This window comes from Arachis stenosperma, chromosome 2 (assembly GCF_014773155.1).
Source record: "Arachis stenosperma cultivar V10309 chromosome 2, arast.V10309.gnm1.PFL2, whole genome shotgun sequence".
Lineage (NCBI taxonomy): Eukaryota > Viridiplantae > Streptophyta > Magnoliopsida > Fabales > Fabaceae > Arachis > Arachis stenosperma.
In genome coordinates, this window is record NC_080378.1 from 97,807,422 (window position 1) to 97,879,510 (window position 72,089).

Genomic DNA, 72,089 nt, shown 5'->3' on the forward strand with positions numbered 1-72,089 from the left:
AAACAGGATCATCAATGGAGAGTTAAGAAGTGTGAACCCCCTATCAAATCCTAAATATTTTGATCTGATTTGCATATCATCACAATTGGGAAAGTCAGCGAAATACAAATTTGCCACCTCACATGTCCTGTCCAAAGCATGCAGTCCATACCTTTATAAAGATAACACAACAACCGAAGGCATTGGTGTTTATCAAGGGGAAAGATTTTGTGAAATCCTTGAAGAAATTACCAGAGAGCAGCCTCTAAATGTCGTGCTGAACTGGAGATGCAATGGCACTGATGATTTCTGCATTAAGTTAGGTCCCTTTTTATCTGATAAGGCAATCAAAACAACAGATGCAGGGTTTCAAGAAGTTAAACTTTATATGCGCTTGTTGAGGGCGTCGCGGAGAGCATGAAAGTTGCTGGCGCTTCCAGCAGCATTGCTGAAAGAGAGAGGTCTGCGTGTGATTGTTGGAGGTGGGTAGGTTAATGTGAGAGAGAAGAAGAAGATTTTTATAGGTTTTAATTAGGTTTACTTAATCACTTTTAAATTTTTTAAATTTTAAATTTAAAAAATTTAAAATTAATAATTAATATAAATTAATGTGGTTTTATTTAGTTTTTAGCTGGTAAGCTTTTGTTTCCGTATACTTTTCCTTTCATAAAATGTGTGTTTTATTAATTCTTTATTTTACTACTTTATCAATTTTTTTACTTTAAAAAATCTTAATCCGAATGGGTTATTGGGTCGTGTGAGGAGGAGATAGCAAGTTTATGTCTTGGAATTAGTGGAGGAAAGGGCAAAGCTTGTTACGGCGGTGGGTGTGGCTTTCATGGTGGTGGCGTTGATAATGGAGACCGGAAAAAAGAAGCAGCAGAAAAGTTAAGAGGTTCTCTTATCTCTTATCATTACTTTTAGTTTTTCACTCTTAGAAGGTAGTGTTGACTTGACTATGATACCATGTCCTTTTTTGTATTTTTCATCAATTAAAATTGTAGGAAGATTGGATGAAGGGAGAGGATGGAGACTACCTTGGGAGGGTGAGCTTTGGGATTAAGGAAGATTGTATTATTTAACGGCGATAAATTATTAAAATATTTTAAAGATTAAAGTGTCTGTATTTAAAATCTTAACTCAATATTATTAGGTGTTGTTTATAGATAAACCTTAAATAATTCCAGCAGCATATTCTTTATCCACACTCTCTGTCTCACATAAAGGTAAACTCCTAAATTCAGCTTGAGTTGAATACCTATTAATCGTGGGCTGATTCTTGTATAACCATGAAACAAGAATAGTTCCCACATAAATACAAAAAGCCAGAAACTGACATGTGATTTCATATTCTGTGGCCCAATCATCCGAACCTAAGAAACCATACAACCTGTAATTTGTGCCAACAATGGTTTCTTATCCTTCACAAATAAGAATCACTTTCTTAATTTATGATATATTGGAATCTTAAATTTTAAAATTAATGATAAACTAGTTTTCTTTACTTAGCTTGTATCTTTGACATAAAACATCATTATTTAAATTACATTAGCTAGACTCTCTAGTAATTTAACTTGAATTGTAGATATAAAGTTTTCTCTTTTTTAGTTAAAAAAAAAGCGTAAAATTAAAAATTACTCTTATGAGTTATGAGATACTTGGAGTAGGAGTGCACATGGGTTGAGTAAAACTAGGTTCGTCTTGATTCGGATCTAATTCTAAGTGATAACCGGATCTATTTTTGAGACATTTATCCGATTCTAGACCCAATGAAATCTACACTAAAATCAGGTTTGGACCGGATAAAGTCCGGATCTTGATAAATTTTAAGTAAAAAAATTATAATATACTCATTTATAAAGAAAAAAAATACTTGTTACAGAGAAGTTGATAACCATATTTAAATTTGAATTTGTCCATAAACTTTAATTTTATGCTTCTTTGATCTATTTCTTAATTTAACAAGTATGATTAAAAATAAAACAATAAGTTTATAATTAATATAACATAATATTGGAATTAATTTAAAACATATATACATTTTTTAGTCTTCTAGAATATACATAGGTCGTGTGAAGCCAAATACGGCCTGTACCTAATCCTAAATAGTAATCGAGTCTATTTTAAGATTTTTATATGGTTTTAAACCCAATAAAATCACACTAAATTAACTCCAAAATATTTGGGTCCAGACCGGATCTTCAAGTTGGATCGGATAATATACACCCCTAATTTAAAAAGGGACAAGAGTCAAATACCTCCTTATACTTGAATAAAACATATAAGAAAATCAAATACTAAATAATAAGTTCGAAAGTAAAGATATATATTTTTTTCCATTATCATTTTTTATTTGTTGAAATATAAATTTGAGTTTCTTTATAAATAATAAGTATTGAATCACTTGAATTAACTAAACACCAATATATAAGATCAAATACTTCTTTGGTTTAGTTGTCAGTCAGTAAATGAGAAATGATTATTCTCCAAACAAAAAGTATATTCCTTCTTGATTATATATATATATATATATATAGACACACACAAAAATATTACTTTTTTAAAAAAAATTCGCTTTTAGTAAATTTTAAGCAAAATGATGAGAAAGCAGTAAAAGCAAAAAGCTCAAACCGAAAAGTTAATAATGGCAGCAAAAGCCCTTTATCCCTTTACAATTTAACCATAAAAAAAAGTTTCCATTTCAAAGAGAAAGGCTAAATAAAAATAAACAAGAATATTATTTTGTTTTTTTTTTATTTTTATTTTATTTTTTACATGTGAATGCTGGGTAGGAAGGAAACTATAAGAAGATCTGAATTGAAGATCTGTCATATGGATGTAATTTGTCTAAGATTCAAGCTATATATTCCTGTTAATAAGACAACTTTTTATTTGCATATGACCATAACGATTAACGATCATTAAATCTTTTTATTGTCTATTATTTCAAAAATAAATTGATATTGGTAACTTGGTGTATATATATTTTGCAATGTATTTGACTATTTGTTAACATCATTTTGTGACTATACAAATTTTTACATTATTCAATTATGTGTAAGTTTTTTATTTTTAATTTTTTAATTTCACACATAACAAAAAATTGACATTAGACTATGAATTTTTAAAAAGAGAAAATTTAGGAGGTCAGCAATTTTATTAAAATTTAACTGGTACTTAACCAATAAAAAAAGTGAATAATCTTATATCTTTAGATATAATCTCACACTATTAAAAATACTAATCATGACTGATTGATGGTTACAAATTACAAAACCTGCTGGTTTCTAACCTTCCTCTTTCCAATAATCATGTTACATTGTTACACATACATTAAAATCAATTTCTAGTATAAATTATATATTGAAATACAAATACATATTAAAAATGAGTTTAAGAATACATAATAACAAATTTTAGTGGTTAAATTTAATATATAAATAATATTTTTGAAATTTGAAATATATGAGTTCTTGAAACAACCTAAAAGTAGATAAGTAGCACTAGGTAGAAACCTTTTTTGAATCGTCACATAAACTATTTCCATTTATTCTCAAACAGAAGAATCATAACACCAAAATGCATGCGTTCTCATCAACAATAATAAGCACTCCATGATCATTTAGCCATATTCATCACCATCACCCTCCTCCTCCTCCTCCTCTTCCTTAGCTTGCTCATATAGATGGGAGCTCGTTGCTCCAAATTCTCTTTTTGCTGGTTCCACTCGAACCTCAAACCATGTGTCCTTGAATCCCCCGACCAAGGTTAGTTTCTTATGATTGAGAAATGTATGGAAATGTTTGTGGGCCTTGAAAGATGTGATTTTGTTGCAGAAAATGGTGGAAAGAGTGAAAAGGAGTTGTGTGAGTTCAAGTTGGAGGAACTGAAGGGTGCAACAAACGGTTTCAGTTCGGAGAACATAGTGTCTGAGCATGGAGAGAAGGCTCCCAATGTGGTCTACAAAGGGAAGCTTCAAAATGGAAATTGGATCGCCATTAAACGCTTCAACAAGTTTGCTTGGCCCGATTCTCGCCAATTCCTTGTTCGTTAGCAACAACAACTACTTCTCTCTTACTCATATCAATTATCTATATATAAAAATGAATAATGTGGTGCAGGAAGAAGCAAGGCAAGTGGGGAGCCTTAGAAGTGAACGTTTGGCGAATTTGATTGGTTATTGCTATGAAGGGGAAGAGAGGCTTCTAGTGGCTGAGTTCATGCCCCATGAAACACTTGCCAAACATCTCTTTCATTGTACCTTATTCTTTTTCTTTAATATTTCTTATTTTTTGTAGGAAAACCATTTTTTATTATTTGGTTGATTATGGATGGGATGCAGGGGAGAGAGAGCCAATGAAATGGGCAATGAGGTTGAGGGTGGCATTCTACTTAGCTCAAGCTCTAGAGTATTGCACAAGTAAAGGAAGGGGTTTGTATCATGATCTGAATGCCTATAGAATCTTGTTTGACCAGGATGGTAATCCTAGGTTGTCTTGCTTTGGCCTCATGAAGAACAGCAGAGATGGCAAGAGTTACAGCACTAATTTGGCTTTCACCCCTCCTGAGTATCTAAGGACCGGTATAATCTATTGATGGAACCACTCTTTATATGCTTGAAATCTTACAATAATTGTAATAACGAACCTTCTTGGTTTATATATATGCAGGGAGAGTGACCCCAGAGAGTGTGGTTTATAGTTTTGGAACATTGTTGCTTGATCTCTTGAGTGGTAAACATATTCCCCCAAGCCATGTAAGTTTGCTTTTAATTTCAAAAGAAAATCATTTGAGTCATTCTTAATTAAGAGAGAAATTGATTTTGTAATCATCAAATTTGCAGGCACTTGACCTTATTCGGGGGAAGAATTTCTTGATGTTAATGGATTCAGCGTTGGAGGGTCATTTCTCAAAAGATGATGGAACAGAGTTGGTTCGTTTGGCTTCTCGTTGTTTGCAGTATGAACCTCGTGAGAGGCCAAATGCTAAGTCTCTTGTTGCTTCTCTCATCTCACTTCACAAACAATCAGAGGTACTACTTACACATTCACCCACTCAAAATGAATTAAATTACATCAATATTTACACACAAATATATAGTAATTAATTTTTGTGTATAAATATTATTTCTGTATATAGTATATTAGTGTTTTTATCCATAATAATATTTATAGAAATATAAATCTTTTAAAATTATGTGAATTTTTGTCTTAACATTATATATTATGTTAGAAAAAATTTATAAAATTAAATTATTTTTACAAAAAGATAGTAAAAGACAAATTTCTGTTGGCTAGAAAAATCAGAATTTTAGTAAAAAAATTTGATTTGAATTACAACAAAAAAAAAAGTGACTCGTGATATATTTTAGTACTAAAATTAGTAATATATAATATATATACCAACAATATTCTTAAATCCTATTTGTTTTTATGGTTGATATATAGATATATTATTTTATAAGATGTTGTCTTCTATTATAATAAGCCTATTTCTCTCGAAATATTTCACTTCTTTCATGGTTTCTGAACAGCATTAATTAATAACTTAGGCATTAAGTTACATTCAGATAAAATGATGTTATATATCACGCATCTTTATTTCATCATCTACTGTATATAACGAGAATGAGAGAAGTTTTAGTGGACAAATTTTTGTTCTTAAATATTCTTGATTATACATATATATATTGATAAAAAAAATTTATAATTTTTAAGATTTAAATTTAAGATTTCTTAGTTAAAGTACAAGATAGTGTTTACATATATTTGCTATTATATATGCAAATGTTCACTTTTTATTTTTTATATGAGAATGACAATAATATTTTTTAAGATTATAAATTATTGGGGTATTATTTTTAAATGTGACATTATTTAATTTGGAATATAAAAATTAGACTCTTCAATTTATAAGAGGTACAAAAATTGAATCTTTTTATTTGTGGGGCATAAAAATTGGACTCTCCAATGTATGAAATTGGACATTCTGATATCTAATTAAAAAAAATTAAAGTATAAAAATCAAGTTCAATAATTTCTATGGTCTAATTTCTGTATTTTTCATAATTTAAAAAAATACTGAAAATTATCATGTTAAATATCACCCATCTCACATTTACCAAAAAAATTAGCTGCAAATGTTTACATGCGCCTAATCTAATCACTAAATTCTTATTAGTATGATGTTAGGGATCGGATAGGTTTAATTTAAGTAAGGTAGTTTTGGATATTTTACACATTTTTTATCGATTTGGTTTAGTGAGAGGTTTTTAATTTTAAAATCGAAAACCAAAACGAATCGGTAAAACAAGGCAAAAATTCAGTATTTCAATTGTTTTAGTTTGTTCAATTTTTGGTTTTTTATTTTATTTTTTATTTTTGGGTTCGATTGATTGATTATAAATTATTCTAGTATGATGATATTAACTTTTATGGTCGATGAATGTGAAAGAAAACAAAACAACTATTGTTAATAAAAATATCAATATACATTAAAAATATATTTTTATATGTATTTAATTTGTGTGTATATATATATATTACAACTAAATAATTAGCAAAAAATAATTAAATCTATCGTAGTAAAATAATTAAACTTGTAATAAATGAATAAATAAATTTGTATACAATAGTATAATAATTTTTTTTATAAAATATTAAATACATATTTTTATACATTGTGATTGATTAATAACTAATTTTTAATGTATATGAGCAGGTTCCCTCATATGTTCTGATGGGTCTGAAGCATGAAACTACATTATCCTCAACAAAGCAATTGGCATTGACACCTTTTGGGGAAGCTTGTTTAAGAGTGGACCTTACTGCCATACATGAAATATTAGAGAAGATTGGTTACAAAGATGATGAAGGAATTTCCAATGAGGTTTGAGTGTTTGATCCTCCATCTTCACTTCAACCCGGGTTTGGCTCAAATTAGGGTTAAACTAAAACTCAAATTTGACTCAAAAATCAAAATTAGTTTTTACTATCGGTTCAAATTAGATTTTTTTTTTTTAGAAGTTATAAACTTTTTATATCAAAAAACAACTCAAGATATAATAATCAATGTTTTGAAAAATCAAACCAACAAAAAATTAAAAAAATTCAAAAATTTAAATATTTAAATGAGATTCAACTAGAGTTGAATTAGATATAATAAAATAATATATTATTATGTACATAATATATATCTTTTTAGAAAAAATAATTTTTTGTTAATTATTTTAAATTAATTAATCATTAAAAAGTTCAGGGTAAGTGGTTTAATTTTTTTTATCAGTTTATTGACAATTGATTTTACCCTAAATTAAACCAGTTTGATGATTGATTTTCAGTTAATTCGGTCAAATCAATTGATTAGGTTCTAATAATAATAATAATAAAAGAATTATTAATTTACTATGTATCCTATAAAATTACAGGATGCTAATATTCTTAACTAAAATTGTCACCTCTCGTTAACTAAAATTAATTTTTAAATTTAAAAAAACTTAAAAATAAATCTTTAATCATTGATTCTAAAATGATAAAGTGATATTAATTATTATCTCTCCCTCTTTGCTAAAGTTTTTCAATTTACTCCTTATTCTCATTATTTTAGTTTTTATGATGATAAAATAATTTTTTTTCTATTGAGAATAATTTGAAAATAATATATAATAAAAGAAGGAAAGTATTAATTAGGTAGTAACAATATCTAATTCCTATAAAATTTTATGGAATCACATGGTTTACAATATTATCATTATTTATTTCTTAAAATGAATTCTTTTAAAGAATTATTTGATTATAGATCAAATTTTAGAATGAAATTTCAGAACCCAAACCCAATCAAGTAGTTTGGGCTAGGCCGAATAATTGGAGTGGGCTGAAACCACTAAATTGTTTATTGTGGAATTGCAGCTTTCATTTCAATTATGGACCAGTCAAATGCAGGAGACCTTGAATTTGAAGAAGCATGGAGATACTGCTTTTCGAGCTAAGGACTTTGCCACTGCCATTAACTGCTATACTCAAGTAAGTTCCCTCTGTGTTCATGCACAATGTTGTTTCTGCATCAATGACTAATAGGAGCTTGAATCCCTTTGAATATTATTATCTAAAAGAAATGAATTTGCTTCTTTAAAATTTTGTACTAATAAAAGGATTGAGACTCATTAATTATGGGTCATGTCATATAAAAGTAGTGATTTTTTTAAACAACCACTTCCAAACTAATTAATGGATGTAATGATAATTGTGATAGGGTATTAAGTAATTCGTTAAATGAGTAATTTAGTAGTTTAAATAATATTTTTACTTATCTGAGAAGTAATTTTTTTAGATCATCCAAACAATTCAATAAGATAATTTATCATCAGGCGATGTAATAGGCCAAATTCCAATAACATGTGTGACAATTTGAATTGCTATTTGGTTTGTTCACACACAAGTCATGTGAAAAGCATGTGATTTTTACCGATGACTTTTCCTTTTTTAAATTAGTTTTGAATAATGCTATACATCTAAGTCTTTTTGTTAACTAAGTTGTTCTAATATAACAAAAATCTGTTAGTCTTATGGTTTAATTTGATTGGACTCGGTTCATAAAAAAAACTTGAATGTATAACATTATTCATTAATTTTTTAGGATGAATTAAGTTCATTCAATTGGCTACCTTGATGCTCCAAATATTCACTCTTATTTAATTTTGGTAACAAACTTACTATGTTTAATTTTGAATGGATCAGTTCATAGATGGAGGCACAATGGTATCACCAACAGTGTATGCAAGGAGGTGCTTATCATATTTGATGAAAGAGAAAGGAGAAGAAGCATTAGAAGATGCAATGCAAGCCCAAACAGTGTCTCCTCAATGGCTCACTGCTTTGTATCTTCAAGCAGCTTGTCTCTTCACCCTTGGCATGGATAATGATGCTCAACAAACTCTCAACCATGCCACTAATATGGAACCCAAATCAAACAAAATTTGATACTTTTCTACACAATTATAATAATTTCTTTTCTTTTTTGTTAGCTTCGCACTCAATAAGTAGTAATGACTGGTTTGGAATTTTATTGGTGCACCCACTTTTTCATCTCCTTCTTCTCAAAAAAAATATTATTTTCATCACTAAAAAAGAATAATATTTGTGTATTTTAAAATTAAAAAATAACACATTGAAAATTCATGATTTTTGAACCAATAATAGCAATCATTACTAAGAGAAAATTAGTAAGAATTATTAATATTGAAACGTGAAGAATTTTATACTGACTTAGTCCTAGTTACACAACTCTGTTCCATATATATACCCGACAGTTATAACAGACTTCACAAGTAACACACTTTAAAAAGTAACTAACCATCACAAAATACTCATCATTTGAAAGTTTCTTGACAGCAAAGACCCACTTACAACCTATGATTTTAGCATCTTTTGGTGGTTGGACCAAACTCCATATTTGATTCCTCATTAAAGCCTTATATTCCTCTTCCAATGAGGTATGGTAAGAGCAATAGATATTGTTTTAGTGTTGTATGCAGAATGTAGAGAGACTTTATCATTTTTAATTATATTATGAGAACTATTAGTACCAGAGTTTCTGTTGACATAAGACATAGACTGTTGAAGAACTTGAGAATTAGTATTAATACATAATCTTGGTATATGTTGATCACAAGTATTAATGGATAAAATCAATATTAAAAGTAGTATCACGTAAAAAAAATAAAATAGTAAATGAAAAAATATGTTCATCAAAAAGTATATTTTTAGATATATAAATTTTGTCAGAGGGAGAGAGACACTTATATCTTTTGTTAGAGAATCATTAGAATCAATTAGATCAATTAGTATCGTATTAGTATCGTTTATATTTATAGCATATCTGTATATTAATTGTACGATTCTATGTATTTATTACGTTGATTCATCTAGCACCTATAAATACTCTTTGTATATTGTACATTTGATCAAGCTGAATAATACACAACACACTTTTCTCAGATATCTCTCTTGTTTCTAACATGGTATCAAGAGTCTAAAATTTTTTTCAATGAATATTTGTTCATAGCCTTCTTCTTTTCCTCTTCCGACAGTGCTACTTTGCTCTCGTTTTCGTTCTGTTTTCGACGCTTTGGTTCGTCACCTTCACCATCATCGTGTTCGTCTCTCTGTCAGGATTCCAACACCGCCGGAATCGTCGCCTGAAGCCACCAGACGCGCCGCCGGAACCTCCCTGACTACCTCCATTGTTCCTCATCCCAGATGGTTTAGTAGCCGTCCGATCTTGGCCTCGATCGCACGTCCCTGGAGCCTCCACGTGTCGCGCAGCCAGCTTCCACCGCGATCCGCGAACCCGCGCCTCAACCCGACCCGGTCTCTGGTTGACCCGCCATCCACCTGGTCACCAGCCTGTCCTCCTCGCCCTCTCACGGACTGCCACGTGTCACTGCTTCGCTGACGTGGCACTGACGTCCCTACTAACGTGTCGCTGACGTGGCAGACATGCGGGACCCTCCCTAGGGTTTTTTGGTGAGCTCTTTCCAATTTTGCACTCCGATTTCTCATTTTCTGCTCCGAAGTTGCCGTTTTCTCTCCTCTCTTTGATCTTTGTGACTGCTATCATGGAAAAGCCAGATATTTTTACTGCCACCGACAGCAAGGGTAAATTCTGTCGAAACTGTAACCGTTTTGGGCACTTCTTCGCCGACTATCCTTTTGTTGAATGTCACACATGCCACTAGAAAGGTCATCTTAGCTACCATTGTTCACAATTGTTCTGCCGTTACTGCAAGCTCTCGGGACATTTAATTACTGCCTGTTCTACTCGCCCACCACGTCCTAGTCCACTTAACTCGTCTCCTGTCTCTCTTTCTGATATTGCATCTCTTCTTCAGCGTCTTCTCTCTGTTTCTGGTAATACCCCTGCTGCTTTTTCCACATCTCCAGGTAATTCTAAATGGTACTTTGACTCGGGTTGCTTTAATCACATGTCTCCGTTGTGTAATATTTTCTCGTCCATGTCTACCACTACAAATGGATCTTCTGTCAATAATGCAAATGGCTCCCTCTTGCATGCAACACACAAGGGTTCTATATCCTAGTCAACTCTTAATCTTCCTGATACTTATTATATTCCCAAATTAAACTTCAATCTTATTTCTGTTGGTCAACTTGTTGATCTGAGTTTTGAAGTCACTTTTTCTGTTTCTGGTTGTCGTGTACAGGATCCTCGGATGGGACAAATCATCGGGACTGGACGTAAGGTCGGAAGGTTGTTTGAACTCGAGAATCTTCATATTCCTCCTGTACCAAATCTCTGTGCTGCTTCTTCTCTCTCTACCCTCCACTTATGGCATCAGCGTCTTGTCCACACCTCCTTAGGAAAACTGCATCCTCTTGTATCTCAGGGTGTTTTAGGTCAGATTCCAAATGAATCTTTTGATTGCATTTCTTGTCAAATTGCCAAACAACCTGCCTTATCTTTTCACAATAATTCATCTCTTACTTGCTCTCCTTTTGATCTCATTTACTCTGATGTTTGGGGCCCCGCTCCCACTGCCTCTATGGGCGGAGCTCGATACTTTGTCGTTTTCGTTGATGATTATTCCCGTTTTACTTGGGTTTATTTGATGACTAATCGCCATGAGTTACCTCAGATCTATATCAACTTTGCTACTATGATTAAAACTTAGTTTTCCAAGGTCATTAAGGTTTTCTGACGTGATAATGCTATGAAATACCGTGATTCCAAACTATTAGCCTTTCTTGCAGAACAGGGTATTTTGTCTGAGTTTTCTTGTCCTGGTACATCTCAACAAAATGGTAGAGTTGAACGCAAACACCGTCACATTCTTGACTCCGTCCGTGCAATGCTCATTTCCTCTTCGTGTCTTGAGCGTACTTGGGGTGAAGTTGTTCTTACTGCTGTTCATGTTATCAATAGACTCCCTTCTTCTGTTCTTGGTAATGTTACTCCCTTTGAGCGTCTTTATCATACTTCCCCAGATTATAGTTCTCTTCGAGTTTTCGGTTGTGTATGTTTTGTTCTTCTTCAGCCACATGAACATAGTAAACTTGAACCTCGGGCTCGTATGTGTTGTTTTCTTGGTTATGGCACTGAACACAAGGGTTATCGTTGTTGGGATCCTCTCTCTAAATGTATTCGTATATCTCGTCATGTTGTCTTTTGGGAGCACCACATGTTTTCTCGATTCTCATCTCTTTGTTGGGTTAACCATGGAGAGAGCTCTCAACAATCAGGGAGACTTCGAGGAGGAATCAAGTGAGAGAACATAAGATGAGAAGACACCACATCCAACTCAAAACCTTAAGGTGTCAAGTAAATGGGTCTCTCATCTTATAAGTGTGAGCCTCCACATCAAGCAGCGTTGATTCATCTAGCACCTATAAATACCCCTTGTATATTGTATATTTGATCAAGCTGAATAATACACAACACACTTTTCTCAGATATCTCTCTTGTTTCTAACATCCTTTATGATTTTGAACATAGTCAATAAAAAATGCATTGTTGTGATCTATACTAAACTTATTTTTGTTGTATGATTTTAAATGTGGATAACATGAACTACCAAAAACCTTTAAGTGATTATAATCTGAAAGTTGGTTAAATAAGATCTCAAAAAGTGACTTGCCATCCAAAATAGTTTTAGGCAACCGATTAATAAGATATTTCTATATATATACCCAAGTCTGCTAAAGCAGTTACAACAGACTTCATAACATATTTTAAAAAGTAACTAACCATAACAAAATACTCAAATAAGGCCAAGTTATTCTCATTTCTGTACTCAATAATTTTATTTTCTCTTTTCTTCTGGCAATACTAACGTAGCATATAAAAAAGTTCCGTTAAGTAAAGTTATAAGTTATTTTAAAAATTAATCCAAATTTGTCAAATACTTTATGATCTTGTTATAAATTTTTTCCTTTTTGTTTTGGAAAAAAAAAACGTGTTAGCATTTTTTCTACTATTAATAGTTAATTTCAAAGTAACATAAACTGAATTTTTATTAAATGAATGAAAAGATCATTCATACTTTCAAAAGGATTATCATTTAAATTTTATCAAAATATTTTGAATTTTAAGTATTATTTATTTCTGTTTTATTAAATGAAAGACCATGTTAAATATAACTGATATTTAAAGCTATGTCTATTAATGAAGTGTTATTTATATTCAAAGGAACCAACTAATTAATATATATAGCCATATGCATCTAGTTTTTTTTTTTATACCAAAGATAAGAGACTGGAACTCGCAACCTCTTAAATAAATATGGAGAGACTATGCCATTTGAGTTATAACTCATTGACCATATACATCTAATTTAGATATTAGTAATCAGAGTGTTTTAATTTGGTGCAAGTAAATATTAATTAAATTAAAAATAAATAATATATGTAGCATAATTAAAAAAAAATTTCGAATTTCTTATTTTATATTTATCTCTATTAATATGAAAGTGTGAAGGATAACAGTAAAAATTTATATACAATTATATTTATGTAAAATTATTAATTAAAAATTATTAAATAATTTAATATATTAAATTAAATTATTATCTAACTATTTTTAACTAATAATTTTATATAAAAATAACTACATGTAAACTTTTATCCATATACACAATAATAAACTTTGTATTTCTTGGTGGAGTAATGCTGGCCGCATATAATTTCTACTCATATCTTTATAATTACTCAAATAATTTGGGATATATCCATCAAAACTTTTGGATACAATTAGATGTTTCCTCACGAAATTGTGAAGACATGCCAAGTGAATTGGGACAAGCAGCATTACTCCTTTTTTTTTTTTCCCTTTTTTGATGGTTGAAAAGCAAATAACGAAAATGAACTATTTGAGAAGAAATAAGATTGTATATTATGGAAAGAAATATAGAGAAAAATAACAGAGCACAACAAATTTTTTTTAGTTTGTCTCCTCCCTTCATTGTTTCTTTTGAAATTTCAATTATTTATGTAACTTATTTTCTCATTGCAAATTTTTTAAAGTAAAGGGAAAAGAAGAAACAAATAGGACATTTTGGACTGGAACTTTTAAAATAAGTGATGTTACTTATAACCTCACACAAATTTAAGCATCATTATTCATTCTCTTTTTTTTTTCCCTAAAATAAAGTTTCTTTCTTTTCTTCCTTATCTGATTTCCTGTATACAATAATTCATAGAAATCTCAGCTGTCATGAATTGTTTATGTCCTTTTCTTTTAGATATGGATATATGATGATATCATAATGGCTATTATTTAAACGTTTCTTATGAATTTAAGAGTATTGTACCGTACTTCTTATTATTATTTTTTTAGTTGACTACATTATTGGTAAATATGGGAAAGTTTTTTATTTGAATTTTTGATAAATAATTCAAGTCAGCAAGGAATAAGACTAAAAAATATAAATATTAATTAATTAAAAAAGTTATTTAAAAATTTAAATAATATAATATTTATAATAAAAATATAAATAATATCATATTAAAACTTAAAAATTTAAATATATAAAAATTTTACCTTAATATACAATAACTTTGAATTCAAATGTTAATTTAAAGTATAATTTGTTAATAATTATAATCTATAATTTATACATAATAAATATTAATATCATAATTATTATCAAATAAATATTAATTATTGAAAGAATTTTAAGTATTTTTAAAATATTAATATTTTTAATAATTTAAATCGTTGATTATATATATATATATATATATATATATTAAAATAAACGATTAGAATTACTAAAAATTCGATATTTCAGGAACACTTGAAAATTTTTTAATATTATTTTCCCATACCTTTTTCAAAGCGAACCAATTCGTTGTATGGGTGTATGTAATTGTAATGGTTGTCTTAACTCTTAACCAAGTTGTTACATACATGTTTGGTAGCACGTCATTTTCTATATTAAATAATTAATGTGAAAGCATCTAATTGAAGGAAATGAAAATGTAAGTTGTGAGAAAAACAAAAGAAATTGAAATTGTAACGTTCCATCAATCCATCATGAGTTCTTCACTTAGAAGACGCAATGTTCACGTGAGAATCTGCATCTTCACCTGAATTCCATGCTAAATACTATATAGTTAGTAGGTACCTCATAAGTTCTAAATTTCTAATTGTAGCAATATAACACTTTCCTTAATGAGATTGATTATTAAGCGTTGTTTACTATTAAATGAAGAACTATAACTATTAATCAAGGTGCAATTACTATTTGGTCATCAAACGTTGTAGTAAAATTTGAACAACTAAATATTTTTCTCGCTGGATTAAAGAAGGGTAATTCACAAAAAAAAAATTAAAGGTGGATCAATATTATATTAATGTCCTAAAATAAAATGACTTACATGCATGCCCTGATTTTACTTTTATGTAAATCGAATAAATGAAATTCGATTTATATTTTTTGTAATGTAAATCGAATCAATTGAATTCAATTTACAGTATGTTATGTTGGAAGCACATGATAAATCGAATTTACTAGAAGAAAAATTCGAAGGACAACATAATGAATCGAATCTACTAGCTAGCTTCGATTTAGTACTGATATATATTATTGACATTTTCTTGCTTTGAAGTTAATTGATTAACTTTAAAAATAAATGTCAATAAAAAAATATTCTCATTTGTATTTAAATAAAATATCAAAAAAATTAAAACAAATAAAAATAAAAATCTAATTTTTATGTTTTAGTTCAAATTCCAAAAAATTTATATTTTTACAAACTTATAAATTTAAAACAGAACAATAAACGATTTCTAAAAATTCATTAAAAATCGTTTTTTGACTCATTAACATCTAAAGAATCTTAGAATCATGATCAGAATTTTTTATGTTAAAAAAATTATATAAAATATAGTCCTTTAAAATGACATAGGAGTATAAAACTTAATTTTTTTTTTCACAAAAAATAACAAAATAGTTATATGTACAATATAAAATGAACAACTATATTTATATAATATGTAATTTGTAAAATTAAATATAGAATTTATAGTTTGATGACGTTATCTTTATTTGAGACAAGGATTTCAAAAAATTTTAAAATTATAATTTGATCCTTAACTTTACAAATATTTTTGGTATTTATTACAAGTAATTTTTATTGCATGACCAATATAATTTCTATTTAATATATATATATATATATATATATATATATATATATATATATATATTACCTAATTAATCTCTACTTACCATACTTAGATGAGATCTTATTAATATGAGATAATTTTTGGATCATAACTAAAAACAAAAGAAATAAATTACAAATACACCACATCACTTTGTCCCTAAATTATATTTACTAGAGAAATGCTATACGTACAAATTTTCTTTAAACTAAATTCGACTCAATTAAACAATACAATTTAGATGAATAAGTGAATGAGAATGGTAAATTTTTTTATATTAGACTAATTTGATTAAACTTAATTCACATAACAAACTTATACCTATAGCATTACTCAATATACTATAGCCCATAGTCTATCAAAGTTTCTTAAATTTTTGTCTCATTGAAAAACTTGCCTTAGCTATTAAGAGAGTTAAAGACCGATGTAACTGTTGTAAGAATGCAAAGACTTTGAAAAATTATATGCTTTTTTAAAAAGTGCAAGGCAAATAAAATAAAATAATATTACTTATTGTAATTGAGGAGTAAAAATGCAAGAGGATAGAGTAGACAAATAATAGTAGGGTTCATTACAGACCTATAAACTATAAAGAACATAGAGTGGAGTCAGCTCAATCCAATAGAGTTCTAGCTCTGTACTATCTATGTCCATGCAAGGAGAGTTCACATGTATCAACTTCATAAAGAACTTCTTTTCTTTGAAAAAAAAATAAATGCTAATAAACCGCCAGTTTAGCACTAGAAAATATTTTAGTTTTGACAATAATTTCTAAAGAGTCTCCTAAATCACAAAATTTGACATATTTCACCTATAAAGCAAAGTTTGTTGAAATTTTGTAATTTTTTAGAGGCTAACTTTGGTAAAAATAAATAAAAAAAAATAAAATAAAAATATTGTACATCCCAATATCCCTTTAATGAACTTTTTGTTTTAGATATTGGAGTGACAATGATAATTTTTGTTGAAATGTAAATTGTTGGGGTGTTATTCTCAAATGTAAAATTATTTAATTGGAAAAGTAGAAATCAAACCGTTCGATTTGTTAGAGGCATAAAAATCAAACCCTTCGATTTATAAAAGTATATAAATTAGACCGTTCAATTTGTGAGAAGTATAAAAATTAGACCGTCTAATTTGTATTAAAAAATTAAAAAAATTTAAAGTACAGAAATCAAACCCTCCAATTTGTGTACCTTTTATAATTTTAAAAAATACTAAAAATTACAATGTTAAGGTATACTTTTACTTCCATACCAAAAAAAAAAAGCTTCCCATTCTTACATGCATTTTTAATATATTTAGCATCTGCTAGACTTAAAAAATAAAAAAAATAACAAAATCATAGTAATAAACTAATAATTGGATGATATGAAAAAGCGAAAGCCATTTAAGCATCTAAAGATTAATCACAATTTGTCACATTGTTTTTTACAACATAATTCTTCTTGTCTTATCACTTCTAAACTTAATCATAAATCTTCCATTTTAGTAATATGAATAAACAACTAACACGAAGGACTAATACAATTCAACACCAACATAGAGCCATTGGAGGAACACTATAATACATGACATATATTCATATAATATACAATTTTTCTAGAACTCACATTGATTTTGAAAAGGGATAAAGAATATGAAGCATTTTATGTCCCCAATATATAATTTAATAAAGACTGCACAATAGAAAATGACATGCTATTTTACTAGCATATTATATTATATAATGCTAACTATAAAAACATTTAATTCTCTAAAGTAACAATAATCTCTATGGATTTCTAGAGATTGCCATTTTGCTTTAATTTCTCTCTCTCTCTTTTCTTTAGTATATATTAAGCATTCACTTTTTCTTTCTTTTTTTTTTTTGTTTAAATTGCAAAAGAAACCGAATTAATGGGACATGAGGGAAATAAATAAATTAAGAAGAGGGAACATTGAAGTGAAAAAGCCATGATATGACAAATGCAAAGACCATACAAGCAAGGAGAAAATTGAGGAAACGATGGCCATGCCAAAATCTTCTAGTTTCTGATGATGATGATGAAGGTGCTGAGATTGTTGTGGATGCTGCTGAACCAACAGTGACACTAATATTATTGTTGTTAGTGTCACTCAATGCCTCTGTTGTGTCCTCACTTGCTGAATACACATTCCGTGCAATTGTATGACAAATTTCACAGGTCCTATCAATGTTTCACTTAATCAACATTAGACATGTACACAGTTATATCATTTGATTTCAAACAAAGTACATATGTTTCTTCATGTTGTACCAAATACTAAATTTCTAACCCATATACAAATACAAATCATGAATCATGCAATTCATCATCAATTGTCAAATAGTTACATTTTTAACCCATACATCTCGCGTTATTGCAGGGACTAGGAAAGGGTTAAAAGCAATCTAACTTATATAAGTGGGTAATTATGCAATATCAATGCAAAATTCTTTTACACTATATTCAATTAAGTGGCTTATTTTAAGATAATTGATGTAAAGGTTAACAATTTTTATGATTTAACAGCAATGTAAAACTGACATTACATTACATATATATAACTCCTTGAACCAACTAATTGTTGGTATAATTTTACATACTATGATCACATTCACACACAAATGGATGATCAAAGTTAATAAACAAACCAGGTAAGGTGACTAAACATACCATTGGAAATGCATTATGCCAAAAACATAATAGGAAGCAAAAGCATATAACAAAACCCTCGGAATTCTCTAATCAAACACTTTCAAATTTGATCATGTGTATCATCATTTAACATAGACATCTAAAAGTTAGTGTATGCGAAACACTCGACATCACTGGGTGTTCAAGGGGGTGTTGATACAGAGTACATTGTTTGGATCTTAAAAAAAGAAATCTACATGTTGTTAACAGAAAGTTCAAATTCAGCAAACAGTTAATTATTTTGAAGATCTACCTTTTTTTTTTCCAGTAATAGTTAGCTCAAACAAACTTAATACCTTCCTTGTAGAAACGTACAAATGTCTTTGGAACATGACATAGGATCACATGATAAACCATGAAGCTTTTTGATAAAACAAACTTATTAACAAAGAAAAAGGACGGTATGTTGATTTATTTTCCACCAATAAAAGCAAAGCACAGAACATGTACTAAAGAAGATTCCCCAAAATGGAACAGGTTCTAATTTGTTCTCATCATAACCTTTATTATTAATGAGATTTTAAAAGTTATGATTCATGAGCCAATGCCTTTTGAATGGCACTGCATCATGATTTAGGAGGAATATTAACAACTGATCCTTCCACTAGCAGATAGCTAATCCACCAAAATAGTTAGGTCCACTATCAAATACTCAAGAAAGAGGGAAAATAATTAGTGTCTATTCTATTTGACTTAAACTTTAGGAATGACTAGTGAAAATTAAAATCAAGATTAGCACATGGTTTAAAAGTTCTATTATGTGCAAGACCCACTTGACAACTATATATTATCCGCTTTGACACTTCCGGCCTCACAGATTTGTTTTTTTGGTGAAAACTCAGATGCAGTCGACTTCACGTGAAGTTGATAGCGGAGAGCCATTAGATGAAAATTTAGTCAAATCAGTCAAATTATCTAATGACTCTTAGCTATCAACTTCACAGAAGTCGACTGCACCTAAGTTTCCACCTATGTTGGTTTTTTCTCTCCAACCGACGCAGGACTTCACAAACTCAAAGACATTTGGAGATATAAACTTGTTTTAGAAAAAGTTATTTAACAGAAACACAATTTGCACTAATATTTCTGTATTTTCTGTCCTAATATAATATCCAAACACAATCAAGGTGACACTGTTGATTGCTGAACCTTAGAAGAAAGAAAAATATTTTAACCCAAAGTACTACACAACCAAGATCTGAGGCATTTGTACTGTCAAATGCAGAATGTTGTGGTACTTAAAACAATTATTGACACTAAAAGTTAAAATGCAACCTTACATCATAAATGTAAGCAAACTTATCAGAATTCCATAATATTCTTTAAAAAATTAAAAATATCCTAGTTGGCAACATCAGCAAAACATAAGCATCAACTAAGAGAGATAAGAATGCATTGATCATAGGAGTGAAGGGGTCAAATCTGAATGAAATCTCCACTTTGATTTGTGATAAAGAGAATAAAAAAGAAGTAGCTTCAGGATTCCTAAAATTCAGAAAAGGGACCAAAGCAAAAACAAGGAATCCCACTGTGCTTAGAGACATGTCAGCAAATCAGTGGGAATGGCTAATGCTTTACGCTTCTTCTCTTTTTCTTTTCTTAATTTTTTATTTTTTATTTCTTTTCAAACCATTTTCTTTTATGTAACATAATCTTCTCATATATAACTTTCCCCTCTCATGAAGAAACAATTGAACATGCTGCTTACACAGTTTTTAACTTTTTTCTTCATTTTTTATTTATTTTTGGTTCCTTTAATGCTCTAAATATGCATTGAATCAGTAATCACTTCATGGATCATCTTTCAAAAATTATATACGTACTAGCTTTTGTCAACTAATAAATATTAGGTTGATAAATTTGGTAGTTGGTACGTTAAAAGATTAATTTTTACAATTAATTATACCTAGATACATTAATTTTTATAATGCCCCAATTTTATCTATCAGATACTTAGGAGGAGTAAGTTGTATATATTAAACATTTAATTAAACCATCCAGAATTAATATTTTTGTTACAGTTCATAATCAGAACCTTCAAGAATCAAGAAGGGTAACATTCATACAAGATAAAAAGAAAAAAGAAAAAAGAAAAAAAATAATTTTAAAGCATTCTAAGTAAAAAAGAGTTTGACACAACAAAATTTGATCGATGGTGTATCATCATTCATCACATCAGAAAAATAACTAATTTTAAACAAATCATATAAAACTCTTTGGTTGTTAGTATATCAAAATTAAATTAAATAAAAAAATTGAGGAAAAAAAGAATTGAATTAGTAATTCTTTAATTTTACTCATGGCTAATCCAAAAAATTTCTCCCCCATTTTTTTTTCTACCATCATACTACCCTCATCTAAATTCTAAAATCTCAAGTAACAAACAAGTTCCCTATTAAAAATTCTATAAAAAATTATTAATAAATATTATATTTCCAATACATTAAATATATTTAAAAACTTCAAAAAAAATCATTATTATCCTTTCTTAAACAAGTGTCCTTAGTCACTCTTTAATTAAATCCTAAATCCCAATTTCTACATGTGATTAGTGTAAAACTCTTTTACATGAAAATTTAATAGGTATGCAATTAGCTACTTGTCTTTGTGACAAAGATGCATGAGAAAATGCAGACAAGTTAAATTTATTTTCTTGCCCAAAACAATGAAAGTTCCCATTATAAAAATAAAAAGTAGCATAATAAAGAAAATTTCAAACAAGATTGAAGGTGTTTGGTTTTGAGAAGACTGACCTATTACCCTTAATCTTGAACCAAGCCTCTGCACAATTCTTGTGAGCAGCAGCAAGATCATCTTTACAAGAACAACCCAATTCAATTGGAACACCAGATTCATTATTCCCATCATCACCTTCCAAACCAAGGTGGCAAATCCTGCAATCCCTACTCTCAACTTTATTGTTGGTGGCCAAATGCACCTTAATCTCAGGTACCCCACTTTCAATTTCAATCTCAACTGAACAATCATCATCATCACCATCTGCAACATTTGAGGCTCCACCATAGGAGCAGCAATCTTCATCGTAGGATCCACCACCATTTGTGGAGTAGAAATGGGAGTAGCATGAGCCTCCATCATCAGCATCAGAGAAGCATAGACTAATGTCACTGCCAGTCACTGAGCTATGGTGGTGGTGGTGGTGGTGGAGGATTCTTCCTTGTTCCAAATCCACATGAGACATTTGAATACTTGACATTGGAAACAGAAACAGAACAGAAGCAAAGGTTGGTTCTTTGTTCTTGAGAAGTTGAAACTGAGAATGGGAAATCCCAAAGTTTGAAGCTTTTGGGGTTTAAGTACCCTCTTGTACTTAAAGACTAAAAGAAGAATAGAAAAGTTGAAAGGGGGAGTATTATTGTTGTTAAAAATATTATTATAAAGAATTGCGGAGAAGAATTGGATTAGATAAGGTTTTTGGTTACAACCCCATTAATGCATGGTTCCAAAAGTTTGAAGTTTTTGGAACAGGTTGAGGAAAGTTCCATCCTTTGATGGGTGCAGCAGAGTGAAGAGAGAAAGAGAGAGAAAACAGAAACACAAAGACACACACAATGGTGTAAGAGAGACACAGAGTCTTTGCTCTTGGCTGAAGACACGGACAGTGACACTGCAAACAAGAACAGAAAACGTGCAGAGAGAGAGAGAGAGATGCATAGATAACGAAGAAGAGGCTTTGTGGGGGAGGAGAGAGAGGGGCCATGGAAAATAAAAAAAATATGAGCAAGATGTCACGGCCTTGGACACACTCCAACGCTACCGTGCCAGCACTTGGACTTACTCAACCTCTTGAGCTAAGACCAAGTCAGCCTAACCCTCAATACTTAGCAAGAAAGCTAAGAACACAGGAGAACACAAGAGAAAGGAAGCTTTGGTGGAAGAACACTTTATTACTCAAGTGTTTGTTACAAATGATTCACACACACTCACACTAACTCTTACCTTCTATTTATAGCCATCCACCTCCTCAATGGATGGTTAGGATTAAATCTAAGCAATGGTCTAGATTAATCATCTAGAACCTTCTTTATAAATATCTATCCTACCACTATTTTCTAAATACTTCTAGATTGTTCCATACAACTCTTCATACTTTTATATCAATCCACACTCTTCTAGAATATTCTATGATTTTCTAAAGTCTTCTAGAACCTTCTAGGGTATTCCGGGACCTTCTAAAACATTCTAGAATGTTCCGGAACCATCTAGAGTATTCTCAAATACTCTAGAAAACTATACAAACACTGTTAAATCTAACCTTCTAAAAATTTACCGTGACATTCTCCCCCACCTAATGCGCAGACGTCCTCGTCGCGTTCTGTTCATGATAGCGCTCTAGGTGTTCTTGGAATTGCCACAGATCTTCACGAGCTTCCCAACTAGCTTCAGTTATCGGGAGCCATTTCCACTTGATCAAATATTGAATACTTGGTGGTACCCCTCTTCGTCTCACAACGCGATTAGCTAAGATCTCTTCGATTTCTTTATCGAAGGATCTAATCACCACAGGCGGAGCACGACTCGAATCACCTCTACTCGGTTCATCTTGATCTTCGTGATATGGTTTAAGCATACTCACATGGAAGACCGGGTGGATCTTCATAGAGGGAGGGAGTTGTACTTTGTAAGCAACCTCCCCAACACGTCCAATGATCTCAAATGGCCCTTCGTATTTGCGAATTAAGCTCTTATGAACCTTGCGAAAGGCTTTGAATTGTTGTGGAAGAAGTTTAATCATTACCTTGTCTCCCACTTGATAGCTTGCATGCCTCCTCTTCTTATCAGCCCATTTCTTCATCCTCTTTGCAGCTTTGTCAAGGTAAGAACGAGTGACATCTGCTTGTTCTTCCCAAGACTTAATCATATGATAAGCTCCAGGGCTCTTCCCTGAGTAGGAAGAAGAAAGAGAGTGAGGTGTAAGCGGCTGTTGTCCAGTCACAATCTCGAACGGGCTCTTCCCTGTGGACTCGCTCCTTTGCAAATTGTATGAGAACTGAGCAATGTCGAGGAGTTTTGTCCAGTCCTTCTGATTAGCGCTTACAAAATGCCTCAAGTAACACTCGAGTAAGGCATTCACTCTCTCAGTCTGCCCATCGGTTTGAGGATGGAAGCTTGTTGAGAAATGAAGCTCCGACCCAAGGAGTTTAAACAGCTCTGTCCATAGTCGTCCTGTGAAGCGTGGATCTCGATCACTAATGATGCTCTTAGGCAATCCCCAATATTTCACCACATTCTTGAAGAATAGTCGTGCTGCCTCCTCTGCAGTGCAGTCAGTAGGGGCGGGTATAAAGGTAGCATACTTCGAAAATCGATCCACTACCACGAGAATAGATCCAAACCCCTCAGACTTCGGTAAGGCAGAGATGAAATCTAGAGAGACACTTTTCCACGGTCGCTCTGATGGAGGCAAAGGTTCCAACAACCCGCTTGGTGTCTTGTTTTCAATCTTATCTTGTTGGCACACTAGACAAGTCTTCACATAGCTCTCTACATCATCTCTCATTTGAGGCCAATAATAAGAAGATTCACTGAGTGCCAAGGTCTTTCGCTGACCTTGGTGACCAGCCCACTTGGTGTCGTGGCATTCTCTCACTAATTTTCTTCTTAGATTTTTCCATTTAGGAACGTATAATCTTCTCCCTTTTGTGTAGAGAAGGTCGTTTTCTAACCAAAATCTTTTGGTCTTACCTTCTCTAGCCAACTCCACCAACTTCTTGGCTAATGGATCGTGATGCAACCCTTCCTTGATGGTATGCACAATATCTCCTTCAGCCATAGAAATGGCCGCCAACTCAGCCTTGCGACTCAGTGCATCAGCTACCACATTAGTCTTGCCTGACTTGTATTCAATCTTGTGGTCCACCTTCCTCCTAGGTGGTAGTTGTTTTGGCAACTCGGAAGGCATCACATCCTTATTTTCTTCAAGGACTTCCTTGATCTTGGGAGGAACGTCTTCTCTTTCGGGTGTTGACTCCTCTTGTAATAGAGCCAAATATGTAATCTCTCCCTTCTTGAACCCTTTCTTGAGTTGCATAGCAGACAGTATCGGTGGTCTGCCAACTTTAGAGACTGTAGGGACCATGCATGGAGACCCTTTCTCCATGATGCATACCACGTCGTAGTATGGCATAGGTATTATATTTGCCTTCCTTTGTAAATCGAGCCCGATGACTATTTTAAAATCATCCATGGGTGCTACTGAGAAATCTACAAGGCCCTTCCAAGAACCAAGAGTCATCTCAACCCCTTTTGCTACTCCCTTAAGGGGTTCACCCTTGGTGTTCACGGGTTTGAACCAGCCATTCTTTTCAGTGATCTTCAACCCAAGTCTCTTTGCTTCATCAGGCGTGATGAAGTTGTGTGTAGCACCAGTGTCGATCATAGCCATAACGGGTTTTTCATTGATAAAGGCTTTGACATATATCAAGCCTTTCTTTTCTGCAGTGCTTGCCTCTTTTCCCTTCACAGCATTTATGTGTTGGATGGATCCAACACACTCAGTTACTTGAGTTTGAGCTTCTCGTTCCTCGGCGATAGATGCCAGAGTCCCTAGCTTGGGACAGTCCTTCATTTGGTGTGGCCCCTTGCACACAAAGCATCCTCCTTTGGGCACGAAAGCCTTCTTCTTTTCCTCATACTCTTTCTTTGAAGAGTATTTTCCTTCCTTCTTGATTGAGAAACTCTTCCCCTTGTCTCCCCCACCTTTAGCAGAACTAGGCTTGGAGGAAGACTTGGGTTTAGGGTCTCCCCTATGATACTCAGTGAGTGATTCGGCCACCACGATGGCCTCATCGACATCCTTAACATTCCTTCTTTGTAGTTCTTGCTTTGCCCAAGGTTGGAGTCCATCAATGAAGAAGAACAATGCATCCTCTGATGCTAAGTTGGGGATTTGAAGTGTGAGAGTAGTGAACTCCTTTACGTAGTCACTAATTGTACTCTTGTGCTTCAACTCCCTCAACTTCTTCCTTGCTTCATAAACCACATTTTCAGGGAAGAATTGTCTTTTCAACTCCCTTTTGAAATCTTCCCATGTGGTTATGTTGCAAGTACCCTTCTCCATATCTACGCACTTTCTCCTCCACCACAAAGTAGCATTATCACAAAGGTAGAGAGCTGCAGTGCGTACCTTTATTGCTTCTTCGACCACCCCTTGGCCTTCGAAGTACCTCTCCATTTGCCATAGGAAGTTCTCCACCTCGCGAGCGTCCCTTACGCCCTTGAACTCCTTTGGCTTGGGGAGATCAATCTTTGTCGTCTCCCTTATAATGGTTGGTCGAGATTTCGCCTCCTCGAACCAAACTCGAACTTCCTCAAATAGCTTTAAGGAATTCTCAAGCTTCTCTTCGATTTGGAGCATGCTTTCTTTGAAAGCATCTAGTTCTCTTAACACGTGAGCCTCGAGGGTCTCCTTGTCATGTTCTATCCTTTGGAACCGCTCATCCATAGAGGATAGAACATTTTCCAACATAGAAACTCTTTCTTCTAAGAAGTTAGAGTCCTTACCTCTAGGCTCACTTGAAGAACGTACCTTCTTGTCTCTCCATTGAGAAGGAATAGTATCCCTTCCCCTTTGTGACTCAACATGCTCCATGGTGATATTTGAAGCCATACCCACAAACCACTTGTGCTCCCTCTCGAACCTTGCTCGGATACCAAATTGTCACGGCCTTGGACACACTCCAACGCTACCGTGCCGGCACTTGGACTTACTCAACCTCTTGAGCTAAGACCAAGTCAGTCTAACCCTCAATACTTAGCAAGAAAGCTAAGAACACAGGAGAACACAAGAGAAAGGAAGCTTTGGTGGAAGAACACTTTATTACTCAAGTGTTTGTTACAAATGATTCACACACACTCACACTAACTCTTACCTTCTATTTATAGCCATCCACCTCCTCAATGGATGGTTAGGATTAAATCTAAGCAATGGTCTAGATTAATCATCTAGAACCTTCTTTATAAATATCTATCCTACCACTACTTTCTAAATACTTCTAGATTGTTCCATACAACTCTTCATACTTTTATATCAATCCACACTCTTCTAGAATATTCTATGATTTTCTAAAGTCTTCTAGAACCTTCTAGGGTATTCCAGGACCTTCTAAAACATTCTAGAATGTTCCGGAACCATCTAGAGTATTCTCAAATACTCCAGAAAACTATACAAACACTGTTAAATCTAACCTTCTAAAAATTTACCGTGACAAAGAGAAGAACAAAAAACGGATTTCTTTTTAATAAAAAATAATAACTTAAAATAGTTAATTTTAAGGATAAAATACTTAAATAAACTAAATGCAGTTAAATATTATCCGTATTATTCAAATAAAAAAATGATATGTATATCTCTCAAAGAGATTCTTTACGTAAATCAAATCAAAGTAATTTGAACTATAAATTCTAGTAATAATTTGAATTAAAATGTTTAAAGTTATTAAGAGAAGTTTTGATTTGAATTCGAATTACTCTCATTCGATTTATATAAAGAATCTTCGAAAAATATATGTATCATTTTTTAATTTAGGTGATACAATAATATTTGGCTGCATTTGATTTATCTAAGTATTTTATTTTAATTTTAAATTAAAATAAATATATTTATATTATTTTTAAATTAAAATAATATGAATAAGTTTATTGTCTTGTCATAATAGATAAAAATATTATTAGTAAAATTTTAATAAAATTGATGATATAATAATATTGAATCAATTTTAAAATGTTAAGTATACAAATAAAATAATTTCAATATTTTATCTCAAATGTTAAAGTAGAAGCAATACTTTAGTCTAAACTAATTAAAGTGATAACTCTCTTTAATCTTTATTTTGGTATCTTGCACAGTTGTTATATGTTAACACTGGAAAAAAAAAAAGTAAATTAATCATATATTTTATGCAGAATTTTTATTTTAGTTTATGTATAAGAAGAATAACAAAAAGGACACCAATGTCATAATATCATGTGTTGGATTGTTGGAATGCTGTAAAAGAGCTTTATAACACACTAATCATAGTAATGATAAAAAGGTATGTCACTGGAATAATAATGCTACTAAATAAGTAAATATAAGGATAATAATACTTATTTGACAACTACATTTCCATTAACTACTAGTAATTAGAAGTGTTTTTTAGAAGATAGTTCTTGTATTTACAACACTATAATTAAGTGTATTGCATAAGAGTAATTATAAAAAAAATTCTAAAGTTATCTTATTTAATTTAATATTTATAATTTTATATATATAAAACTTATAATTATATGTTTATTTTTTTTAATTATTCATTTATTTCAGTAATAATTAAAAATACAAAATAAAAAAATTTTGAACATTAAAAAAAAGTAAAAAATAAAAGTTATGATTATCTTCTGTCTTCAAATTTTGATCACCAAACATTTTTGTTGCAAAATTATCCTTATAATTAATTGGGACAGCAAAATTTTGCAGTAATTTTTTCTTTGGGCTTCTGTGGGCCATATAGCCCCAAAGCTTGAAGCTCTTTTCATATATTTATTATACTGAATGATTTATTCAATTAAATGTGATTCACGAAAAAGGAAATTAAATGTGATTGAATTCTTAAACAATGGCTCATTTATTTCACCTTACAGATCCTAGTTTGGCATATGGTTCAAGACTTCAAGGAATTGCAATCGGTATTTATTTTTTTTAAAATGAAGTCAAAATTATTAAAGAATACATGAATTTATTTATTTACTATTTAATTCACTGTAATTCATAATATATCAAACTTTTTATCTTGGCACTTAAATCATCAACTTGGTTACAAATTTAATAAATTTTCATATAACAACAATAATAATAGAGGGGAGAAAATTAAAGGAACTTGGGAGTGAACATGTGGCTCATATTAATTTGAATAAGATCTACACGGCTATGAATGCATGCCACAAAAAGTAAGAAGCTGAACCATATGTTGTTTTCATATCATACACACACTATACGAATTATTAAATTTTGCTCCATGTTCATTGAAATTTCATCATCATAATAAGAGAGGAAACCATGTGAAAAGAAACCATTATTTACTTACCATTCACATTAATACGAATTGCTAAGCAATTTCTGAGAAAGAGAGAGAGAGGAAGAGGGGGGTTTCGAAAATCAAGATGCATATGTTCAATGATGCATCGCACACATTTTCACAGGATTTGCAAGATAAAATACATTTATGATATGATTGTTTAACGCGTTTAAGATTTTCAGTAGTTAATATAATTTGACACATCCAAGCTTCATTATTATTGTAAGTTTTGATGCGTCTACCTACTTCTTTTATTTTAGTTGATATTTGTTTTGAATTTTGATCATCAACCATATCTTTTTATTCACCTTGTTGTTATTGCATGTCTTAGTGCTTTACTTATCTAAATAAAGAAAATTTGTCTTAATGTTTTGAACTGACTAGACTCTCCTAATTTGACTGCTTGATATAACACATGTTCAACTTAAAAGAGTAATTAATGGTATTACAATGAATTTAGTACTCCATTATTATGGAGGGTAATTCAATAAAATGGGTTCAGCTTAAAGATTAAAACCAGATATCGCATGTCTCTACCAAATGATTACTTATAACAAATCCTAGTGATAAGAAAATTAGAAGGAAGATTTGATCACTTGCATCACAGATCTAATTCATTGATGGGTATTAGGCTAATTTTTTGTTTGGTGACTTGACCATTAAAGAAAGAAAAATGAAAGACAAAAGGAAAAAGAGAAAGACAATCAACAACAAAGGAGGCTAAGAGCCTAATGCAACAGCATCTTTCTACAACTCTGTCTGAGACTAAGAGGAGTAGTACCGAGGACACTTTTTTGATCTGTCACGGTTTTTGGAGACGACGCTCCTCAATACTCGTTTGACATGTGTGTTTTTTTGTGTCAAATTGTGTTTTAAAAAAAATAAAAAATTCTTCTCCAAACGCGTTTGGACACACCTAAATATCATCACGTGTCAACGTGTGTCCAGTCTTATTCTTAATATATATTATTGAAATGAGTTTAGAAATAATATATATTATTATGTATTAAAATAAAAAAAACTTTAAATACTTTATATCATAAAAAATATTAAAAATAATTAAAAATTAATTTATATTTTAATATTAGTAAAATATCAAAATACTATTACAATTTATCTAAAAAAAATACTTTATATTTTATATATATACTGTGTCCCGGTGTCTTATAAGAATTTTAAGTTTGCGTGTCCCGTATCGTATCATGTCCTGTGTCTGTGTCAGTATTCACGCATCATAGAGTAGCGCACAATATCTCTGTTTTTAGAGATTAGAAGAAGCTATTACTTGAGCTATGAATGAGAAAAATCAGCTTATCAAAAGACCAAAGATAAGAGAGATTGAAAATGGCATTGTTTCTTTGTTTTTATCCACCAAAGAGTTGTTGAGAAAAGTGTCTCAGATATCCTAATGTTGCTAATTATCCAATCTTTTAAGTTAGAAGAAATAGAATTTCTCAAAAAAGAGAGGTCTAATTTATGCTAAATAATATTGACATAATTACAATCTTTTATGCAATGAACTATTGTTTCTGCTTTCTTATTACAGAAAAGACACAAACTTGAAATAGTAAGACTACATTGAGCTCAAAAAGCAGTAATAAACAAAGCATCATGCATACATAAAAAAATCAAAAGCTTGATCTTCTCAGGAATCTTTAGCCGCCATATCCAATTCCAACTGGTATTCTAACCAATCAAACTTCGGCTTAGCTAACCAATCATACCATCTTTTGGAAGAATAAATCCCCATAGAATTCCAAAACCAACTTGGAGTTAAATCGTTTTGCTTATTAGGGTCGAAGCTAGAGATATTCATCTTAAGATTTTCAGTGAGAGAAGTATAACAATCACTCAGATGCCATTGAGAATTTTTTTGAAGGTCAGTAATTGTAAAGCTTGAATCGGTGATGTGCACAAAAAAAATATTCTCAGCAAGACTTTCAGTTAGTCTCTACTTGTCAAACTAAAAGGACTAATCCAAATGGTCAATGCGCCAAGAATATCCATCTTTAAGAATCTCAAAATTTTAAATAATGATACGTCAAAGGTGAGAAGGATTCCTAGTATTAGATGATGACTAAAGAAAGGAAGAGAGAAAATACTTAAAAAGGATTATTTGAACCCAAGTTTTATCTTGGTAGTGGTGCATTTTCCAAATCAACTTTTTAAGCAAAGAAATATTAACACAATGAACATCTATAATCCCTAAGCTCCATACTTTTTAGGAGTCATAACATTCTTTCGGCTAACCAGACTAAGAACATGACCCTTAGAAGAACCCTTTGTTGAGTAAAGAAATTAACTAAATTAATTAGTGATGACAAACATTATTTTTGGCAAAATAAATAATTAGAGTTGTTAAATTAATAAGCACACATTGCTAATTATTTATGTTATGTTGCAGGTCATACTTCATTTTTGGCAGCCCAAGTTGAATGAATAACAAAACAAAGCTAATGGGCTGAATGGAAAGTATGAATAAAGACAAGCCCAAGTCATTCATATCAAACAAAGAAGCATAGCAAGGCACCACGGGCCAAAAAGAGAAGAACCCGATCCAAGCTTGAAATTGTTTTCAATTTCCCACCATTTTGCTCTAACCAAAGCAACGTTTCTCTCCTCTCTTATTAAATCACATCAAGACTTCAGTAAAGTAAGAAAGAGAAAGAGAAGAAAAGCTTCCTCCATAAGTCAGTAACCAAAGAAGCAAGAAAGAGAAAATCTAAAGCTTGAAGCACAGAAGCTAAAGCAGAAAATCTAATACAAATCAAGCTTAAGAAAGGTAATCCATCTCATCTTGCATGCATCAGATCTTCATCCTTTCTTCCCTACTCTCTGTTCTATCCGAAAATGGCATTCAAAGAAAAAGTCGATCTCTGTTCTTCACTGCTACAAATCCACGGTCACAAGAGATTCTTGGGGACCAAGTTGCATCTCTATGGTTCAGATTTGGTTGACCATTGGAAAACAATTTCGGTTACTCCTTTGTGGCTTTCGGTCAAGTTGGAAAAGTCAGAAGGAAAGGTTCTACTTTGATGATTGAGAAGAAAAAGTGAGCTTGTGGGTTGGTGAAGCTCAAGGCTCAAGATGTTGACCTTGGTGGAAGAACCAAGGAACATGCAAGGTGATAAAAAGAAGCTTGTTGTTCATTCTGAAGCAAGGAGAGAAAACCAGAGTTTGAAAGTTTTGTTCTGAAAAGAGCTCTTTGAAGAAGTTCAACAAACTGGACAGTGTAACCTATTCAAAGGTGCATTCCGCCAGTATGAAGAACTAAATCAGAGGCTTGCTAATCAGATTTTTCGCATAGCACAGAGGCTGTTGATGAAGTCAATCTCCTTCATGTTTTTCTGATCGTAATGTACTTTTCTAAGCTTATCTTTCTGTAATTTCTTGAGAGAAAAGGCAAAGTGAGAAAGCTTAAGAAAAAGCCATGAGTTGAAAAAGGCAGAGAAATACACTTGAGAGAAAAGCCTAGAGTTATTTTCAGATTTCTTTAGGTTGGTTAAGTGTCTTGTATCATGTACCTGTTTGGTATCCCTTTCTTAGTTGGGTTAGCACTAAGAGTAAATAGTTAGGTGTTAGCATAGCCAATGTCAAGTTAGGTTAGAACTTGAGTGTGAAATTGGTGTATGTAATACTGTTAACTATAGTGAAATTCTTCCATATTTGTGGAGAAGACTGGATGTAGGTTGCATAGCACAAAGCAACCGAACCAGGATATATGCTGGTGTTAGCTTTTTCTTCTCTGTCATGTTCTGTTTGCTGATATTCATGAGACAAAAATAAATTGTCTCATAAATTTCCGCTGCTGAGTTTAAACAGAATCAGATTTGTAACTTTGCTTAAAAGGGGCCAAAACAGCAACTTAAAAGGAAGGCATAGATTCAACCCCCCCTTCTCTAAGCCTACCACAACCTTCAATTGGTATCAAAGCTAAGGTCTCAAGAATCAAGCTTAACCGCTTGGAGCAAAGATCCAATGGCGAACAACTTGGGCACAACCACAGTTGCCTACACCCTCACTGAAGGTCAGTCAAACAACCGACCACCTTTCTTCAACGGGAAGAACTATTCCTACTGGAAAGAAAGGATAAGGATCTTCATCCAATCCATTGACTACAACCTATGGAAGATCGTTGTGAGCGGCCCAAAGATCCCAACAAAAACAAGTGCTGATGGAGTGGTGACTCCAAAAGAAGAAGCTGAATGGAATGAAGATGATAAGAAGAAGATAGAGCTGAATGCTAAAGCAATCAACCTTCATCACTGTGCTATCAGCTTTGAAGAATACCGGAAGGTGTCCAGATGCAAGACAGCCAAAGAAATCTGGGAAAAACTCCAGGTTACACACGAAGGCACTAAACAAGTAAAAGAAACGAGGATTGATATGCTGCGAAAAGAGTACGAGATGTTTAGCATGAAGGATGGAGAAAGCATTGATGAAGCGTTTGAGAGATTCTCAATCATAATCAACAACCTTGATGCTATGGGTATAAACTATGCAGAACAAACATTGGTGAGAAAACTCCTTAGAAGCCTCACAAAAGAGTGGGAAAACACTGCCACTGTCCTAACCGAGAGTAACAACATAAGTCCCATAACCTATGATGAGCTGAGAGGAAAACTCCTTGCCTATGAAGCCACACACACAAACACAGACTCAAAAAAAAAGGGAATAGCCCTTAAGTCACAAATAGAACCGAAAGAGAGTGAGTCAAGTGATGGTATTTCAGATGACGAGCTTTTGTTTTTTGCTAGGAGATTTAGAAGGATGTTGAAGAGCAAAGGCAAATACAAGGGCTCAAGTTCAAAGGAGCACAAGATAGACTTGAGCAAGGTGACGTGTCATCATTGCAAGGAGGCTGGACACTTCAAGTCAAACTGTCCAAAGCTCAAAAAGGAGGACAAAGGAAAGAAGGAAAGGAAGAGAGTACTCATGGCAGCTTGGGAGGATCTTGAGAATGACTCAAATGAAGAAGAATAATCAGAAGGAGATAACAAAGACTGCTTCATGGCTGGAAACAACAATCTTGATGAGGTAAATTATTATGATTTGACCATTGAGGACTTGCATGCTATTATTGATGATCTTACCTTAAACACCTCAAAACTGCTTGACAAATACAATGAATGCAGATCTGAAAGAGATGTGCTAAGAGTTGAAAATAATTTTTTAAAAGAAAAAGTGAAGGAAACTGAATGTACTTTGGACATCATTGAAGAAAACAGATTTCTAAAATCTGAACTTGAAAAATTAAAAGGAAAGCACATTGTGGATCCTTCTCATGAGTTGATTGTTGAAAATGAAAGATTAAATGATAAAATTAAAAGGTTGAATGGTGACTTAGCAAAATTTGCTCAAGGTTCAAGTAACTTGGACAAATTACTTGCAAATCAAAGACCATTGTTTGAAAAATCTGGTTTAGGCTACATAGCCAAGGAAGATGCAGTTTCCAATATCTCCACTATAAAGTTTGTGGCTTCTTCATCAAATACTAAAACTATACCAAACAAAGTTGGTGTTGAAAATGCTCCAACATTTGAAGAAAAATTTGATGAAGTATACACAAGTGAAACTGAGCATTCACCAAAAACTGAACCAAGTTCAAACCGGCCAGGTTTGGGTTACATTTTGAAAAATGAGGATGTTTTCAAGAAACCACCATTTTACAACAAAACCTCATTTTTGAAAGGTAAAAATATTCAAAAAGATTCTGGTGAAAACATTTTTTCAAAGAAGAATAATTATAACAAAAATCAGTTTGTCAAAAGAAATGCATCTCCTCCAAAAACCAGAAAATTCCAACCTTTTAATCATTTCAAGCAATATAACTCACCTCAATTTCAGCGGCACACATCAGAAAATCATTGTGTTAATTGCAAAAAATTTGGTCACTCATATGCACAATGCTTCATTGAAAAGAGAGTTGTAGGAAACAAAGTTTACAATATTGTTTGTGATTTCAATGCACTTGGGCAACCAAGATGGATTAACTTCAAAGGATCCAAATTAGTTTGGATACCTAAAGCTACTTGAAACTCTTCATGCAGATTTGCCTAGCATCCAAGAACAAACAGGACATGTGGTACATGGATAGTGGATGTTCAAGGCACATGACAGGAAGGTCAACCTACTTCATCAAACTAAATAAGTATGATGGAGGTTTTGTGACCTTTGGAGATGATGGTAAAGGTAAAATCATTGCTATTGGAAAAGTAGGTAATGAGCAATCTACTTTCATTGATGATGTGCTTTTGGTATGTGGTTTAAAGCACAATCTTTTGAGCATAAGTCAGTTGTGTGATTTAGGATATTTAGTTGTTTTCAAAAGGCTTGAATGCTGTGTTGTAAATGAAAAGACAAATGAAGTGATTTTTGTTGCCAAGCGTTTCAATAATATGTATGGACTTACTCTTGATGAACTAAAAGATCAAAATGTAGCGTGTCTCCACTCTAAAGATTCTGAAAAGTGGTTATGGCACAAGAGATTAGGCCATGCAAGTATGTTTCAAATAAACAAACTTGTAAAGAAAGAATTAGTGAGAGGTCTTCCTTTGATAAAATTTGACAAAGACATCACTTGTGATGCTTGCCAAATGGGAAAACAAACAAAAAGTTCTTTTAAACCTAAGGAAGACATCTCTACTAAGAGACCACTTGAGTTGCTACACATTGATTTATTTGGTCCAACAAGAACTCAAAGCCTAGGTGGTAAACATTATGGTTTAGTAATTGTGGATGACTATACTAGGTTTGGTTGGGTTTTATTTCTTGCACACAAAAATGAAGCCTTTTCGGCCTTTGAACCTTTTTGCAAGAAAATTCAAAATGAAAAGGATTTGAAAATCTCTTCTATAAGAAGCGATCATGGAACTGAATTTGAAAATAATTTGTTTGAATCCTTTTGTGAGGAATTTGGAATATCTCACAACTTCTCTTGTCCAAGAACACCACAACAAAATGGTGTTGTGGAAAGAAGAAATAGAAGCATACAAGAGATGACAAGAGCTATGCTTTGTGAGAGTAATGTTCCAAAATTCCTTTGGGCTGAAGCGGTTAACACAGCTTGCCACATTTTGAATAGAACAATCATAAGGAAATTTTTGAAGAAAACCCCTTATGAACTTTGGAAAGGCTACCCACCAAACTTAGATTACTTGCACATCTTTGGATGCAAATGTTTTGTTTTGAATAACAAAGAAAATTTGGGAAAATTTGATCCAAAGGCTTATGAGTGCTTGTTTGTAGGATATTCCACAACTAGTAAAACATATAGAGTTTATCATCAAGATGCTAGAATTATTGAAGAATCCATACATGTTACATTTTGTGATACTAACTTGGTGCAAAGCATTTTGGAAGATGGTGATGCAGGAAATCAAGCTCAAAAGGATGATGAAGCTGCTCAGAATCATGGAAAAGAAAATTCTGGACAAGCTGAACCAGAAACAGCAAATGCTGAAAATTCAAGAGACAATTCCATTTTGTCTCATGAATCTGAAGGAAATTCTGCAGACAGCATCATACAGAATCCATTGGTGACCGAATCTGCCTCCAAGTCCACCAAACCTCGTGAATGGAGATTCTTGAAGAATTATCCTGAAGAATTTGTAATTGGGGATGTCTCTCATGGAGTGCAAACTAGATCTTCCACTAGAAAGGCAAATGAAGGTTCAAACATTGCCCTCCTCTCACAAATAGAGCCTCAAAACGTCAAGGAAGCCCTTAGTGACCCCTCTTGGATCAAGGCTATGGAGGATGAGCTTCTTGAGTTTGAAAAGAACCAAGTGTGGACGTTGGTTCCAAGGCCAAGTGGAAAGAAAGTGACCGGCACCAAGTGGATATTCCGGAACAAGTTGGGAGAAGATGGTAGCATTGCAAGAAACAAGGCAAGGCTAGTGGCACAAGGATATGACCAAGAAGAAGGAATAGACTTTGATGAATCCTTTGCCCCTGTTGCACGAATGGAAGCCATTAGACTTCTCCTAGCCTATGCTGCATTTTGTGGTTTTAAATTATATCAAATGGATGTGAAATGTGCATTTTTAAATGGTGTGATAGATAGAGAAGTATATGTGGAGCAGCCTCCTGGTTTTGAAAATAAAGAGCATTCTAATCATGTTTTTAAATTATCTAAAGCTCTCTATGGTTTAAGACAAGCTCCTAGAGCTTGGTATGAGAGACTTAGCTCTTTTCTTTTGAAAAATGGTTTTCAAAGAGGCACCACTGATACAACCCTATTTATCAAAAATTCTAATGATTCTTTTATTTTAGTCCAAATATATGTTGATGACATTATTTTTGGATCAGCAAACGAATCCCTTTGTACTGAATTTGGAAAGCTCATGACAAGTGAATTTGACATGAGTATGATGGGTGAACTTAATTTTTTTCTTGGGCTACAGATTAAACAAACTGAAAATGGTATTTTCATTCATCAAGAAAAGTATGCCAAGGAATTAGTTAAGAAATTTGGTCTTGAAAATGCCAAAACCATGGAAACTCCCATGCACCCGAATTCTAAATTGGATAAGGGAGAAAATGAGAAAGATGTCGATGAGACTAGGTATAGAGGGATGATTGGTTCTCTTATGTACTTAACCTCCTCTAGACCCGATATTGTGCAAAGTGTTGGATTGTGTTCTAGGTTCCAATCCAAACCTAAGGAGACACATCTTTCTGCGGTTAAAAAGGATCATTAGATATGTTCATGGCACATCCAACTTTGGTCTTTGGTATCCTAAGACTGATGATTTTTCTGCAGTTGGTTATTGTGATGCAGACTTTGCTGGTGACAGAGTGGATAGAAGGAGCACTTCTGGTTTATGTTGCTTCCTTGGAAAGTCCTTAAATGTTTGGTCAAGTAAGAAGCAACCAACAGTGGCCTTATCCACTGCAGAGGCTGAGTATATAGCTGCTTCTTTTTGTTGTTCTCAGCTTTTATGGTTAAAAACACAGCTTGCTGATTACAAATTAAATGCTGAAAATATTCCCTTAATGTGTGATAATATGAGTGCCATCAATATTTCTAAAAATCCAGTTTTGCACTCTAGGACTAAGCATATTGAAGTGAAATTTCACTCAATAAGAGAACATGTCCAAAAGGGGGATATTTGCATTCAATTTGTTAAATCAGAAGAGCAATTAGCAGATATTTTTACTAAACCATTAGCTGAGGATAGATTCTGCATGCTTAGGACGTGTCTAGGAATTTTGAGTTATAATTCTTTATTTAAAAAGTGCTGATGTGTTTGCTGGAAAATTTTGTCTCATAAACAGGTATGAGACAATTCTGGGCAGATGATGAATGTTTCCTTCAAAACAGCGTGTTCTGGGCTTATTGCAAGTGAAAAATCAATCTGGGCCAACATCAATTCTGATCTGGGTAGTCCTATATGTTTCATTAATTCAAACCACATCTGGGCCCAATGTGAATGCTACATTCTTACTTGTGTGTTTAAGTTTTCATTAAAAGTTTTTTTTTGGCCGGAAAGTTTTTTTTGGCAAACTTAATTTTTTGACTTTGGTCCAAAATGAATTTCAATTTAATTCTGATTGCCTTTCAAAATTTAAAATTAATTTCCTGTTTTAATTTAAAAATCAAATAAGATCTTCTCTTTTCAAATCTTTTCAAATGATGATGCAGTTGCATGGTTTCGGAAATTTGCTTTTGGGTACGGTTACCAACACTCCCTCTCTTCCCTCCATAACTTCTCCTCAACCCTTCGGTTTCTTTCCTCTCACACCACTATCTCTCTTTCATCAAAGGCATCATTTTAACCAAAATGAGGAAGAAAGTCATTGCAAAAAGGGCTCCTCGTGAGAAGATTTACAAACCCACACACAAAGCCCTAGGATATGAACGTGCTCAGTTGCACCGAATGGTCAACCACATTATACTTCCTCAAAGTGGTTCATATCAAAGGGTTTCATACACTGACACTCTTGTCTTATATGCCATTCTCACCAAAACATAAATTTCATTTGCATATTTGATGGTTAGATACATGTTTGACTCTGTTAGAAGTGAAAAGGACAAAGCTCTTCCTTATGGCATGTTTCTAACTTGTATTTTTGAGTATTTTGGTGTTGACTTGACCAATGAGAAATATGAAAATAGACATTCATATCTAAAGGGAGGTGGTTCAGTGAAACAGAACAAAGGACCCACTAGATCTGAAAGAGTTGTCCTAGATGATGAAGATGATGATTTTGTCCCTGAGGATTCTCCTGCTCCTTCCACTGAGGGAACATCTATCTCCACTGGAAAGAAATCGACTCTGCTAAATGTGGTTAAGGATGTTGCTCAAGAGTTTGTCTCCCAATCAAATCACTTTATTGCCATGAGCAAGGAGCAAAGGAAACTAGCTAGCAAGCATGAGAACTTTCTGAAGAAATCGAGGGATAGGGTGGCTGTGGTCATGACCTTCATTGATAACCTTCAAAATGATGAAGACATTGCCACTGAGGATGAAGAGGAAACTGGATCAGAAGGGGATGGTTCTGATGCCTAAGATTTGTCTCATGAAGACTGCTGCTGCTGCTCTCTTTTTGTCTCAAATTCTATTTATTCTGCATCTGTTGAACTTTTTAATTTTTTTTGGATGACTGTAATAACTCTAAATACTGCTGCACTTTTGTTGGTTTAGTTAGAACTTTGAACTGTGATCTAACCTTTTCTTGCAGGATTTACATTGATGTTTTTATTGATCTTTTGTATCATCCGCCCTTGATGACAAAAGGGGGAGTAATAGGAGCAATAGCAATAGTTGATATGCCATTCTGCCTAAATTTGCATTTGATTATTTTTTGTGAACTTTGTTTGATATTGTGAACTGTTGTGAATGAAGTTGGAAACTTGCTTTATGATATGTTGATATACTTTTGGTTGGCACATAGCATCTGTTTAGTTCCATAGAAGCATATGTAAACAGGAAAGAAGAGAAGAGCATAAATCCAGGGGGAGCAACATAAAAGCAAATGACAAAAATCAAAGGGAGTTTCTAAACCTTACTCAAACTTATCTCTTTTGCTTATTGCTTAGATCATGTTTGTCATCAAGGGGGAGATTGTTGAGTAAAGAAATTAACTAAATTAATTAGTGATGACAAACATTATTTTTGGCAAAATAAATAATTAGAGTTGTTAAATTAATAAGCACACATTGCTAATTATTTATGTTATGTTGCAGGTCATACTTCATTTTTGGCAGCCCAAGTTGAATGAATAACAAAACAAAGCTAATGGGCTGAATGGAAAGTATGAATAAAGACAAGCCCAAGTCATTCATATCAAACAAAGAAGCATAGCAAGGCACCACGGGCCAAAAAGAGAAGAACCCGATCCAAGCTTGAAATTGTTTTCAATTTCCCACCATTTTGCTCTAACCAAAGCAACGTTCCTCTCCTCTCTTATCAAATCACATCAAGACTTCAGTAAAGTAAGAAAGAGAAAGAGAAGAAAAGCTTCCTCCATAAGTCAGTAACCAAAGAAGCAAGAAAGAGAAAATCTAAAGCTTGAAGCACAGAAGCTAAAGCAGAAAATCTAATACAAATCAAGCTTAAGAAAGGTAATCCATCTCATCTTGCATGCATCAGATCTTCATCCTTTCTTTCCTACTCTCTGTTCTATCCGAAAATGGCATTCAAAGAAAAAGTCGATCTCTATTCTTCACTACTACAAATCCACGGTCACAAGAGATTCTTGGGGACCAAGTTGCATCTCTATGGTTCAGATTTGGTTGACCATTGGAAAACAATTTCGGTTACTCCTTTGTGGCTTTCGGTCAAGTTGAAAAAGTCAGAAGGAAAGGTTCTACTTTGATGATTGAGAAGAAAAAGTGAGCTTGTGGGTTGGTGAAGCTCAAGGCTCAAGATGTTGACCTTGGTGGAAGAACCAAGGAACATGCAAGGAGATAAAAAGAAGCTTGTTGTTCATTCTGAAGCAAGGAGAGAAAACCAGAGTTTGAAAGTTTTGTTCTGAGAAGAGCTCTTTGAAGAAGTTCAACAAACTGGACAGTGTAACCTATTCAAAGGTGCATTCCGCCAGTATGAAGAACTAAATCAGAGGCTTGCTAATCAGGTTTTTCGCATAGCACAGAGGCTGTTGATGAAGTCAATCTCCTTCATGTTTTTCTGATTGTAATGTACTTTTCTAAGCTTATCTTTCTGTAATTTCTTGAGAGAAAAGGCAAAGTGAGAAAGCTTAAGAAAAAGCCATGAGTTGAAAAAGGCAGAGAGATACACTTGAGAGAAAAGCCTAGAGTTATTTTCAGATTTCTTTAGGTTGGTTAAGTGTCTTGTATCATGTACCTGTTTGGTATCCCTTTCTTAGTTGGGTTAGCACTAAGAGTAGTTAGGTGTTAGCATAGCCAATGTCAAGTTAGGTTAGAACTTGAGTGTGAAATTGGTGTATGTAATACTGTTAACTATAGTGAAATTCTTCTATATTTGTGGAGGAGACTGGATGTAGGTTGCATAGCACAAAGCAACCGAACCAGGATATATGCTGGTGTTAGCTTTTTCTTCTCTGTCATGTTCTGTTTGCTGATATTCATGAGACAAAAATAAATTGTCTCATAAATTTCCGCTGCTGAGTTTAAACAGAATCAGATTTGTAACTTTGCTTAAAAGGGGCCAAAACAGCAACTTAAAAGGAAGGCATAGATTCAACCCCCCCTTCTCTAAGCCTACCACAACCTTCACCCTTCCATAAAAATTGCCTCATGATAGAATTAATCTTGTTGCACATATATTTAGGAAAAAGAAAAATTTGCATATGATATATGGGAAGAGACAAAACCACAGACTTAATGAGGTATATCCTGCCAACTCTATTAAGTAATTTGCCTTTTCAACCCGCAAGCTTGGAACTGATTTCGTCAAGGACACTTTGAAACATAGATCGACTCATTCTTTGGTGACTGAGATTCACCCCTAAATAGCGATCGAGATTCTGCGTGAATCTAATAGAAGAAATGCCTGTGAATAACTCCCTTCTTGTATTAGACACACTTTCAGAACAAAGAGCTTTCGACTTCTTGATATTAACCTTCATATCCAAAGTAAAACAAAAGGAATTAATAACATTTATGATTAGATGAACTTGAGTCTTAGATGCTTTACAAAAAGGCAAGACATCATATATAGACATAACACGAGAGATGCATGGGCCCCCTTTAAAAATAGCTGCCGGCTTTCAAAGACCATTTGAAACTTGTTTGCTAATAAAGAAAGAAAGCCACCCCATGCACAAAACAAATAAATAGGGAGACATTGAGTCTTCTTGTCTGAGACCTCTAGAGAAAGAAAAACTAGAGATGTTTACGGGTCAGGTTGGATCGGGTTTGAAGGCAAATTAGAACCAAACTAACTAAATTGTCATCAAATCGGTTTGGATCGGGTAAGACATTTTTTGAGAACTGAACCAAACTAATCCGAACTGATTAATCCCAGATTAGATTGGTTCGGGTGGTCGGGTATCCGTTTAAATCTTAAATTTGAGAAAAAAATTAAAAAGAATTGGGAGAAAAGGGAAAAAAATTTCAGCAGCAAAATTTAAAAATAGATATGATCAATTTTAGCAAAGTTAAAATAAATCATATTCATACTCATATTTTTTTTTTAGATTCATAGAATATCATTCCTAAACCAACAGATTTACATAAATTAATCAACAAATTCACAAACAGACTCACAAAAATTCACTAATAATAGAAGAGAACATTATTAACCCTAAACCAACTGACTGATAAAATTTAATAATCAAATTCACAAAAAATAAAAGAGAACAAATAAACAATGAGTGAGATTGTTGAAGCACTGAAGTAGAAGAAAATTTTTGAAGTATTAAAGCAGAAGAAGAGCCGATGGTGAAAACGACGCTAACGGAGACGATGATGCTGCCAGAGAATACGATGCTGATGGAGACAACGATGCTGCTGACAGAGACGGCGCTGACGAAAACTCTAACAAACATGCTGATGGAGACGTTTATTGAGAGGAAGCTGCCATGAGGAAGTTGTCGCTGATTTGCGAGGGTGAGTAACGATGAGAAAGCTTTGCTAGGATTCTTCTTTTGGGAGAGAAATACGATGGGTATGGGTGGGGACTGGGGAGGCTGCAATGGATTTAGAGTTAGGTTAATAATCAATAAAAGTTATGTATATTTTAAATTTATATCTTTTTTAATTTATTTAATAAAGAGTTTGGATCTATGGATTGGTTTGGGTTTCGCACCCCCAAAACCATTACCTGAGCCAATTAATAGAGAGTATCATTAGTTCGGTTCAGGTTGTATCCGATTACCCATTAGTTTCAGAACCAATTTAATTGGTTTGGTTCGGATTTGGATGGGTGATCGAGTACCCGATACCTGTAAACAACCCTAAGAGAAACCATCCAGCTTGGACCCATTCCACATAATAGATAGAGAAGAAGACCAAACACAAAGCATAATGAGCCGAATAGTAGAAGAAAGAAATCCAAAAATCACTAAGGTGTGCTTCAAAAATATCCAATTAACTCTGTCATATATTTTCTCAAGGTCAATCTTAAATGCTAAAGTTTCCTTCTTGGATTTAGTTTTCTTCATAAAATGAAGAACTTCTTGGGTGATGATAATATCGTTTGTAGTTTCTCTTCTCAAAATAAAGCCACCCTAAGATGATTAATAATTTAGTATTAATCTTATACAAAACATTGCATAATGCACCTAAACTCCTTAAGATGAGTAGGAGAAGAGACTTTGGGGATCAACACAATAAGGTCTCCAAAAGAGAATGGTGAAAAAAGATACCTTAAAATGCATTATTAACTAAAGACCAAATGTCATAATGTACTACACTCCAATTTCTTATAGAGAGCAACTTGAAACCCATCCAGACCAGGAGCCTCTAGAAGGCTCATGCTACAAAGAGTTGCTTTAACCTCTTCCATGATAACTAGTGTAGTAAGATTCGTATAGGCCTCTCTGCTAAAAAAAGGTAAAAGACAGTCTCCTAAGATATCTAAATTAACATCCACCGTCGAGCAAAAAAGGAATTGAAAGAAAGATCTTGCTTCTTGTTGAAGGATGATGGGATCGGTTTCTCAAGTCTCATCGTTAAGAAATAAGCCATGAATTTTATTCCTCTTTCTTTAGACCAAAGTTTTGAGATGAAAAAATTATGTTTCTACCACCAGACTTAACCTATTGTTCTCTAAATTTCTGCACTCAAAAAAGTACTTTCTATAACAACACAGTATTATATTGTTCAAGCATTTCTTTCTCTTTGATTCTCAAAGAAAGAATACCCATAACCTCTAACATTTTTTGAATGAGATCAATATGATTTTTTAACTTTTGCATCTTAGCAAAGATATTGCTGTAAAATTTTGAATTGAACTCTAAAGAGCACTTCTTTACATCTTTCAAACAATTAATAATAGAAGGAGAACTACGCTTCCAAGCTTGCTGCACTATGCCTTGGTAAGAAGGTGAGTGGTTCAAGAAACTTAGAACCTAAAAGGGCTCTCTCTTTTTGGTTGAGGCATAGCTAAGGAGCGCAAAAGAATAGGCAATGATTATAATGCAAATGACAAAGGACTTCAAAAAAATTAAAGCTTCGAAAAAGATACTGTACCAAGAAGAATTAGAAATAATCCGATCTAATCTTTTGGAAATGTTTCTAATCCCTAAATTCTACGATACCAAGTGAAAGATCTTCCAAAACTAGGAATTTCTAAAAGACCACAATAATCCATCGTCTGAACAAACTGATTGGCATGAGAATTATAAAAATTATCTCCTGTTACTTTTATAGATGATATTATTTAATTAAAATCTTCAAGTAAAATCCAAGGGCTATTACGGTTGTCAACTATATATTGAATGTGCTCCGAAAGAAACACATGAGACGCATGTTGCAAGATGTTATAGATAGTGCTCCATAACCACTTTGAGTTACCAACATTAACCTTCATAGTTAAACACTGTTCAAAAACTCCAAAAATTTAACAATTGAAGGAATTATTAGATGAAAGAAATAATATACCACCCTTGTGACTAGGGGTGTTCATAAAAAAGCCAAAATGTGGTTAACCGGTTAAAAAACCATAACACATTTTGGTTAACCAGTTTAATAAAACAATTTTAAAAACCATATCCATATTTTTTAAAATTGGTTAACTAAAACCAAATTTAAAAAAATCGATTTTTAACAGGTTAACCAAAACCAAAATCAAAACCAAATTAAAATCAAAACCTAATTTCAAAACCAAATTACATACTCTTTCTCTCTCTCTCTCTCTCTCTCTCTCCCCTTTCATCTCTTTTTCTCTCTCTCTCTTTCTATCTCTCTCTCTCTCTTTCTCTTACTCTCTCTCTCTTTTCCTCTCCCCTTCTTTTCTCTATCTCTCTTTCTCTCTCTTCTCCTATCTCTCTTTTTCCCTTCTCTCCCTCCTCTCTCTCTCATTTTTCTCTTTCTCCTCTTCCTCTTTGTCTTCTCATTTTCTCTCTCTCCCTCCTCTCTCTATTCTCTCTTCCCTTATCTCTCTTCTTTTCCCTATTTCTCTCCCCTTCCTTCCCCCTCTCTCTCTCTCCCTTCTCTCTCTCTCTCTCTCTCTCTCTCTTCTTTTTCCTTCTTTCTCTCCTCCGCTCTCTCCCTTATCTCTCTCTTTCCCTTTCTTTCTCTCTCTCTCCTCTCTCTCTCCACCTCGTATTTTTTTCTCTCTCCCTTGTCTCCCTATCCATCTCCCCCTCTCTCTTCCCTTTTCTCTTTCTCTCTCTCCCTCTCTCCCCCTCTCATTCTCTCTCTGTCTCTCTCTTCTTCTCACTACCTCTCTCTTTCTCCTTGTCATCTTTCTCCCGCTCCCTTCTCTCTTCCTCTCTCTAATCATCTCTCCCCTTTTTCTATATCTCTCTCTCTCTCCTCTTCTCTCTCTCCCATATCTCTCTCCTTTCTCCTCTCTTTTTTCTTCTCTCTCTCTCTCTCTCTCCCCTCTCCTTTCTCTCTCTCTCTCTCATTTTTCTCCCTTCTCTTTCTCTCTCTCACTCCTCTCTCTTTCTTTTTCTTCTTTCTCTCTCTTCCATTTTTTCTCTCTCCTCCTCTTCCTCTCTTCCTTTTCTCTCCTTCTCCTCTTTCTTTTTATACTCTCTCTTTTCTCTTTCTCTCTCAACCTTCTCTCAATCTATATTCCTCTTCTATCTCTTTTCTCTTCTTCTCTCTAAAGCGAGAGAGAAGAGAGAGATGAGAAGAAGATAAAGGAGGAAAAAGAAAAAAGGAGAGAGATAAAAAGAGAGAAGAAGGATAGGAGAGAGAGAAGAAGAGAGAAAAAGAAAGAGGGGAGAGAGAGAGAGGATAAGGAGAGAGAAGGAAAGAGAGAGAGACAGAAAAAGAGAATGAGAGAAAGAAAAGAGAGGAGGGGAGAGAGAAGAAGAGAGGGAGAGGGGGGAGAGAGAAAGAGGGAAGGGGAGAGAGAGGGAGAGAAGGATAGAGAGAAAGAAAGGGGAGGGGGAGAAAGAGGGGAAAGGGAGAGAGAGATAGATAGAGATGAGGGGGAGAGAGAGAAAAGAAAGAGAGGAGGAGAGAGAAAAATGGAAGAGAGAGAGAGAGAGAAGAGAAGTGGAGAGAGAAAGGAGGGAGAGAGAAATAGAAGAGATGGGAGAGAGAGAGAGGAAGAGAAAAAGAGGGGAGGGGGAGAAAGAGGGGAAGGGAAGAAAGAGAAAGAGAGAAGGAAGAGAGAAGAGGAGGTGGAGAAAAAAGAAGAGAGATGGAAAGAAGGAGATAAGAAAAAGTTACTCATATTGTTTAGAACGAAAATTATTTATATTAGAAAAAATTATTTATAGAAAATGCTGAAAAGAGATAAGAAAGAAAAAGGGACGAAAGCAATGGAAGGGATTTCATTATTTACAAATGTTACTCGTATCATTTAGAAAGGAAAATTTTTTTAAAAAAATTCAATTAAAAAAAGTTTAAAAAATTGGGTTTTTGTATGTAAAAATATTAATTTTTGTGTAAAAATCTATTTTTACATGTAAAAACCAATTTTATAGTATAAAAACCGGTTTTTTGGTATAAAAACTGGTTTTTTAGTGTAAAAACCAATTTTTTGTGTAAAAACCGATTTTTAATATAAAAACCGATTTTTTATATAAAAACCGGTTATTTTTTAAAAATCGATTTTTGTTTTAATAACCGGTTAAAAACCGATTTTAAATTTTACTAACCGGTTAATAACTGGTTTCATCATGTAAAACCAATTTGGTTAATTAACCAATACTATATTTTTGGTTAACCAAAACACTGGTTTGATTTTTGGATTAACCAAACCATGAACACCTCTACTTGTGACCACTAGCCTCCACAATACCCACAACAAAATAACCAAGATTATTCCAAAAACGTTGCATATTAGCAAAAGAAATACGAGTTTCAACTAAAATCAGGAAAAAAGGGTGAACATTTTTTATTAACTGCTTGTAATAAACTCCAGTTATTTTATTAGAAGCTCCTCTAATATTCCGAACAAAAATATTAAAGACATTATCCATAGAAAAAATAACAAAAAAGGAGGAAACTTCATAGTTAACCTGGGACCAAGTTTTGATGCTTCCTTTACGCCATTTGAACAGTCACCCTCACACCCCACATTGATTACTTAAATGCCCTTTTTAGGAGCTGGACAAACTAGCAGCGACGGTGAATTCTTTAAGGAAGAAGGTTTTCAACGTTTGTACTTGTTATTAGAAATGGGTGTTGCCTAATTAGCTTGGGTAGCATCTCCAGCCCTATCTCTTCCAGAAGCTGGCATAGAGAAATTATCATGTGAGAGAGAGGTGTTATTCTTCGAGAAAGAACTTGGTCCCTCGAAGTGGCTTTGTTTATAAGTTTAAAACCAAACTTAGAGCCCTGATTTGTTAAAGCAACACCAACATGAAAAAAGATCTTAGGCCCATTCCTTGAAGAAGAGGAAGTTGGGTCTTGTTGCATGTGGTCTCCCTTACTTTGGCCCACCTTAGTTTTTTCCTTATGCTTTACTTCAACCTAACCCTCGTTACTTGCAAGCAATCACTCACGTTAAATACATCCAGATTCTCCACTACAATCTTCTCCAAAATCATTTTGTCTATGATCTTCTCAAAATTCAAATAAACATTATTAGCATCTTGATTCTTTCCAAATTCAAAGACAGGTATCAGATTTGGCTACCACCACCGTCACATGTCCTTCACGCATCTTGAAATTTTCACAATTATTAATATTAGTACCTTGATTGCTAACAAGAACTTTCTTCTTGCAATCACTTATGATATGTCTATAGCAATTGCATGCTTCACACATCAATTGAAGACTTTCATACTCAATCGAATAGTCAACACCATCAACAATATTATTCACAACTCGGAGTCTAAGATTAACTTCAATAGATGCTCGTGCGAACTTTCCTCTCTTCGTTGAGCTGGTGGCAAGATTGACCATAAGGTTGCGTTTGGTATAGGATATTAGGGCTGAGACTTGGAGACTAGGACTTAGTATTATATTTGGTAGTTAAAGATTAGAACTAAAATTTCAGTCCTGAGGTACAAAATTCCAATCCCTTCAATATTTCCAAAAAGTAAAGATACAGGGGACTGAAAATTTTGGAGACGGAGACTAAAACTTTAATATTTTTTTCTTAAATACTCTTATTATTTTTTTAATCTTCCAAGTTTACCCCAAGTTCATATTAGAACTTCTTTCTCCTTTGAACAATGTTCTACCTATCACTGCAGAAGCCGGGCGATAATGTGGCGCCAACAACGACATCCCTTTCTAGCTTAACCAGCTTGCTAGAATCGGTTCGAATCTGAAGCTCCTTTATGCAACAATGTTTTATTTTATTTGACCCTGGCTAACCCCATTCCATATCCCCCATCGCTAAGCTCTTCAATGACGAGCTCTCTTGTAGCAGCAGCAGCTGCTACTAGTGATTTATCGAAGGCTGAAAACAAAGCACGATCATCTTATGCGGTCATCTTACCCTCCGACTCAACATATTCTGATCCGCAGCATCACTCTCCTGAATTCTTATTACATCAAACTTCGTCATTACCCACCACATAATCTCAAACATGTCTAAGGTATTTAACTTAAATTTTTCTTGAAGTTTTTGACCATGCTCAATTTTCCATCACCCATTAACCCCCTAACATTTCAAGAACAAATTATTTTAATAAATTATTACACACCTTTTTTATTTTTGGGCCTACAGCGTCTTTCTTTCTCTTTCTGTTTTGCCAATCTTCTTTTCTGAGTAATTTTTTCATTCTGTGCTTGGAGAATAGCCATAATATCATCTTTTTCATTATATAAAATTGCACTGATTCCAATGCGAGCTCCCAAGTTTTTCAATTTTCAAGCATCTGCTCTTCGAAAATATTATTTCTATTTTCCTTACTTTCTTCATTCTTGTCCGAACCACCATCATCAACCACCCTCTTCCCAACTACATCTTCATCGTGTTCTAATAGCTCCCCCTGTCTCTTTGTCAAAGTTGTTCCCGTTGTGCTGGAACCCATGCCATTATTATTCACAATGTCATCCCTATCACGCGTTTCTTCATCAACATCTTCTGCACCATCATCATCAACATACACATGCAACCCACCAGTCCCTCCATTCAATGTCACCGCCAGGAGAGTAGCAGTTTGGTTCTCCGCCACCAACTCTTCCTCAATCTCACGACCCAACATAGGTGGCGTCAGGGTTGTGCATTTTCCTTGCCACGTTGAACCTCTTTTTCCATGGTCAGTCTTTAGCTTTCCTCTTTCAACACCGATTCGGTCTTCCTCGATCTTCTCTATGCCAGTTTCCAGAACAAGTTTTGCAAATGCAGCTTCCTGCACACTTGTCGTAGACCCTTCTCTAGCTTGTCCATCCCTATCGTGAAAACCGTGCTCTATTTCCATCAAACCTGACTCAGATTCTAGACCCAATCCAACATCATCGAAGCGGTTGATTGAGGAAGTCGGGTCCAAAGATCCTTCTCTATCTTTTTTGGACATCTTTAGATTGTTGGGCCTAGCACCAAGCCTACAAATAACCTTCTTTTTCTTATTCCTTTTGCCCCTCCTTTCTAATCCATTAAAGTTACCTTCATAAATCCATGTTACTGTATCTTCAGAATTAGCTTCATAATTAATATGATCACATCCCACACAATTCGCTCTCCCTTCAATTTCTTCATAAATTGGTTGATATATTACCGTTTTTACCTGATTTTATTTTGAATGATCATTAATCCACTCATTCAAAATAATTTCAAGAATTACCAATCGGCTTTTATCTTCTTCGTCTTCCCTCAGCTCCCCCATCACCACATCGGCTGCCTAGTCGTTGAAAACTGCCGATTTTGTAGCCTGTGCACTCCTTAAGCTCGTACCTACGCACTCCCTTTACGCAATTGTTCTTCGTTGTTCACAACTATAGTCACTGTTTTCATTAGCTTCTTCATAACAATTCAATCCAAAAGCCTCCCGTCCCACTTCTTTCACTAGCACATCGAATTCACTGATACCTATTGTGATATGGACCCATTCATTAATCGTATCCATGATACAAGTATCAATTTGCACTCGTCCAATACTAAAAGACATGCACGATTCTGTCACTTTGTCACAACCGACTACTTTTCCTCATTGGCCTCCTAACATACTAAAGGTATCTACTGACCATGCATGTAACGGAATCTCGTAACATTCTAACCACACTCTTCGAGTTTCACATTGCTCTGTCTCATCCTATCTCCATATACTATGGAAGAATTGCAAAAGACTATGCATTTTAAACGTATATGCTTCTTCCGCATTCAATACAGAATCAAAAGTTAAAAGAACTTTATATGCTCCCAGTTCCCGTACTTGGACAACTTGAAGAAGGTTTTTTCCAATCATCTTTTTCAAGGAACTTAAATCAATTACATTCGTCGTACTGCCGACCAGACTTCTCTGTAGCCACTCCAGATTCTCTTTCATCACCAATATTTCCACTTTCTTTGTCTATCCATTTCCATGCGAGTCTGGCTCTTTTTGGTGCCTTGTTAGTTTCTCTACTTGCCTTTGGTTATCTCCTTCCTGAGGCTAAGAATTTGTCTTGTTCCGACTATCACCTCCTTCCTGAGCTGTCTTTCGAACCTTTGTCTCAGTTGTTCGTCTATACTTCGCTTTTCCCACGTACACAATATTCCCTCTCAACCTCATACGATTCATTTCTGTTATAGCCTTCAGAGCTCCACCTTTTGTTGTGTATTGGATGAGTGCAAAAACATACATATTACCACCTTTTTGTTTTCATGATACATAAATGTCGTTAATGCGTCCAATCCAATTAAACAGATGGAATAATTCATTCTTCAAAATATTTTCGGGGAGATTATCACCAAAGATAGAGAAAGACTCATTTTCCAACCGTTGATACTCTTCTCAATTCCAAATCCTGTGATCTTTTACATATTCTCTAGTTCTAATTCACTCTGTGTTTTCTACCCTCTGTCTTACTCTTTCTCTCATCTCTCACTCTTCAATCTCAATCTTTCTTTCAAATACAACCTAATAGATTTCTCAATAATGGATGTGATCCTATTCATCGTCTTATCATGATAGCATCGAAGGCCTTCAATTTTAATCTATAACATAGTTGTCCCAAAAGACCCTTTTCTTGACCGAAAAGATGGGCACCAAAAGTTTACCACAACATAATGACCATTAATCATCTATGGACCACTTGTTAAGATTTTGTCTTTCTCTTCCAGTAGATTAAATTTTGCCAAAAAAGGTTTAATTACTCTGTTCGTCCCTATAGTTTCGCGAAATTTTCAATTAGGTCCTTATACTTTTTTTCCTTTTAATTGGGTCCCTATACGTTAATTTTTTTTCAATTAAGTCCCTGCTGTGAGGATAACGTTTAAGATAACGGAATATTCTATTTAAAAAATGAATATTCTTCTATTTGAGTTAGATATTCCAATCGTAAATATCTCTATTATTTCAAAATACCCAAAAACCCCTTGACATTTTGTCACAAAGGAAAACAAAACCCTAGCCAGCCCCTAATTTTCTCTCTGAAAATCGTGTAAAGTGCGCTTCTCCTCCGGGGGTCTGTCTTCTTCATCCATAGGCTTCGACATCTTCATCCATAGCCGTCGGTCCGTCATCTTCATCCAAACCCTTGGTGGTCAGCCGTCTATCGCATCCTTCTTCCTGCGCTACTCTGTTCTGCGTTGCTCTGTTCTGTGGTCTTCTGCGTTGTTTGCTCATTGAAGCCCTCACCGTTCCTCGCCTCGCATCACCTCGCCGTGTCGCGCCTCGCCGTGCCGCGTGGCTTACTTTCTTGTTCTATTACACTCTTTGTAACCCTTGAAGCGAATTTTGTGTTGCCGTTCTGTACAGGTGGAGGCAATATTAGACAAGGAGAATTTCACTTTGGAAAAGCTTCTTGATGAAGAGGAGGTGATCCAAGAATGCAAGGCCTTAAACAGTCGACTCATCAACTTGTATGTCTCATTTTCCTTCCAAAAACAAATTTCATAGTGTTGTACATGTTTTTCATGCTTACCCAATTTTCATGCCCACCCTTTGCATATGATTCAACAAAATTAATTTATAATTTGCCATTTCCCTCTTCTTAGTCTGAGAGATCGAGCTCAGGTTGAACAGTTGTTACGCTACATTATTGAAGAACCACCAAAAGATGCTAAAAGCAAACGAACCTTCAAATAAGCAGTAATAGTAGAATTTGTTGCTAAAGTACTTCATAATCACTGCTTAAGCATTTTTGTTTACATCTGATCATCTTTCTTGTCATTAGGTTTCCATTCATAAATGAAACTTCTATTAGGAAGAAGAGGTTTCTATTTCATTACATAAATGAAACTTCTATATGAGTTTGAATTCATGCAAAATTTATTACTGTATTGATTTTCCTTTCATATTCTTGTACATTCAGCTGATGAACTTATTATTCTCCTTCTTGGAGCCTAATCGTTCTCATAGCACCTTGTTGGCTGGCTACTTTAGCAAGGTATATGTTTGACAAAGTTTCAGCTTTGGCTTACAAAAATAATATTTTGTAGTTGTGGCTTATCTGATAATATGTTTGGTTTATTGTGATTTCAGCATTTGGTTTAAAGTTTGGAGATTGATAAGTTTCAAAATATGAAAAAGGAATGGAACTAGAAATGTCAGTGATTTCCAGCTGTAGCTCCTCCATTGTGATTTCGTCGATGAAGGACAAGTAACATTTATTGATTAAGACATTAATTTTTGCTGATTCTGTAATTCATTGGAAAAACAACTTGAAGAGTACATGGGATTTGAGCTTTTTCACATACTGCAAGATTTGTTCTATTATGTTTTAATTGAGAGTGATATGTTGGTTGCAGGTGTTCTCTTTGCTGGAGACTTAGGAAAATAATGTCCTTTTGGAACATAAGTATGGAATCTAAGTCGAGCTTCTATCTTTTTGAGGGCCTAAAAGTTTGATTCAGCTTTGTACAAAAGCATGCATGAAGCACCTTGTTATGGTGAAGAATCTTTAAGTTAATTTTCTAATTGAAATGTTATACTAGACTTTATAAGTTGAGATAGATATAATTATTTTGTCTAAGTAGATATTGAATAGAGTATAGTTATGTTCATGAATTATTTTTACCATGTTTTAGTCTAGATTGTGGATCATAAATTTAATGTATTTAGGAATTTTCAATATGTTAAATTCTATATTTCTATGTAGACATTGTAAATATTGTGGTATTTATTTGAAAAATTAATCTATGCTCAATTCCTTTTATATTTTGTAGAAATATAATTATTTATGAAAATTTAGTTTTAATAGTGGTTAATATGAAATTAGTAAAAATCTATAATTATAAAATTAGGAACAATGGCCGAGTTAGTGACCGATTTAGATTTTTAGTTCAGAAATTAGCGGCTAAAGAGTTCAGCGACCGATTTTCAAGAAAAATCAATCACTAAATTGGTCACTATTCCGGTAATTTCTTATAGTGTGAATAGAGATTATAGGAATATCTTTCATTGAATATTTATAGTTTTATTAAATTTTCAATTAGGTCCCTATATTTTTTTCTTTTCAATTAGGTCCCTAAGGGTATACAAATTTCACAATTCACTAATATTTTTTTGACGTTTAACATTAATAGGGACTAAATTGAAAAAAAAAATTAACGTATAGGGACCCAATTAAAAGAAAAAAAAGTATAGGGACCTAATTGAAAATTTTGCAAAACTATAGAGACCAACAGAATAATTAAACTGCCAAAAAATACATTAAAAATTAAAGTAATAATTATTTATTTTAAAACAAAGAAAGTATATAAATTTTCATCAAAATCAATAATTAGATATACTTTTGGGCAATTATGTAAATACAATTGTATAAATACAAAATCTATCCTCTCCAGAATACATGTAATTATTAGTTATAAAATATTAGATATTATAATGGTTGTCAAATAACATTACTATTTACTTTACTCATAGATATCAAGTCATGTAGTTCAACTTGCTGCGGATTAATCAATTAACTCTTGATGGGACTTGATAATATCTCTATTTTAAACTAATTATTATTTTTATCATCCATTGATTAAATATTAATGATTTAATATTCATTTTGGACATTAAAAATTATAAAATTTTGGTCCAGTTATCGTATCTGTTGAAAGCTTATAATTTAGTAATATTAATTTTTTGGTATATTGAAGACCATATGTATTAATACAGTAATATTAATTTTTTAATATATTTTAAAAAAATTAAAGCGATGATTAGTTTAAAATGATTGTAGGAGTATTTTAACAGTAAGATGAATGAAGGTGCATGGAGAATGATGGAAACTCGAAACATGCAATTGACTAAAGTTGTTGACTAGAGGTTGACCGTGGACCACACACCTCAGCGTGGCAGTAACGGGTAACAATATAACATGAATGCCTTTTGCGTGAACAAGAAGAAGAAACAAAATCTTTTTCGCTTTGCTTTTGTTTTATTTTTGTTTTATTTTTTTTATGTTCCACAAGTAAAAAAAAAAAAGAAAATAATGTGAAAAGAATAATTAACAAAAATATTTGGCATGCCGCCGAATGAAAAGGAAAAGGAGCCTATTTCCAAATTAATATGATTGTTACCCCTCCTCTATCGAACCATGGTTTACGTTAAAATAAAAAATAAAAAATATTAGAAAATAAATAAAATTTATTATTTTTTATCAATAGTTAGTTATTAATATCTAAAAATGTGTGCTAAAAATATATTATTAGATTATTTTAATAAAATTGATAACTAAAAATAATAATTAAAAATAATAATTTGGTGGATCTATAAATATTTTTGTAAAAAAATTTACAAGCATACATATATTGATATATAAGATATAAGATAAGAAAATTTTTAAATATTTTAAAATATTAATATTTCAGTAATTTTAACAATTAATTTTATTTAATATATATATATATATATATATATATATCTGTCAACTATTATTCTTATTTTTCAATAAGAATAGAAGTCACTTCTCAATGGTAGATGAATATAAATGGACACATCGTTATTTTATAGACAAAATTTCAAATGTTCTTAAAATATCAAAGCAAAAATATGTTTGTTCTTTTCATTTAAATATTTTTATTATGAATAGATGATTAATTCTTAAAATACTTTTAATAATAATTGAAAGATATAATAATAATTTTATATAAAATATTAAAAAATTTATATTTGTGGTAATATATTTTTTTGGAGAATAAATTATTTTTAGAAATTAAATTTAAAAGTTATAAACAAACATGTATAGTCACCAAAAAAAAAAAAAACATGTATGAGGAAGATAGTACCGATACTGAGTCAATCACAACTGAAAAAACATATTAATACATGCATAGTTAATTATGTGTATGTGCAGTTAGTTATGCTAAAGTGTTGAAGTTAGTTGGTGTAACTAGATATTTAAGAGTTTAACTTAACTTGAGTCACAAGTGAATCGAAATTAGTTTGCTAGAGTTAAATGTTAGTTAGCTAGAGTTAGACGTTAGTTAGTTAGTTAGTTAGCCATGCATATAAACTAAATTATGTAGCTTGGTTCAATGAGATTCATTAATATTTTTTACATTCTTATTTTTTTTATCTTTGTTGGATTTGCATATTCTCTCTCAATTTCTCATACTCATCTCAAGCAATTTTGCACTTCGAACATGAGTTTATAATAAAGTAAGTATGGAGAGTGTAAAAATTGAGAATTCTAGAACAATTCAACTGTGCAAGGATCATGAGAGTTAGCTCTCTAGTGTAAAGACTCACAAAAAAAATCACAACATCGGAAGAATCAATGAATCAAGATCAAAGTTCGAATCAGAGTTTCTCAGCTAAAGATTTTCAAGTTTTTGCTTAAATGATGAAGTAATTTTCAACATTTCAAGCTTAGGTGAATAAATAAAACCTATATCTAACTCAAAATCCTTAGTTTCGAGCTATTCACCTTCTCTTCTCAGTATTTTAAACTACCATGCATTGGCTCAATCTGTTTGGATTTCCTAAAATCGAAGAACAAATGCAAGTTTGTTGATGGTTCCATGTAAGAATCGGAATTACCGTTTTAATAAAATAATAATTTTAACTGCCCGGAACAGGTTCGAAAATATAGAAATGATATTTTGAAACTAAAAAGATGAAATTTGAATTCAATGAATTTTTTTGAGTGGAAAAATATATCTTTTGCGAAAAATTTTTGTAAAAATGCGTACCAGTACTTAAGCCGACAGTATCAGCTTTAGTCTGTCTGGTACTGCATATTGAGAAAAATATGATTTTAAAAATTGAATTTATTATTTTGGAAAGATAAATAATTTAGAATTGAAAACTGGGCACTAATTCTAAAAGTTTTGGTCCAAAGTGGGCCAAACAAACCTAAAACGCTAACGAGTTAGATCGGGCCCAAGTTAGACCCAAGTCCAACATATATATGTGTTCATTAAGAGACATTCAACCTTATTTTTTCAAAAAAAAATAGAGAAAGGGGGGAGGATGAGAAGAGAGAAGAGACGAATTTGGGGTTTCACTATTCACCCAAACCTTGTTTTGCTTATAACTTGAGTTACAGAGATCCGATTGACGAGTTATTTACAGCCAAGTAAATCTCTCGTCGAGCTCTTCGTTTATATCTAAAAAAATTGGTAAGATTTTCGAAATCTATGCTCTAGTTTCCATCCTTAACAGTTTCGCATTTTTTGTTCTAGTTCTTGAGTAGATTTTGTGATTTTGTTTGTTTATGAGTGATTTAATATTGGAATATTGTTGGATTTTGCCTCTAATCTCATTGGGTAAGGTAAGTCTCTTCAAACTCTTGTGATTTAATGTTTTGGTTAGCCATAGTGTTGATTTTTGGTATGTTATATGTGTATAGCTTGATAGTTGGTGAGTTTTGGAAGTGGTGTTGGTGCTTGAGGCTTGTTGGTCTTGTTGGAATCAAGCTTTGGGTGTTTGTGCATATTAGAAATCGACCAAGGTATAGATTCATTTTCCTCTATGTAATATGTAATGTTTCTGGACACTTAGGCTAGTGGACTCTAAGATAGGGTTGAATGATGTTGGTGCATGATTAATTATATGTGAATTTATGTTTGATGATAAAGAGGATGATATGGAGTGTTAGAATGTGTGATATATGAATTATGATGATAATATGATGAGCATTGGTGATGTTTGTGATTATGATGATTGATGAAGGATATTGATGAATTATGATGTTGTTGTTGGTGAATGGTATTGATTATTGAGATTGAGATTGAATAATAATAGCTATGAGAAATTATGGTGAGATATGATGAATGATGTTTATGATGAGTAAAAATTGTGCAAATTGTTGATAGTGATACCTTGATTTGGGAGTTTGCTGATTTTGTTGAATTATGGTGGAAAGATCGAGTGAAATGGGGTTGAGTTGTTTGAGGTACAATGGAATGGTAAAGTGTAGTATGTGGTAGCGTTTTGTGATGAAATTGGATATGTTTTGGTTTGGTTTTGGAATTTGGAAACTAGAGAACTTTGATATTTTGTGTAAAAATTGATTTTTGGTAAATTTTGGTGGATCATAACTTGAGCCTCATGCATTAAAATTAAATGATTTTTGTTTTAAATTAAAGATGATTTTAAGAGATTTAAAATGATATAAAGTTTGAGGACAAGAGAGTTTTGTAGAGGAAGTTATGAGCATTTGAAATTTGGTATAAAAATCTGATTTCTGCGGCTTTAGGATTTTCCTAAATTTATTACAGCATGCATACGCGATCCAGTACACACGATGCGAGCATTCTCTTCGGGTTGGTACACTCACGTATGCAAGCAGTGTGCCGCGTATGCGGACACGTTCTTTTTCAACGTGTGCGTACTTATGGCAAGGGTGTGCATACGCACAGCCCCTATTTTACTGAAAAATAATTTTCTTTGTTTTTCAAGGTTTCTCTAACTTTTTAAACTTTTTTAACCACTGTTTGAGATTACTACTTAGTAATTAGGCTCTAAGACTATTAGAGATGGATTAGTGAAATAAATTGGTAAAATTTTGTATGGATTTAGAAGACAGAGATTTAGGTTTTCGAAGTTGTGAGTATATGGGTGGAGTGGTGTGGATAATGACTATAAGAACTTGAAAGTGTTGATAAACTTGCGAAATCAAGAACTGATGGTTGTTATGATGAGTGTGGAACTTGAAAATGAATGAGGAACTTGTTGGTTATTGAAAGAGTGTGCAGGGCACTATATCCTTGGCGTGGTAGATTCTCTGTCGTAAGAGTGTACAGTGTACTATATTCCTTAGGTGAAATTATGATTGATAACCTTTTCTGCCGCATGAGTGTGCAGGGGACTATATCCCTGGCGTGGCAGATCTTCTGTCGCGGGAGTGAGTCGGGCACTATATCCCTGGAATGCGTATGATATGATAGTGTGCAGAAAACTATATCCCTGGCGTGGCAGAAAAGCAACATCCCCGGAGATGTGTCGAATTGGCATTTTGAACCGACAAGTGATATCACGAGCCAAATAAGATAGGCATTTATCATATGCATCTTTTACATGCTTGCTTGCTTTGATTACTTGAGTTATGCCTATTTGAATAACATGCTTAAATGCTAGTTGATTTACCTGCTATATATGTATACTATTTGTGCTTTACTTGTTTGCATTATATGTGTTTTACTCGCGTTGAGGAGGATTGGTAGGCGATGGTGATAGGATCGCACGGAGGGTAGGTTGGCAAAGGCTGTGGGATACAGCAGTGTGATTGGTATTAGTTAGAAATCCTCTAAGTTCAGATAACCCTGTTTATGGTTTATGGTTTAATTTATTTATTTCGTTAAGCTTGAATACCTGTATTCGATGTAAAGTTCTAGGATTGCCTTTGGCGTCCCAAAACCTTATATCTTACATATTGGGCACTGTTATCATACTGAGAACATCTGGTTCTCATACCATATGTTGTTGTTGTTTTTAGATATAGGTCGCAACCCGTCTCGGTGAGTTTGCGGATATGGTGATAAAGTGGAGGATGATATTTCTCATGCTTTATTTTACTTTACTTTTATTGTAGTTATTCTCTCACCTTTTGTATTTTATACTTTATGGCCTTAGAGGCTTGATTTGAGAGATAAGTTGTATAAACTGTTTTAAACTTCTAAAACTCTTTTGTATTTCAGTTTGACTAGCCGGTCTAAACTTCGCACGCTGTGACTAATCCTCTTTTTGGTATATATATATATATATATATATATATATATATATATATATATATATATATATATATATATATATATATGTTAAGTTAATTATTACCTTGTGTATCCTGGAGCTATCTACAAGGTTTTATATATATACATATTATGTCTTGTTTCGTCTGTGCCTACGCGTTTAGTTATCGTATGTGAACGCTTCACGTTTTGTAATTCCGTTTTATGTGACTTTGAGCTTTACTCTTTCATCGGGCTTCTAGTTATATAAATTCTTGGATATATATACTATATATTATAAATTTTAGAACTGTCGTGGCACTTTGTTATCATTTGTTTTACGGCTAAAGGTAAGATTTAGGGTATCGGGGTGTTACATTCCTTACCTGGACCTGTTGAGATTAATCCAACATTTGAACCTTGCAAAATAAAACCATTATTATTTCATAGTTACATGCCTCAATAAGCCTTGAAATTTTACATAGTGTGTTGTGGTGTAATGATGCAAGTAAACTGTGAAAAGACCTTAGGCTCCGAATCTCTGAAGGTTACTTGTTCATAATTAGAGAACTAAAAGAAGCGCAATTAGGTTTGAGACAGGAAGAGCTTACAATTACAAAATTTTCCCAAGGCTTAATGTGATATGGGAAGAATTGGATGAATTTAGGCTAATTCCAGTTTGAAATTGTGCAGATTCATATTCATGTGACCTTGTTATGAAGAAACAATACAAACTTGAATTCTATGGTGTTAAGTTCCTTTAAAGACTTAATGATCAGTATGCGACTGTTGGCCCTCAAATCATGTTAATGAAACCCCTTTCTAACACAAATGCAATTTATTCTTTGCTTCTTTAGCAAGAAAGACAATTGAATCATGGTGAACTGAACCAAGAGCACTAGTTAATGCTATAGCAAATGAGTACAAAGAAAGAGATAGTACGATGAGGTAAAATTTGAACTATAAAGGAGGAGAGCACTCAAGTCATGGCAAGGGCAGAAGAGCTCCAAAATTGTGTTTGCATTGTGGCAAGTGGTGGACGAAATTGTGATCCTCATTCTCTTTGTATTTGCATGAGATTTATTTAATGGCTCTTTGCTATGTGTGGACACAACTCCGTTCAACTTAACCAGCAAGTGTACTGGGTCATCCAAGTAATACCTTACGTGAGTAAGGGTCGATCCCACAGAGATTGTTGGTATGAAGCAAGCTATAGTCACCTTGTAAATCTCAGTTAGGCAGATTAAATGGTTTATGATAAGTTCGAAAATAAATAATAAACAGAAAATAAAATAGTAAATAGTTACTCATATAATTCCATGGTGGGAATTTCAGATAGGCATATGTAGATGCTGTGCTCCTCTCGAATCTCTACTTTCTTATTACATTCATCCAATCCTTCTTACTCCTTTCCATGGCAAGTTGTATGTAGGGCATCACCATTGTCAATGGCTACATCCCATCCTCTCAGTGAAAATGGTCCTATGCTCTGTCACAGCACGACTAATCATCTGTCGGTTCTCAATCAGGTTGGAATAGAATCCCTTGATTCTTTTGCGTCTGTCACTAACGCCCAGCCTTCAGGAGTTTGAAGCTCGTCACAGTCATTCAATCCCGGAATCCTACTCGGAATACCACAGACAAGGTTAGACTTTCCGGATTTCCATGAATGCCGCCATCTATCTAGCTTATACCACGAAGATTCTGTTAGAGAATCTAAGAGATATGCGCCCGGCCTAAGGTAGAACGGAAGTGGTTGTCAGTCACGCACGTTCATAGGTGAGAATGATGATGAGTGTCACGGATCATAACATTCATCAAGTTGAAGTGTAACGTATATCTTGGAATAAGAATAAGGAGAATTGAATAGAAAATAATAGTAATTGTTATTGAAACTTGAGGTACAGCAGAGCTCCATACCCTTAATCTATGGTGTGTAGAAACTCCACCGTTGAAAATACATAAGTGAAAGGTTCAGGCATGGCCGAATGGGCAGCCCCCAAAACGTGATCAATGGCCCCCTAAGATGAAGAATAAAACAAAACTGAGACCAAAGATGAAACGTGGTCAAAAGACAACTAATACACTAGTAAAAAGTCTTATTTATACTAAACTAGCTACTAGGGTTTACAGAGGTAAGTAATTGATGCATAAATTCACTTCTGGGGCCCACTTGGTGTGTATTTGGGCTGATTTTGATCTATCCATGAGCTGAGGCTTCCTTTGGAGTTGAACGCCGAGTTATAGCGTGTTTCTGGCGTTCAACTCCGGGTCGTGACGTATTTCTGGCGTTTGACTCCAGACAGCAGCATGTACTTGGCGTTGAGCGCCACTTTACATCGTCAATTCCCGAATAAAGTATGGAGTATTATATATTGCTGGAAAGCTCTGGATGTCTACTTTTCAACTCCATTGAGAGCGCGCCATTTGGGGTTCTGTAGCTCCAGAAAATCTATTTTGAGTGCAGGGAGGTCAGATTCCAACAGCATCAGCAGTCCTTTTGTCAGCCTTTTTCAGAGTTTTGCTCAAGTCCCTCAATTTTAGCCAGAAATTACTTGAAATTACAGAAAAACACACAAGCTCACAGTAAATTCCAGAAATGTGAATTTAACATAAAAACTAATGAAAACATCCCTAAAAGTAGCTTAAACTTACTAAAAACTACCTAAAAACAATGCCAAAAAGCGTATAAATTATCCGCTCATCAGCAAGCAAGACCACATTGTAGATAGTTGTTACACCAAGTATGGATACCTTCCGCATATGTAGCAATCACAATGCATGATTGCTAATGCTGTTAGTGTCAACAATGAACTTAATCGCCGAAAAAAATGTTAAACTCAGCAACACTTCTACTCCTAAGGGTGAGAATGACATCAATATAGATGAACTGTTTTTCAAACAAATAGAAAGAGGCACTAATTGCTTTATTTCAACAACATGACCCACAACCTGCTCATAGTAAAAATTGGCATCACCAATATTTGCTCTTTCCGCATGTATATTCCAAATACTCTTAATCACAAATTATAAAATTGAAAAACAATGATTGGATCCTAGTATTTTCATGAGTAATTTTTAGGAATAACTTAAAATTTCTTAAAACAAAAACACACACAAAAACATATTAATTTAATTAGGAAACTAAATTTTTTCAAACAATAATAAAAAACAAAAAAATTAAACACAAGTTTTAGCAAATAAAATATAGAAAGGAGAAAAAGAGTAAAGTATAACATTAGCCTAATGTAGCCTACTAAAAATGGTTAATTTCTAAATATTTTTCAAAGCCTAACATACATATGTGATATGTATAATATTTTTTTTATATTGAAATAATGATTAAGAATTTTCAATTTGTCATTCTTTATATGGTTCAACAGAAATTCTATTACATATGTATTTTTACTATTTATTTCTTCTGGTCTTAACACATGTATCGGCTGAAAACACCTATAAAAAATTTTTTCATCCAAATGTTTATCTAAATGAAACGAAAATTCTTCTACAACATTTTTAGAAATATTTCTTTAAAATTATTAAAAGAGAATTTATACAGTTTGAAAATACCTAAATTTGAAAAACTATTTAAGTTCACCCAAATTTCTTTCCACATTCCCTTTACTTGAAATAAAGAAAAAAAAAGTTCAATGAAGGTTTTATTTTCAAATATTCCATTAGTATTTTAAAACATCTCAAAAACGCTCACCCATTGGGATGGAATTGAGATGAAGTGCAGTTCAACTATTTTAAAACATATCATTCAAAATTTGTAAAAGAGAGTTTTACTCGCAACTCTTGCAAAATACAACTATGCATATAAAAAGACTTGAAACCATTTCTTTTGTGAAAGACATGTTCTATCCTTATACATGACAACAACACAACATGAATACCAAAACCCTTCCTTACTATTTTTTGCCTATCAATCTCACTCACACTTTCTTCATCAACAAACAACGAATCACGAATTTTAACATCCTCCCTAACTCAGATATATGACCCATCATTCTCCTTCTGTAACTTCGTTAATTTCTCAATACCCATTACTTTTACATAAGTAGAAAAAGAAAAAGAAATAGAAATACATGCACTAACCTCTTTTGCTCATACTTTAATCTCTCTTGAAAACTGTTGAGTTCAAAGTCTTTGTATTTATGAAACACATTTGTGATTCCAAATGAAATAAATTGAAGCAATTTATGAAATCATTTGAAATCCCTCAATCTAATCCCTATCCTTCATTCAAACCAATGACTCAAATATTATAGGAATACGAATGAGTGTCTAATCAATTCACAGTGCTTTATTAATAACTTTTATTAATTTTTCTATTTTCTTTCCCTAGACATTTTAATAAAGTATCTTGACTTGGGGCACTACACCTATAATGTATATGCCGAGTTATACATTGTCATTTAAAACTCAACCTACTTTATTAAAATATCACCAGGCTCGGCTTGGGAGTTATGATATAACCGTTATAAATCGATTATGAAAAACTCGACATATACGTTATAGATCGGCCATCAAAAATCATAACAACAAATCAAAACGTTATGATTTTCATATGTTACTACTATAATTCAATAACAGACAATCTCAGATCACCAACTTTTAATATAAGAGAAATGGAGGAATTCATTTAGAGGTAAGTTAAGAAGTACTTGAGAATAAACTTATTTAAATATTGACTTGAGCGTTAGAATACCTTTTACAAGTATCCACCCTCTTGTTCACAAGAAGCCGAGGTATAACCCATCTCGAAAGAAGTCGTCGAAGAACGAGTTATACCTCAGTCGATCCACCCAAAAATAATAGTTAATTAAAGTGTATGCCAATGTGTAATAGAATTTGTGATCAGTAGTGAGTTCATGTATATAACACAAATTCTACTCTCATCTTAATACAATTTTTACTCATTCTTTTTCTCTCTCACATATCTCTAATTTTTCTGTTATGTGTCCTAATTTTCATTCCTCTAAACCTGAGCTTTGGGAGTTCGATACCTTTCAAATTGAGTTGTGAATTTTACATTAAGTTAGTCTTAGGCATTATTAATTATTATGATGATTGAAGAAAATATTTTTGTATGGTTACACTATTTTTTGTTTTGTAAAACCAAAAAAAAAAATCTTTAAAGAAAATTAACGGATATAATATATATATATATATATATATATATATATATATGATAAATTTTATCCAATCCTCTTTAAAATAACATGTAATTTATCCTCTCTAATATGTTAATTTTTTATTAGTTGATATTTTAATTTATTATACTAATAACTAAAAATTTATCCCTCTCTCATAAATTCCACTCCATTTTAATATCATTTTGCAGTAATAAATTCTTATTGTTGCAAAAATTAGAACTTACACTTACTGTTATAAGGTTATCAAATTGAAAGGAGATATACTTTTAAATATGATATTATACCAAATGTAACTTTCTCACTCTTATTTTTTTTTTTTATTTGGTGAGAGAAATTTTCACTTCTCTACATTATTAGTCTATTATGAACTTCGTAATGGAGGATCAGAAAGTGTTTTTCGATTAGGAAAATGAATTTCTTTATTCACAAGAAATTAAATAAAACGGAACAATATATAATTGTTACAAAGGTTTTGCTGATAGTATATTATATATAAAGAAGGTTCTCATATCGATGGATCGACAAATTAAAGATGCAACTTTATATGTATTGCAGTCGTTGGAGCATATATTGTATTATATGAAAGTGGTATATAAGATCATTTTCAATTTGAAAGAATGTCTTCAAAGACAACAACACCACACCAAAAGGAAAATACACCAGAGAAAGAGAAGAAAGAGGGGGGATTTCTCAATCTAAATTATACAGAGAATGTTTAAAAATCAAGTGTTATCCAAAAACTATAAGAAAACAGGATACGTTTATGAAAATCGTTGGGTTAAAATTCATTATTTATTACGATGATAAATATAATTGTTGGAGTATTGAAATATATGTGATAAATATGATAGCATAGGTATATTTTCATGAAATTAGAATGAATAATGCTAAAAATAATAAAAGTAATAATTTGGACCGCACATGACATTAAAAGGAGAAGAAAGGATATTACGTAAAGAGTCCCGCTAGGGAGACAATGGGATAGCTATACAATATATACAATGAACAATTTATTTGCCCCAATTAAAGCTAAAATTAAAAATGGACCCATTTTTTTTAACTTACTATCACAAAATCTTTTAGTTTCACTTTAATCCTAACCATCTAATTCTAATTTCAAATTTCACCCAATACCTTCTTGGTGAACCGACGGCACCCCTCTCAACCCCACCGTCACCACCTCCGATAACCATCTCACTGCAGCGGCGCCAACTGACCCCGCACCTTCCTCAGCGCCTTGCACCCGCCGACTGCTCACCCTTCTGCGCGAGCATCTTCGGTCGCCGACAGCAGCAAGGACGGTCCCCCCTGGATGTTCTCCGTCGCGATACACGGGTGCAGTTCGCCGGCGGGCCTCAACGTCGGCTGGGTTGCGCCTCGCATGAGGCTGGGTCGCTGCTCGACTCGGCGCCAGTACCGGGACCCCTGTGTGTGCACCTGGCGGCCTCCATCCTCCGTCCAAGCCCGTTACGTCAACGTCATTGTTGTTGCGACCCACGAGTACCTTGCGTTGTCGGGAATGTACGGGAGGTTAGTGGGTAGATTTCCTAATGCGATTATAACTATTTGTGTTGCTGCTAGTTGTACTTGCAATGAATCTGCCAAGCTGTTTGATTTTTCATAAGGAAAAACTTCATTGTTGCAATTTCAAGGGACTGGAACATGTAGAATAAGTTACTGTTGTATTTGTTTGCTGTTGATTTTATGTTGGCGCGCAAAGTTATTCAAAAGTTTGGTTTAAATAGTGTAGTATTGTTCGTTCGTTGTGTAGACCTTTACATGTAACCTGACGTAAATTAATTGACCATTGTTGTTTACATGACACTATTTGGATACTATTTGGATGGTTACTTTAGTATGTTCTTGGATGGTTGGTGTATATTATAAGGACTGATATTTTGTGTTACAAAGTTTTAGCATGTTTGAAGCCCGTGTCATTTGACACGTTTCTACATTATAAATAACTAAGCTTGGTATCTGATTAGTTTTAATTTTTTTTTTCTTCCAATAACTGTAAACGTGAATAGGATCATCATGTTGAGCTTTGGACTGAATAAGTGAATCAATTAAATATAAGTTTGCTGTTCTGTTTGGTGATAATTGAATTTAAACAAGTTGCCTTAAATATTAGATGTATGGTTGCTTTTGGATTGGCTAATAATTCATTTTAATCATGAGGTTATGCCATACAAATCGGATGGTTAGTTTAAGCAGGGTTTGGAAGGTTATTTTTCATCAGAGTGACCCCTCAGTATAATTTTCTATAGGACTGAACTACACTTAAATCTTTTAAAATTAAAAATAATATTAATATGCAAAATACCAACTTGTTTAATTTTTTGGAACATTAACCATTGATTTACTTGAAGAAGTTCAAGTTAGATATTTACTATCGCATATATGACTTACTTTAATTTTATTATGAACATATTACATAAAGAAATTAATTTTCTTATATGTGATGTTTAATTAGTTTATTTATATATAGAACATATATATAAGATGCTAGATGTGAAGGGATCAAATTTTGTACTAAAAGAAAGGACAAGACATGGGTCCAGAATATTTTTTAATAAAGTCTTTTAATCCAGAAAAATTATGTTAAAACTAATCCAAATCAAACAAACATCTAAATTACAATGCAAATAACCATTGACTTACCTAGTAAAATGAACATCCGGTCTATTTTAGTTTTTTTTTTTATTTTTTGTTTATTTCAACACAATAAGGTAATAAATTATACAACAAATGGTATACTCAAAATAATCATCCACTTTAGAATGAAAATAATCATCTACAATCATAGTAAAATGAACATCTCCTTTAGTGACTCACAAAGAACAGAACAGCAATTATCGGAAGCTTTCCATTGAGAACCCAAATGGAGAAATCATGGTGTTGAATGGACAAGCTTCTGAAAGCTGCTTGAATGGATCCAAAGAAGATCATCAGGGCTGTGCTTGAGTATTGATATGGGAACCTCTTGCTTATGCTTAACTGTACTATGTACCAAGATGACCAAAACAGTGTTCCAAGAATCAAAGTCACAACACCAATGGTCCATCTTCCACTACTACTACTTGTTCCTGTCTTTTCTATAGAAGTTGCAAAAGCATAGTTAAACAAGGGCTTTCCTTTATAGAGTGTCAACAACAATGCACCCCCTATGCACACCAATGTCCCAAGAATCTTTGCTCTCCCACTCTTGCACTTGATGTTCACACTCTCTAACCTGTAGTACAATGAAAGAATCAACATACAATGATTATTCAATAATATATACAAAGAAGTGAAGGTGACTGCATGATAGATTAAAGAAAACAAAGATAATATAACAAATATAATTATGTGTAATTAAGGTGACGTGTGCATATGTATATACCCAAATGGTAATGCCATAATGAAAAATATACCAAACAATTAATAACATCTGAATTTTTAACCAAATTGGTGTTTTGATAAAAAAAATCACAAACAAGTGCATAACAAAATTCAAGCTCAAACATCATTAGAAATCACATAAAACTGCACAATTGTAAATTATAATGCCTCATGAGAATAGAATTTAAGTCAAATGCTAGCCATACATAAGAATTAAACAAAAAGATTTCTTTTAGGCATTTCATCGAACATATGGTGTGCATCATGTGTAAACAAAGCATTAAGTTCAATGGAAGCAGCAATCAACCCATAAAATTCAGCCAGCAAACACATTCAATCTAGCAACAGATATTAACTAGTCCTAAGCCTAATCTATATGAAGAAACCATAATTAAAAGCAATGAAATAAATAAAATAGAAAGAACCGAGGACAAGGAAAGGGATGGAACCTGTGTTGATGGAGGAGAGAAAGAAGAACGGGGGCAGTGATGGTGTCGCAGCGGCACAGAACTTAGCCGCTGCTGGGTTGCACCGGGGTGTTGCTCGCCGGAGCTGGCAGGCACGAACAGGGGCGTGGGTCAGCGAACACGGCAGGGAGAAATGGGGAACAAGGAAAGAAAGAGAAGAGAGAGAGGGTGGGCGCCGGCGGTGGGCGGTGGACTGTGTTGGGCGGTGGACTGGGCGATCCAAGAGGGCGGTGGAAATAGAACAACGGGACGCAGTGCTTGCCGGTGACCTATGCTGTGCGGTTGAAACAGATGCAGACGGCAGTTCGTTGTTAACGGAGGTCACACCGTCTTGAAAGAGGGATTCGTAGGTTTGATTCTATAAATGAGGGTAATTCTAATTTAATTCAAATTTCAAATTAGAAAAAATTTAAAATTAAATAATGACCCATAATTTAATTTTAATTACAATTAAATTCTATTGTATGCATTGTACAATAAGACTATTGTCTCCTCATACTTTTCCTTACGTAAAACATAATATAAATCAAGAGAAAGAATATTAAAAAAAATTCAAAACAACACACAATTAATGGAAAAGGCAAGAGGCTTTTACACCAAACAATGCTTTAGATACATGAGAGTCATATTACTTTTTTTTTATTGATTTCATTTTGTATATCAGATTTTTTTAGGCTTGATTAGTATTATATATATGGTGAATACTATCCAACTCCCTCTAAAATAATATGTAATTTACTCTTCATCATGTGTCACATTGTAATTGGTTCTTATCTTAATCATAGTTGAGTTATTTTGTAATTTATTATTTTAGATTGAAAATGGTATAATTTCTTAAAATATCAAAATCTCACTCTCGTTAATTGAAGCACATTTTCACTCCTCCATTCTTTCTTCATCACTTCATCGTTCATCACGTAGATTAGGTCCTTCCAAACACCGTCGTCTCGTTCGTGACGAGAAGCGCCAACGTGGTCGCCATCTAATGCGCTCCCACACAATCTCTCTCCCACACAATCTCTCTTTCTTCAGTACATCATCCTTTAGTCACTTCATTGAATTCCATCGCCGGTAACTTCGTCGTCCTTTTTAGTATAGCTAGCGCCTCTTTTGTCATGAATCATTATTTACCCACGTAATTAATGGTTAATTTAGTTATTAAATTTTTTATTAAAAAAATATTTTTATTTAATTACGTGATGAAACGTATATTCATATGTAAAATATAATATAATAAAATAAATATATTTAAAATATTTAAATATATAATTAAAATCATAAACATACAAATATAATAATAAAATTTGTACTCAAAAAAAATAAACATATTTTTTATCATATATATTATTTAAAAATTAAATATATTATTAAAATTAATAACAGAAATTTAAAAAGATAAAATTCAACTTTTTTACCGTATTTTTTATAGTATTTTTACTTTTTTAATTTATTAGTATTTTATTATTTAATTAATAATTAAATAAATTATTTTTATGAAAAATTATTTTTCATATTATATTAGAGAAGAGACCAATATAATAATTTAAAAAATAAATTAAAAATAATATTTTAAATAAAAATATTTAATATTAAAATTTTAAATAAAAAAATAAATTATATAAATATTTAAGAGATAAATATGAAATATATACTTAAAATAAATAAAACAGATAAAATGGGAGTACTCTTGAAAAATAGAGAATTATTTTTATCTGTTTTATTTATTTTAGACATGTATTTCATATTTATCTCTTAAATATTTATCTATATAATTTATTTTTGTATTTAAAAATTTTAATATTATCTATTTTTATTTAAAAATTATTTTTACATTATTTTTTAAACTGTTATATTGGTCTTTTCTTTTAAGATAATACAAAAAAATAATTTTTCATGAAAATAATTTGTTTAATCATTAATTAAATAATAAAGTACGAATAAATTAAAAATTAAAGAATAAAAATACTATAAAAATACTTGTAAAAAAGTTACATTTTATCATTTTAAATTTGTGTTATTAATTTTAACAATTTATTCTTTTTTAAAATAATTTATGTATGATAAAAGATATGTTTACTTGTTTAGACTATAAAGTTTACTATTATATTTGTATGTTTCTGATTTTAATTATATTTTTAACTATTCTAAATAGATTTCTTTTATTATATTATATTTTTACATATGAATATATGTTCTATCGTGTAATTAAATAAAGATTTGTTTTAATGAAAAAATTTAATAACCAAACTAAACATTACTTATGTTAGTAAAGAGTGACGGCAGAAAGAGGGATCGAGTGAGAGAATAGGAAATAGCGATGATGTCGGCAGTGGCGGAGTTTGAAACAAAATTTTGGGGGGCCAAATAGAAGATAATTGCCAATATATTTTTGATATGGATCCCATTTAAGATAAGCTCGTCTAACCTCATCTCTCTGATTTGGGTAATATTGCCAAATTTGAAGCCATTTTTCAGGGTATCGTTCTAAAGAATTAAGGCCGAATTCATCAGATGTAACTCTTTAAACTTTTGAAGGTTGTATCTTACTTTCTTCGTGATTCATTAAAGTAGAAGAACTATCTACAGGTGATGATATTGTAAAAATTATATGTTTTCCTTATTGAATATTAGCCTTCTTCTTAAAAAATGCATCATCAACTCTTTGATTTTTTATGACTATTTTATATAAAAATTTGAATATATATCCGGTGAAATATGTAAAAAAGAAATTAGAAGAACAAATATTAAAATTTATAATATTTATTGAATTTTTTTATCAATTTATACAAATACAATAATATCAATACTTATTAAATATTCTAATATTTTTTATCATATAAAAAATTAAATTAAATAAACAGTAAAATATAAAATAATATTAAATTACATAAATAAAAAATACCTAATTTTTTATATTTAAACTCAAAGGTAGAGGGAGTGTTGCTTATTGAATAGAAAACTGCGAAATGCGAATATAATCAATTCAGTCCAAATCTAATATGTTTTGAATGTTTAAAATTAAAAATTATTGTGCAATAAAAGCAAGAGATGAAGATTAAATTTTGGTATTTTAAGTCAAAATAAAATATTTGAGCAAACTGAACTATTTTTTATTTGAGGAGTGTTAGGGGCTAGCAGAATTTGTGATGTTTAGCCATCACTTAGCCATCATCAATATTTTCAATAGTGTGAGATGACATCTAATAGTGTAGTATTAATAATTTTTCTTTTGATGGTTAAGTGTTGGCTAGATTTCAACAAAAATGCTAGTCTCCTAGACTTTCTCTTTTTTATTTTTTGAAAAAGTATTACTAATTTTTTTAATAAAAATTTGGAGGGGCCATAGCCACCCCTTGTCAGAACTAAGCTCCGCCACTGGATCTCGGCGTTAGCT

At 32.8% G+C, this 72,089-nt stretch overlaps 2 protein-coding genes across 2 annotated transcripts; one reads left to right on the forward strand and one right to left on the reverse strand.

The window, feature by feature from the left end:
• Positions 1–3,523: 3,523 nt before the first annotated feature.
• Positions 3,524–9,062, forward strand: LOC130961498 (serine/threonine-protein kinase BSK6-like). Its single transcript, XM_057887428.1, has 9 exons — positions 3,524–3,746; positions 3,816–4,024; positions 4,101–4,236; positions 4,322–4,561; positions 4,650–4,735; positions 4,823–5,011; positions 6,700–6,867; positions 7,887–8,000; positions 8,715–9,062. Exons 1-9 carry the CDS (start codon positions 3,665–3,667, stop codon positions 8,955–8,957), a joined length of 1,467 nt encoding a protein of 488 aa, XP_057743411.1. The 5' UTR covers positions 3,524–3,664; the 3' UTR covers positions 8,958–9,062.
• Positions 9,063–17,560: 8,498 nt separating this feature from the next.
• Positions 17,561–22,500, reverse strand: LOC130961902 (uncharacterized). The gene is made up of 2 exons (XM_057887940.1): positions 21,611–22,500; positions 17,561–18,347 (listed from the first exon to the last, which is right to left on the reverse strand). The coding sequence occupies exons 1-2, from the start codon at positions 22,072–22,074 to the stop codon at positions 18,083–18,085; spliced, it is 729 nt and encodes a 242-aa protein (XP_057743923.1). The 5' UTR covers positions 22,075–22,500; the 3' UTR covers positions 17,561–18,082.
• Between the last annotated feature and the right edge of the window lie 49,589 nt (positions 22,501–72,089).

Bases quoted from the DNA above. Each gene is read 5' to 3' on its own strand.
- LOC130961498 (XM_057887428.1), top strand. From the start codon at position 3,665: ATGGGAGCTCGTTGCTCCAAATTCTCTTTTTGCTGGTTCCACTCGAAC. The intron at 3,747-3,815 runs GTTAGTTTCTTA...ATTTTGTTGCAG, and splicing joins CCTTGAATCCCCCGACCAAG to AAAATGGTGGAAAGAGTGAA. The intron at 4,562-4,649 runs GTATAATCTATT...ATATATATGCAG, and splicing joins TCCTGAGTATCTAAGGACCG to GGAGAGTGACCCCAGAGAGT.
- LOC130961902 (XM_057887940.1), bottom strand. From the start codon at position 22,074: ATGTCAAGTATTCAAATGTCTCATGTGGATTTGGAACAAGGAAGAATC. The intron at 18,348-21,610 runs GTCAGTCTTCTC...AAACATTGATAG, and splicing joins TTCAAGATTAAGGGTAATAG to GACCTGTGAAATTTGTCATA.